The 72,089-nt window shown below is 43.4% G+C and overlaps 2 protein-coding genes across 2 annotated transcripts; one reads left to right on the top strand and one right to left on the bottom strand.

Annotated features, from left to right (window-relative positions):
• Positions 1-2,539: 2,539 nt before the first annotated feature.
• On the top strand, positions 2,540-3,589 carry LOC121994284 (gibberellin-regulated protein 2-like). Its single transcript, XM_042548375.1, has 3 exons — positions 2,540-3,014; positions 3,112-3,169; positions 3,280-3,589. Exons 1-3 carry the CDS (start codon positions 2,826-2,828, stop codon positions 3,462-3,464), a joined length of 432 nt encoding a protein of 143 aa, XP_042404309.1. The 5' UTR covers positions 2,540-2,825; the 3' UTR covers positions 3,465-3,589.
• Positions 3,590-23,525: 19,936 nt separating this feature from the next.
• LOC121997289 (exocyst complex component EXO84A-like) lies at positions 23,526-31,180 on the bottom strand. The gene is made up of 7 exons (XM_042551633.1): positions 30,937-31,180; positions 30,370-30,467; positions 28,295-29,339; positions 26,964-27,437; positions 25,384-25,569; positions 24,995-25,128; positions 23,526-24,310 (listed from the first exon to the last, which is right to left on the bottom strand). The coding sequence occupies exons 1-7, from the start codon at positions 31,039-31,041 to the stop codon at positions 23,668-23,670; spliced, it is 2,685 nt and encodes an 894-aa protein (XP_042407567.1). The 5' UTR covers positions 31,042-31,180; the 3' UTR covers positions 23,526-23,667.
• Positions 31,181-72,089: the final 40,909 nt, after the last annotated feature.

The raw sequence follows: 72,089 nt of genomic DNA on the forward strand, positions 1-72,089 counted from the left end.
TAATAATAATAATAATAATAATAATATGTATAGTTGGTTTTGTAATTGAGGGTAATACGGTAAAATGTTAAACTATGGTATTCATTAAAACCTTCAACAAACAAGTTTTTGTTGCATTACCTAGGTTGAACCAAACAACATTTGGTTATGTTTTATTCCCCATAATCTTGGTTATGTGATTACCTGGTAATCACATAACCAAGGTTATATATGATGACTTGAACCAAACGTACCCTAAATGTGATTATCGTTTCCTTATAAATCTTAGGAGAATAATACTCACTAGCCAATACCATCAATGAGTTCATGTGACACCCTTGATTTGAAAAATATCAACATTTTAAAACTTTTAAATTTTTGAATGGTGTAGTAGTTCATTGTTCAATTTTATTTGAAATTAACTCACAGGTATAGAGAACTCTGAATCATTTCAAATTAAAACCAATGTACTCTTGAAAACCTCCTTAATTATCTAAATTCGATAATACAAATTAAGAGTAGTAAATTTTTGAACCGGTTGAGAAAAATTTGAGCATGAGATGAAAAAATTTCAACGTTGAAAGAGAAGGGAGGGGTATAATATTCATGGGGTGTGTGGGATAAGGTGTGTGCGATAACAAAAACTCTATCTTATCCTGTATGCCTTGTGCACACCCAACATATTTTTTCAATTGTGCTTAATACTATAATTTAACCCTTAAACCCTAAAAATAAAATCTTATTGACACAACCTAAATTTTTTTAAAAAAAAATCACCATTTTTTTTACGTGAAGGTGTATATATACATTGATGCAGCGATAAGGAAGAGTTTACCTGGTACGAGTCAATTGTCATGGTGTAGGGCAAAGTCAAGACAGTCAACACCGGAGCTTAAGCAAGGATCGGCGACATCCAAGCGAAAAGAGGTTCATAGGCTAATCGGAGGGATCGTTGTCCGATCGGTCATCTGAGTAAACAAGGACAATTAGTTTGATTGGCCAGAGAATAAGCTACGTAGGCCGAAATCTCAAGCCAAGCAGGCCACCCACTAACTCGGAGAATGACGTTGGCATTAAACTCTTAATGAAGCAATAAATTGATAAAAGAGGAAAAGATAGATAATTAATAAAGGAAAGAGAAAATCAAACAGTACACTTCATCTATCATTAAATAAGAAGAAGTCAAGATAAAAAATATCATATATCGGTAATCAATATCATTAAACATGGAAAGATGGAGGGTCACCAGAAAGGTATAAAATGGGCACGCCAAGTATGAAGAAAGGCAAGAAAAATCTTTATCCTTAGTACTCACTATTTTCCTCTCATGTTTCTAACTTGAACGTCGGAGAGCTAACGCCAAGAACCCTTTTCTTGATTTTGATTTTGTTTTGCATAGAGGTCTTCATCCAATCAACGGAACTATCATCTCCCCGATTTTTCAGCTTCGCTCCTTCGGACAAAATCATATATAGTTTTGATATATTGTCCATCTTACATTGCACATCTTGTGAGGACCTAGTGTAATTGATTTATTTTATTTTTTTAAGCTTGGTACTATTTCAATCAGATTGTCTTTAAGGTTTAGGGGTTGAGTTATAAGATTAAATATAAAAATAAAATTCAAATAAAAAAAATGTTGCACATGAGATGTGCGGTGTAAAATGGACAACATATCAAAATATATATCTTGAACGGACAATTTAAACTCCTAGGATAAGGGGGTGTTTGGTTGATGGGTTTGAGAATGATGGAATGGAATGATAGTAAAAGATAGTGTTTGGATTGTGGGTTTGGGAATGACATTTTGGGAATGATTACTAGATTTATGGGAATCAACCAAACTCATATAACTTGATTGGTTTCATTTCCATTCCTATTCTTATTCTACCCTACTATCCTCATATTCATAATCATTCTCATCATTTAACCAAACACCCCCTAAATTTCCCTCACAACTCTAGACACTAGGACTTGATCTGAGCGCACTGAGTGTTTTGACTTATTAGGCTTATCCTGGGCACTCAAAATTGAACACTCAGAATATCTTTTTGACTGTGAGTTATATATATACAGTGGGGACAGCCAGAATATAATTATTCCGAGTGCACCCAGCTATGAGAGTCGCCCGTACTGGACGTTCAAATTGGGTGTCCAGCATGTTTTTTTTCCTATCTATATATATATATATATATATATATATATATATATATATATATATATATATATATATAACACCGAGTTTTAGTCACTTCACAATTCTTTATTTTTCACATCTCTTGCATCATATTTACCCTCTTGTCCCACCAAGGAATTCTCTTCAATAATTGGCGCTCGTGGAAGTTTTAAAAACACATCTAATTTTCATATTTCTCAAAGTGGTATTTATTTTAATTTTATCGCTCTCGTGAATCAGTATTAAATTTAAATAATAACATCACTAGCAGTGGATTTCAAATATCAACACCGAAATGATCCTGATTTAGGGTTTGACCTGAAATCCTCTCCAGTTCCGGAAGCTCATGATACATTAATGGATTCATGGTCAACTATTGTAATCGAGGTTCCGAAGCCAGCTGCAGTTCCTTGCAACTTGCAGTCCTCTTCTCCAGTCCCAACCTCCCGCTCGTCCTCCCACCTCCCTCTTCCTCACTGCCCAACAATAATGCTTGTGTACTGCCATGGCGCAGCGGGCAAGCACACACGCCCAGTCTGGCAGCGGGTGACTGCCCGAGGAAAGCAAGTTGAGCACAGCTGGTCACTTAGCTGGATCCTCCAATGCCACCTCGATCTACCTACCCTTGTCTCTCACTCCTTAATTCCCTGCAGTTCCTGCCTTCCCCTCTATGCCCTGCCTCACTAACTCACTCTGCTCACTGCTCACTGCTCTCTATAACTTGACCTCCTCGCATTCGCACTCTCATCACTCAAGCACATCCCTTAGCAGCTCGGGTACTAGCTCCATGGCCCTCGCTAAGCTCTCGCAGTGCCTCGCTCTTCTCTTTCTTCTGCTCGCACTTCGTCATCTCGTCGAGGCATGCACGAACGAACTGTAGTTGGTTTAATTTCTTCTACTGCTACGCTCATGAAAATTAATTACTGAATCTTTGTGTGGATTGATTTAATTCGTAGGCGGAGAGCACAGAGATGGCATCCCTGGCTGCGGCGCCATCTCCTGCGACTAAAATTGGTGAGTAGTACAGTGGAAATGTATACATTTGACCTCATTCAGTCCGCAATCATATCGATCAGTTGGATGGTCACTGAGCAGAGCTAGTGTATGTATGTATGTGGGTTTAGACTGTGGAGCAGCGTGCGCTGTGAGGTGCAGCAAGACGTGGAAGCAAAAGATGTGCAAGAAGGTGTGCAGGACCTGCTGCAGCAGGTGCAACTGCGTCCCGCCGGGCACTTCCGTGTACACGCGCCCCGCGTGCCCTTGCTACGCCACCATGACCACTCACGGGGGCCGTCTCAAATGCCCATGATTTTGTTTAGTTTCGAATTCTTAATGACTCACGTGGAGTCATCGGATAGTGGTAGAAGTCGAATTGTTATGGGTTTATGGACGTTCGATGTTATATTTTTTTTCAATAATAAGGTGTCAATTTATTGCAGCACTGAGGTGACTTTTCAAATATTTATTCCTAATTCGAACGTCGTCTCAAAATTCAAAATGACGCATGACAAACCACTTGTAGGGTTGCATGAGCAAATTTAATGTTTTATTCGATAAGAGTTTATTAATATATATTAAAATAAATAAATTTGAATATAATATTAAATTTGATACGGATGTCTCTTAGATATTTGAGAGGAATTAGGAAGGAATTGAGGGGTACTTTTTAAACATTTTTTATCATTTTACTACTTAGGAGAGGGCACTATTTATGTGAACAAAAAGAAGATTCTCATTGGCTGGGTTCATCTGCCGCCATCACAGCTACGCCCGCTAACGCCACCTTTGCTCCTCCTTGTTGACACCGCCGTTTCTTCTTCTCTCTTTTCCAGACAACCACGCTACCGCCTCCACCTCTCACGCAAGCCACCACGTGCCGGCAACCCCCTCTCTCTCTCCTCTCGTCGACAGCTCCTCTTATTGACAACCCTAGCAGCAATCCACGCGCAGCCTCTCTTCCACTCCACAACCCCGGTCCCATCTCTAGTGGCCATCGCTCTCCAGGACACCGCCTCCAGTGGCCGCCACCAGCCAAGCGTCGTCAACATCTCCATCTTTTTCGGCATCTACAGCCGCCTATCGGTGGTCTCCTCTTCCCCGTCTACTGCCACCACCTCCTTTCGGCCTCGGACGCCACACTACCTTCTCGACTTTGACCGACGGCACCGAAGAGATCTCTAATCTCCCCCTCTTCCTGGCTACCCTCGCGGTCAACCAACGCCGTCCTTCGGGTTGTTCGAACTGTAGTATGCTTTCAACGTCGATCTGACATATAATCCACTGCTGTGTTCCCGCCATCGAGCTATGTTTCGCCCTTTGCACCACTATTATGACTGTGAACTACTTGTATTATCTGGCCTATGTGCTACTGTTATATTCCGGCCTGCGTGCCACTGTTGTATTCTGCTTGCATGTCGCCTTTCGGATCCATGACACATTTAGCTTTGTGTCGTCGCCTCTAGGCCCAGCTCCTCAGCCGGCTCACATTCATCTACTCTTCCGGGTCACGACGACTCTATCAACGTCACGACTAACTCACCAATCTATCAGAGGGCGTCCCCCTGGGCTAGGATACATCACCGTACCCATTCTTTACTCATTTTATTATTCTATCATTATCCTATTCCTTATATATTCGTGAGATCTGCTTCGAGTATCGGGGTACCAGGGACTGGGACAACCCGGTCGCAGTTTGCATGTAGTGTTGACCAGAGTGTAACGACCCAAATTTCCGCATTACGAGTCCTAATAGTGCTTTAAAATATTTAGAAATGCTTTAGAAATATTCTAGAGATTTTTAGAATATTTTTATGTAATTTTTGGAGTTCGTTTGATATTTTTACCAAAAGAAAGAAGTTTCAAAAAGTAAAGATGTCGAGCCGAGGATCGAACCGAAGACCTTCAGTTAAGCAAAGCCTTAAGTTGTCTCGGCTGACCACATGCCCAAGCGAGTGTTGCTGATTAGAAGAAGAGTGAAATTTATTTAAGTAATAGTTAATAAACAGAAAATAATTAGGAATAAAAAGGTTTCGGCTGAGGTTTGAACTCGCAACCCCCAGCCCAAACCGAAACGCGATAGCCAAGTGCCCAAGCGGGCCGTGCTGTTTAGAAAAGATAGGGAAATTTATTTAAGAAGTTAACAGAATATGAGAGTTATAAAGGGAGAACTTAGGGATAGATTTTTTTTTTTCCGGAAAACCTAATTCCTTCTCCTCTCTTCTCTCTCGCGCGACGTTCCTGCTCAAGCGAAACCGAAGCCGGAATTAGGGTTTTTCTCCGGCGTCGGCTTAAGGTGTTTTTCGAGGGGTTCTCTCCACCATCACGACTTCTTCGCCGAGGAGGATTTGTGGGCGCAAGAAGAGGCCAGCAATTTCGAGATTTTCCGAAGCCCTTGAAACCGATTCGGTTGTAAGTTCAAGAACACCTCTGCAAGTGCTTCCTCACCTGCACTAGAGTAACTCCGGATTCTTATTTTTTCTTGTTTTCGAGTTTAGCTGTGGAGATTGTGGTTTAGGGCTTGTTGTCGTGAGGTTCAAAGAAAGAACAAGAAAGAGGAACGATTAGTATAGTTGGGCATGTAATTTAAATCTTTTCACCTTCAGTACATCAGATTTAGACATGCTGTAGATGGGTTTATGTTTGGCCTTTCGGTTCAGATTTTAGACTTTTGTTTGGAGTTGCTGCCATGAAGCTTAATTCAGATTTTGATCGGATCAGTGAATTGTTTCTGATGGGGTGATATTCTTTGAATAGTTTGCTAATGGTTGTGGTTTAATTCTGTGGGTGAAATGGGATTGCAGGTGGAGTTTTTATCTATTTCTATATGTGGTAGGTGTTAAATTCCATTTTAGTTTCTTAATAGTATGCTTTCTGCTAGTTGTCTCTATATTTTGTAGGTATTGAAATATGTTCCAATTCTTCACCATGTGTATAAGTCTTTAGTTGTTCTGTCAGGTATTGAAATACGGGAAGGAACTGAATTTTCCATTTCTTTCATCTCCTTCACGAATGCATGATTCTGTGTCTTCTTTAAAGGATAGAAAGTATACAGAATGAACGAAATGTGCTAATGATAAAAGTATAACATGAAAAAATAGTTTGCTTATGTTTATCCCTACAGAATTTTAGTGCAATTTCTTTAAGTAACTCGTGCGTTAGCAAGTGCAGATCATATTCGAGTTTTCTTTTGTGTTCTATGCATGATTGTGTGTTATCTAGTTAGTTTCACTTATAGATGCATATGGAAAATACCCTATCAGTATTTTGAGTGTAAGAAAGGTATAGGAAAGATAAAGAAAAGGAAGAAAAGGCCAAGGCCTTAAGTAGATCCCAAGGTCAAGACTTTAGGGATTTTGACACACAAGGTGCTTATTAAAATGCCGAAGCATTATATATTAGAAGTAATAAAAGATAACAAGTATTTTACTTTTTTTAAGAGGCTAGTACCCGACTTCCGAGGTTGTCGTTAAACAAATCTAGGTGACCAATTCCGAGGTCTTGGCCCTGGTAAGACCGAGGTCTTTACCCTCGTAGGACTAGTGGGTCGCTACCCCAGTTTCTATTAGGGAGCGCGCTTTGGTACTATGTCTGGGCCCAAGAAGAAAGTTTATTATTATTTTGAAGTATTAAAGTATAAGATTTTAAACAAGTAAAACAAGCTTCACATAAGTTTAAAATTCAACAAGTTTAGTTTTCTTGTATGCTGACATGTTGTATAGATTTGCTTACATGTTTAGTATTTCAGTATGCTATGTTTCTTTTGCTATTAGATGAGCATGAGTAGTATTTCTTTCTGAGCATTCAGTTTTAGATTTCTTTCAGTTACATGCATATTCGAGTTTTGTGAGTTAGATAGCGCTTACTAAGCAATTTTACTTATAGTTGCATTTTTCTCTTACTGCAGATAAAGGAAAGGAAAAGCTATAGCAAAGGAAGGCGACAAGGAGGTGCGGATGGATGTGTGATGCCTGGACTATAGAAGCCCTGGGATTAGTTAAAGATTTTATTAAGATATTTTGTATTTAGACATTTAGGATTGTTTATTTATGTAGATGATTTAATTCATAAGATTGCCATGTATTTAGAATTATTTCATTTAAATTGTTATGCACATTAGACCTATTATCTGAGTTGTATAATGGTTGCATGCATGCTCAGATTAATACATATATGTCAGCATGATTAGATTGATGATTAGTTTTAGTTGTGTTCATATGCTGGAGTAGAATGTATAGATAAGTCATTTAGTCTTCCGCTGCTAGTTAATTGCATGTTTAGAGAGTTTTATGTATTGATCTTTACATGTAGACAAAAATAATTAAGTAAAGTTAGTAGTCCAGTAGCGCTCCGCCCTCACAATCTAGTAGTGAGGAGGGTGGGGTGTTACACAGAGGCCTTCAAATGATTCGGTCAATTTAGAAGACAACTTATCGCACCCTCCCTCCCTCGGGGTCATGGCAATTCAGTCAACATTCTAGCTACATCATCATTCCGTCCATTCCATCTTTTTAGCTTCCAGATAGGATCAAATTTAGGTAGCGACCGTTAGAGGCGATGTCCCAGAGAGCGGTGGCCGCCAGAGATGCTACCGGGACTGTGGAGTGGAAGAGAGGTGGCGCGTGGACTGCTCGTTGGGGTTGTTGATGAGAGGAGATGTCGACGAGAGGAGAGGGGGTTGTCGGCTCATGGTGGCGTATGTGAGATGAGGTGGAGGCAGTAACGTGTTCATTCGGAGAAGAGAGAAGAAGAGGCGGCTGCGGCGGTGTGGAGACGAAGGTGGCGTCGGTGTGCGTAGTTGTGGTGGTAGTGGATGAACCCAGCCAAAGAGAGCCCTCTTTTCCTTCACATGAACAGTATCCTCTTAAAGCCTTAAGAAATCAAATGACAAAAATACTCCTCGCTCCCTTCCTAATTCCTCTCAGGTCTCTAAGAGACATCAATATCACAAGCTTCCCATTCAAGTTTAGTCGAAAGAGGGGCAAATCTGACTGACTAGATCATCCATCGCAAAGGCTGGATCACTTTCGAGTACAGAGTCAAATCGCTGGGTTCGTCATGTAATGTCAAGCTTGTAGCTATAATGATGCTGATTGAGCAACGAAAGCAATGTCGAGCAAGTGACAGTAGCAATGTCAATCGAACGAGGATAGCGATGATGAGCGAGCGATAAAAAATAGTATTGAATGAGTATCAAATGAGATAAGTACTAATGAAACAACGAGCGAGGCAAGTGCTCACCGAATGGTGAGCGCCTGGCAGAGCGGCGAGAAAAACAAGTGCCGAGCGGGCAAATGCCGAGTGGACGAATGCCGAGCGGGCGATCGGGCAAATGCCAAGCAGGCGACCGAACGGATGCGAATAGGATGCAGAGAAAATGACTGACCCGATGCAGAGCAGGCAACCGAGAGAGTGTCGTGTGGTGTCACGCAGGCGGCCAAGTAGTTCCTAAATAAGGTAGAGCAAATGATTGGCCCAATGCCAAATGAATGTGGATCCCATGAATTAAGCGAGCACGAAGCTCGTGAGATCGAAGGCGAATGAGAGCGGAAATCGTGAGTTGAGCAGGCGTGAGCCTGAGAACTGAACAGGAGCATAACTCGTGAAATTGAAGACACACTAGAGCAAAAGCCATGAACCGAGTGGGTGCGGAGCCCAAGAACTAAGCAAGAGTGTAAGATCTCATTGTTTACAATAATTTGGAAATTACTGTTATTTAAAAAAAAAATTAGGGTATATTTTCTTAAGAATTAATTAAAGGGGTTTAGGTTAATAACTAATTTATGGATCAAAATATGTAGTTGGCTGACTTAAGGTTTGGGGGCCAATTAAGAAGGGGGAAGAGTGTTTATAAGTCGGATTAGGTGTTGGAAAGAACGGGAGAGGGGATTTTTGTGGATCACGATGGGGAAGAAGGAGAGTGCGATTGCTGTAAGTGGAGATCGGGCGGAAGAAGAAGGGGCTTGCACACGCGATCTTGGCAAGGAAAGCTCGGAAGAGGCAAGTGATTTAGTAGTTTCGTTGGATTTCTGGTAGGTGTTTAAAAGCATGAACGGGATTCAGTCTTACTCTGTAGGGTTCTTGGAAATTTTGCTACAAATCCTGGTAGTTTGGTTATGTATGTTACTTTCTTTGTTTTTACTGTTGTTATCAGGATTTTTGTATGGTTTAAGACTGAATTGATAATTGTTCTTTGTTTCTGGATTAACCTATCAAGAAATTTAGCCCGCTGTTAGATTTCCATCAAAGTTTGCTAGGTAGTGGTTGATGAAGTAGGAATGGTGTTAGATGAATTGGGTTTCTGTTGAAGATTTTAGACTCTCAGTAGTCATGAACGTTGTGCTTCTGTTTTGGTTAGTTCATGTAGATGGCTATACTGAGATTAGAGGAACAGATTGGCAACTTGGAACATGTTTCTTTTCTTGTATTTGCTGGAGACTTGTAATAGATTTGTATAAGAAGAATACTATTATGAAAGACATTTGTATTTGTATTTGCAGGAAAAAAAATGTAACAGATTTATAAAAGCAGTAACACTATGTACGGATTTTATATGTTAAAAGTGTAAGAACAACTTGTGTGTGCTGAAATTTCTAGTCTATTGGTAGTGCTGGAATTTCAATATGGTTCTCTGTGTTTAGCATGAATATATTTCCATATTCAATATTAAATAGATTTGTTAAGCACTGTTCAGTGAGGATCATGATTTAAATTGGGTGTGTAGCAATTAATGCTAGGTGTTAGAGGTTTGGGCTTTGAAAATCTGGTCCTCTGTTCAGTAATACTACTATTTCATTTAAGTTTAGAATAAGAAGGTTTAGAAATGATTGAGAACAACTTGTGTGTAAAGAAACCATCAGGATTGGTTGATGGTGCTGAAATTTCAGTAGGGATTAAAAAGGTGGTATTTTCTTTAACCAGAAATGAGTAGTTGTGCTTAAGTTTTGGTTCTTAATCAGCTTAGTAATAATCAGAGGTAGATATTGGATGTAAGTTCAGAAATTTTATTCTTCCCTGTCCAGTATTGATGATATCTCGTATTGAATGCTACACTTAGAAACTTTATGTTTTCCGTCCAGAATTAATGTTGTCCAGAATTTAGGATATTTAGTTGGTGTTGGTTATAAACTTAGAGATCTTATATGTTTCCGTTCTGTAATGATGTTATTAGGATGGGTTGAATGCCCGTATAGGGATTACATTTTTTCCCCAGACTAGAGTTGATGCAATTTCTGGTTTTACATAGGGATTTCGTTTTACATTTTCTATTCTGTATTGATAAATAGGTTTTGTTTATGAATTGATTGCGTGCTGTTTTGATTTGTGCAATTGATTGACATGATGAGGAAAGTCAGGTATAGCTATACGGTAATTTATGAATAGCTTATGAGGTAAATCATGTTTTGATTATAAGGTAATGCATGTAAGGTTTATGAGGTAATTTATGTATAGCTTGTAAATAAGAATAACTAGAATAGTATGGAATTAGCTGGTGTAATGACGGGTTGGGCTCCTTGGGATGAGCTCCAAGGAGGGCCCATCCAATTTGACAGATGACTGATAGTTGACTGAAATTGATTGACACCTAAGAGGTACCTCCTAAGGTTAAATGACTGATGAATGACTGAGCTCTTGACTAGTACACCATGCTAATCTCATAATTATTCTTTTATGCTTACAAGGTTTCTTTCTATGGCTTAATTCTTTTCATTTATTGCATATGCTTTGAAAGTTCATCTTGTATCTATTTATGGAATTTTTACTTGCTGGGTCATTGGACTCACAATATAAATTGGCGCAGGAGAAGGAAGTGGTATTGAGACAATGGCAGACAACTTAAGGGCGGATTGATCAGGGGAAAGACATGGAAGTCAAAACACATTGTCCTAGACCATTATGAATTTTGTACAATCAAACTTTTGACTGTAAAGAGATTTAAGACTTTTTGCATGAATATATATAAAAAAAATTCTTTGTTATGCCATGATATGAGTTTTTAGTTTTAGGATGTTTCAGTTGGTATCAGAGCATCGATCCTGAAGGATAGTGTGTTTAAAGATTTCTATCTCCAACTCAGTCAGCTATCTTCGAGTCTGTAAGATTTGTCTTGCATATATTGCAATAATGATATGGGTTATGTATTAACTTTGGTGTAGGAGATAAAATGATTGACTAATATTAGATGTATAGGAAATGGCTGCTACAAGGAATGTTGGAGAAGGAGGGGAGCAGTTCAACCAATTTTTGGTTGGACTTACCGCACTTCTTCAAGAGCAAAGTTGTGTGCATGGAGAACAAATTCAACAGTTGATAAGAGTCAGAGAAAGTGAATACGCACTCAGTCGGGTCACAACGAGCACCTTACCTGTGTACCGACAGTTCAGAGAACTTGGACCGACAGAGTTCAAAGGTTCTACTGATCCGATGGTGGCAGAAGGTTGGATCCGATCCCTGGAGACTATCTACGATTTTATGCAGCTTACGGAAGTTGAAAAAGTCAGGTGTGCAATATTCATGTTACGGGATGATGCACGCATCTGGTGAGAGGGTGTGCGGGCTGCAGTGGACTTAACTAGCTTGGGAGGAGTTTAAGGACTTGTTTTACGGAAAGTTTTTCACGGCTGATAATTGAACCAGGTTGGCAAGGGAATTCCTAGAGTTACGGCAAGGGTACATGGCGGTAGCAGAATATGTAAAGAAGTTTGAGAGAGACTGTTATTTTGTGCCAATGATTGCAAGTCAACCACAGGAAGAGTTGAAACATTTTGTTGAAGTATTAAAGGCTGTCATTCGACACGACATCAGATTGAGTATAGCCACCTCTCTTCGAGAAGGAGTGGATCAGGCATTGATGTCGGAAAGAGATATAAATGAAATGGTGAAAGAAGCACAAAATAAGAGAGCTAGTTATCAGGGAAGAGATCAGCTGGGGTCAGGAAAGAAAAAGACTGCCTCTATACAACATTCTGGCAAGCAACAACAAAAGCAACCATCGGGATTCAGAGTAGCTGTGGGCACCACTTTTACGAGTGGTGATAAGGTGCCATGTTCTCAGTGTGGAAAAATTCATGCAGGGCAGTGTTTATCAGGGTCTAATATGTGCTATAAGTGTAAGGAGCAGGGACATTATGCTAGGAATTGTCCTCAACTCAAAGAACCTACTAAGGGGAGGGTATTTGCTATGACACGGGAGCGGGTGGATCTGAACGCCGCCATTATTACAGGTATGATTACTATGGCTAATTTGTTTTCTTATACATTAAAGATTTGGGAATTACTCATTCTTTTATATTTGAGGCTTTTATTGTAAAATTGGGTATTATACTGTTATTATTATAGGTATGATTATTATTGCCAATCTATCGGCTTATACATTAATAGATTTGGGAGCTACTCATTCTTTTATATCTGAGGTTTTTATTGTGAAATTGGGTATTATACCGGATAGAATGATTAGGGAATACAGTGTTTCCTTACCTTCAGGAAATGAATTGTATAGCAGTAGTATGGTGAAGAACTGTAGGATGATAATGCAGAACCATACAGTGTGTGCTAGATTGATTGTATTGCATATGGTTGATTTTGATGTAATATTAGGAATGGATTGACTAACTTTGCATGAAGCTACCATTGATTGCAAATGACGGCTAGTCCAGTTGAGACTGCCAGATGATAAATACTTCGTCTTTCATGCTGTCGTTGTACTGAACTTACCTTATATTGTTACGGCATGCAAGGCTCAGCGTATGTTAAGGAAAGGGTGTGACAGAATTCTTGTCAACATCATGGTTAACTCCGAAATACAAAAACCAAGTCTAAATGATGTGGAGGTAGTTCAGGAGTTCCGAGAGTATTTCCATAGGATATTTCAGGGCTACCACCAGATAGAGAGGTGGAGTTTGAGATCAATTTGGTACCTAGGACCACTCCGTTGTCCAAGGCACCCTATCGACTAGCACCTACAGAAATGAAGGAACTGAAGGAGTAACTGCAGGAGCTGCTAGATAAGGGTTTTATTCGACCGAGTGTATCACCGTGGGGGGCTCCAGTGTTGTTCGTTCGCAAGAAGGATGGAACGATGCGATTATGCATTGATTACCGGTAGCTGAATCGGGTTACCATTAAGAACAAATATCCATTACCAAGGATAGATGATTTGTTTGATCAACTACAAGGTGCTACAATATTCTCAAAGATTGATTTGAGGTCTGATTATCATCAATTAAAGGTGAAGGAAAAAGATGTCCCTAAAACTGCATTCAGGACTCGTTACGGTCATTATGAGTTTCTGGTAATGTCGTTTGGGTTCACTACTGCACCCGTCGCTTTTATGGATTTGATGAATAAGATCTTCAAACCTTATCTAGATCAATTTGTCATCGTCGTTGTTGATGACATATTGGTCAACTCACGAAGTCATGAGGTGCATCGTCAGCATCTGAAGGTGGTCCTGCAGACTCTTAAGGATAGAAATTTATATGCAAAGTACAACAAATGTGACTTTTGGATGGCGTAGATGGCATTTCTGGGGCACATCATTTCAGGGAAAGGTATAGAAGTAGATCCTACTAAGGTAGACGCAATCTAGAACCGGGTAACTCCAAAGAACGCCACAGAAATCCGAAGTTTCCTAGGGTTGGCAGGCTATTATTGGAGATTCATATTGAATTTTGCGTGGATGGCTTTACCACTTACTTCGTTGACCCAAAAAAGGAGTAAGATATGAATGGACAGATCGGTGCGAGAAAAGTTTTGAGCAGCTAAAAGGAAAACTAATGAAGGCACCCGTGCTCGCACTTCCTAGTGGAACTGGGAGGTTTGTAGTTTATACTGATGCCTCCAGAAATGGCTTGGGAGCAGTACTAATACAGAACAAGAAGGCCACCGCCTATGCATCACGCCAGTTGAAGGTACACGAACGAAATTACCCTACTCATGATTTAGAGTTAGCAGCGGTCATCTTTGCTTTGAAAATATGGAGACATTACCTATATGGAGAACGTTGTGAAATTTTCACAGATCACAAGGGTTTAAAGTATTTCTTCACTCAGAAGAAGTTGAATATGAGACAACGACGTTGGCTGGAATCGGTAAAGGACTATGATTGTGAAATTAATTACCACTCGGGTAAGGCTAATGTGGTGGCAGATGCTCTAAGCCGTAAATCAGCAGTTTTATCCCAATTAACAACTCAACCGCAGTTGATAACAGAATTTCTACAGCTAAGTTTGGAAGTGATAGCACTTAGTAATCGAATCAGGTTGACCACAATGATTGTTACGTCAAACCTAACTGATCGAATTCGTATGGGCCAAGCTACAGATCCACAACTAATAGAGTGGAAACACAGAGACGAGGCAAAGGGTCATACCAGTTACTCGATAGTAGATGGGATTGTGAGGTACAAAGGCCGCATTTGGGTGCCGAAGGATGGTACTTTTAGAGAGGACCTTATGCAAGAGGCACATACCGCCCCGTACTCAATACACCCTGGGAGTACTAAAATGTATAGAGATATGCAATTATTATATTGGTGGCCGGGTATGAAGAAGGATATAGCCAGAATGGTTCATGAGTGTCTGACTTGTCAGCAGGTAAAGGCTGAGCATCAGAGGCCAGCAGGATTATTAGAACCACTCCCAATACCTACTTGGAAATGGGAAGATATAGCTATAGACTTTGTGGTATGGTTACCAATCTCACCAAAAGGATCTGGTGCTATATGGGTTATTGTAGACTGATTAATAAAATCAGCGCATTTCTTGCCAATAAAGACAACGTTCACCATGACACAGTATGCAGAATTATATATTCGGGAAGTTGTCCGTCTACATGGAATTCCAACCAGGATAGTGTCAGATAGGGACCCTAGATTCACCTCCAGATTTTGGGAAAGCTTGCATCGTGGTTTGGGCACCAAGCTTGCTTTTAGTACGACATTTCACCCTTAGACAGATGGTCTTAGGTCCTGGAAGACATGCTTCGAGCTTGTATAATTGATTTATGAGGAGGATGGGAGCCGAAACTGCCGTTGGTGGAGTTTACTTACAATAATAGTTATCAAGCATCAATAGGTATGGCTCTGTATGAGGCATTGTATGGCAGGAGATGTAGGACTCCGTTACATTGGGATGAGGTTGGAGAAAAAATTATTTTGGGTCCAGATTTTGTGACCAGCACTGTGGAACAGGTGACTAAGATTCACAACCGACTGTAAAAAGCACAAAGTCGTCAGAAGAGTTATGCTGATCAACGACGAAGAGAGCTAGAGTTTGAAGTAGGGACCATGTTTTCCTCAAGGTGTCTCCGATGAAAGGAGTACAGAGATTTGGAAAGAAGGGGAAAATGGGACCAAGGTACATTAGACCTTTTGATATATTAGTTAGGGTAGGGACTCGAGCCTATCGAGTTGCATTACCACCAAATTTATCAGGGGTTCATAATGTGTTCCACATGTCTATGCGGCGGAAGTATATTTCTAATCCTTCTCATGTGATTCATCATGAGCTCGTACAGTGGATTCCAGATTTGTCATATGAGGAAACGCTAGTTCAAATTCTAGATCAGTAGATTCGGAAGTTGAGGAACAAGGAGATTAGAATGGTAAAAATTTTATGGAGGAGGCTACTTAGGAAACTGAGCACGACATGCGTAATTGTTATCCTGAATTATTTGGTAAGTCAAATTTTGGGGATGAATTTTTTTTAGGGAGGGGGGGGGAGAGTTGTAAGATCCCACTGTTTAATAATTTAAAAATTAATGTTATTTTAAAAAAAAATTATTAGGGTATATTTGCTTAAGAATTAATTAAAGGGGTTTAGGTTAGTAACTAATTTATGGATCAAAATCTGTAGTAGGTTGACTTAAGGTTTGGGGGCCCAATTAAGAAGGGGGAAGAGTGTTTATAAGTGGGATTAGGTGCTGGAAAGAACGGGAGAGGAGATTTCTACGGATCACGATGGGGAAGAAGGAGAGTGCGATTACTGTAAGTGGAGATCGAGCAAAAGAAGAAGGGGCTTGCGCGCGTGATCTCGGCAAGGAAAGCTCGGTAGAGGCAAGTGCTTATTCCATGGTAGATATAGGACTAAGCTTTTCTAGGATTTTCGAATGTGATCTCGATTAGTGATTGCCAATTTTCTTTAGATTATGGTATTATGTAGTGTTGAAAGAAATTCCTAAGCAATATTTGGTCACAATAGCATGTACTAAACAAGTAGATTGTGTTTTCTCCATCTGTGTTTGGATTTTTGCTTTCACAGGGAAGCTTGATTTTGTTTCCTTGAACAAATCTCTTGCTGATCTAACTTGCGATTGGTACTGATTTAGTAGTTTCATTGGATTTCTAGTAGGTGTTTAAAAGCATGAACGGGATTCAGTCTTACTTTGCAGGGTTCTTGGAAATTTTGCTACAAATCCTGGTAGTTTGGTTATGTATGTTACTTTCTTTGTTTTTACTGCTGTTATCAGGATCTTTGTATGGTTTAAGACTGAATTGATAATTGTTCTTTGTTTCTGGATTAACCTATCATGAAATTTAGCCCACTGTTAGATTTCCATCAAAGTTTGCTAGGTAGTAGTTGATGGAGTAGGAATGGTGTTAGATGAATTGGGTTTCTGTTGAAGATTTTAGACTCTCAGTAGTCATGAACGTTGTGCTTCTGTTTTGGTTAGTTCATGTAGATAGCTATACTGAGATTAGAGGAACAGATTGGCAACTTGGAACATGTTTCTTTTCTTGTATTTGCTGGAGACTTGTAATAGATTTGTATAAGAAGAATACTATTATGAAAGACATTTGTATTTGTATTTGCAGGAAAAAAAATGTAACAGATTTATAAAAGCAGTAACACTATGTACGAATTTTATATATTAAAAGTGTAAGAACAACTTGTGTGTGCTAAAATTTCTAGTCTATTGGTAGTACTGGAATTTCAATATGGTTCTCTGTGTTTAGCATGGATTTATTTCCATATTCAATATTAAATAGATTTGTTAAGCACTGTTCAGTGAGGATCATGATTTAAATTGGGTGTGTAGCAATTAGTGCTAGGTGTTAGAGGTTTGGGCTTTGAAAATCTGGTCCTCTGTTCAGTAATACTAATATTTCATTTAAGTTTAGAATAAGAAGGTTTAGAAATGATTGAGAACAACTTGTGTATAAAGAAACCATCAGGATTGGTTGATGGTGCTGAAATTTCAGTAGGGATTAAAAAGGTGGTATTTTCTTTAACCAGAAATGAGTAGTTGTGCTTAAGTTTTGGTTCTTAATCAGCTTAGTAATAATCAGAGGTAGATATTGGATGTAAGTTCAGAAATTTTATTCTTCCCTGTCCAGTATTGATGATATCTCGTATTGAATGCTACACTTAGAAACTTTATGTTTTCCGTCCAGAATTGATGTTGTCCAGAATTTAGGATATTTAGTTGGTGTTGGTTATAAACTTAGAGATCTTATATGTTTCCGTTCTGTAATGATGTTATTAGGATGGGTTGAATGCCCGTATAGGGATTACATTTTTTCCCCAGACTAGAGTTGATGCAATTTCTGGTTTTACATAGGGATTTCGTTTTACATTTTCTATTCTGTATTGATAAATAGGTTTTGTTTATGAATTGATTGTGTGCTGTTTTAATTTGTGCAATGGATTGACATGATGAGGAAAGTCAGGTATAGCTATACGGTAATTTATGAATAGCTTATGAGGTAAATCATGTTTTGATTATAAGGTAATGCATGTAAGGTTTATGAGGTAATTTATGTATAGCTTGTAAATAAGAATAACTAGAATAGTATGGAATTAGCTGGTGTAATGACGGGTTGGGCTCCTTGGGATGAGCTCCAAGGAGGGCCCATCCAATTTGACAGATGACTGATAGTTGACCGAAATTGACTGACACCTTAGAGGTACCTCCTAAGGTTAAATGACTGATGAATGACTGAGCTCTTGACTGGTACACCATGCTAATCTCATAATTATTCTTTTATGCTTACAAGGTTTCTTTCTATGACTTAATTCTTTTCATTTATTGCATATGCTTTGAAAGTTCATCTTGTATCTATTTATGGAATTTTTACTTGCTGAGTCATTGGACTCACAATATAAATTGGTGCAGGAGAAGGAAGTGGTATTGAGACAATGGCAGACAGCTTGAGGGCAGATTGATCAGGGGAAAGAGATGGAAGTCAAAACACACTGTCCTGGACCATTATGACTTTTGTACAATCAAACTTTTGACTGTAAAGAGATTTAAGACTTTTTGCATGAATATAAAAAAAATTCTTTGCTATGCCATGCTATGAGTTTTTAGTTTTAGGATGTTTCAAGGAGCGTAGGCCATGAAATCGAAGGCGCATGGGAGCGGAGTCTGTGAGCTGAGCAAGCGTGAGCCCGAGAACTGAGCGGGAGCGCAACCCTTTGCAATCGAATGCACACTAGAATGAAAGCCATGAGTTGAGTGGGTGCGGAGATCGAGAACTGAGTGGGAGCATAGCCCGTTAAATCAAAGGCGAATGAGATTTAAACCCTTGAGTTGAGCAGGCGTGGAACTCGAGAACTGAGCGAGAGCATAGCCCATGAAATCAAAGGCGTACAGGAGCAAAACCCGTGAGCTAAACTGGCGTGGAACTCGAGAGATTAAAGGACATGAAGATCGTGAGTCGAGTGGATGCGAAGCCCGTGGGATACTCTGGTCCGAACCAGTAGAGATAACTCGACCCTGAACGGGAGAGGTTGACCCATAAAGAGGACATACTGATAGAGATATTATAGTCCTAGTGGCGATACTCTGGTCCGAAAATAGGCTCGCTTATAACTTGATGGACTGCTCGGGAGTCTAAGACATGGTGCGAGAGTATGCTCACTTATAACCCAGTTAGTTACTCGGGAGTCTAGGACATAGCATGAGAGCATGCTAGCTTATAACCCGGTTGGCTACTCAGGAGTTTGGGACAGGCCTGGTCTGAAATTCGGGGGCTATAATTTTGATGCGCGAGAGCATGCTCACTTATAACTCCGTCGGTGGCTCGGGAGTCTAGGACAGACTCGGTCTAAAACCCGGGGCTATGATTTTGAGACGTGAGAGCATGCTCGCTTATAATCCGGTCGGTGGCTCGGGAGTCTGGGATAGACCTTGTCTGAAACTCGGGGACTATAATTTTGAGGCGCGAGAGCATGCTCACTTATAATCCTGCTGTGGCTTGGGAGTCTAGGACAGACCCAGTCTGAAACTAGGGGCTATAATTTTGAGGTGCGAGTGCATGCTCGCTTATAACCCGGCCAGTAGCTTGGAAGTCTAGGGCATGCCTGGTTTGAAACCCTGGAGCTATAATTTTAAGGCACAAGAGCATACTCGCTTATAACCTGGCTGGTGGTTCGGGAGTCTAGAACATGCCCGGTCTAAAACTCGGGGTTTATAATTTTGAGGTGCGAGAGCGTGCTCACTTATAACCCGACTGGTGGCTCGGGAGTCTGGGACAAGCCCTGATTGAAATCCAAGGGCTATAATTTTGAGGCGCGAGAGCATGCTTTCTTGTAACCCGGCCAATGGCTAGGGAATCTGGGACAGACCCGGTCTGAAACCTGAGAGCTTATAATTTTGAGGAGCGAGAGCATGCTTGCTTATGACACGGCCGGTGGCTCGAGAGTCTGGGATAGACCCGGTCTGAAACCCAAGGGCTTATAATTTTCAGACACGAGAGCATATTCGCTTAAAACCTGACCGGTGGCTCGGGAGTCTGGGACAAGCCCGGTCGAAACCTAGGGGCTATAACAGATCTTGTGATTGGAAGAGGAAATATAATAGACACACTAACCTACTGATCAGTTGAGATCCGACTCAGTCCCTTGACTCCAGAATATCCGTAGAGTGAGGGAATATAATAGAAAAATAGCCTGTTGATCGATTGAGGATCTGACTTAGTCCCTCGACTCCTGAATACCCATGGAGTAAGGGGAAATATAATATGATCGTCGAAATCTTCCGGGACCATGATGATGGCAAAGAATTTTCCGACGTCATCTATCTCCACGTTCCAGATCAGGTAGAGTTTGCCACAAACGATACCAAATTTGATCCCGTCTGGAAGTTGAGAAGATAAAACGGCCGGAATGATGATGTGGCTGGAATGTTGAACGAATTGTGATGACCCGGAGAGGGGAGGGTGTGATGAGTTGTCTTCTATGTTGACCGAGTCATTTGAAGGCCTCCAGTCAACACTACATGCAAACAACGACCGGGTTGCCCAGACCCCTAGCACCCCGATGTTTGAGACAGATCCCACGAATATATAAGGAACAGGATAATGGTAGAATAATGAAATGAGTACGATGATGTACCTTGGTCTAGGTGGGCGCCCTCTAGTAGACGGTGAGCTGGTCGTGACGCTGATCGAGTTGTCGTGACTCGGAAGAGTAGATGAATGTGAGTCGGCTGAGGAGCTGGGTCCGGAGGCGACGGCATGGAGCCAAATGTGGCATGGATCTGGAAGGCAACATGTAGATGGAATACAGCAGCGGCACATAGGCCGGATAATACCAGTAGTTCACAATCATAATAGTGGTGCGAAGGGCGAAACACAGCAGTGGATCAGATGCCGGATCGGCGTCAAAAGCATATTATTGTGAGAATGACCCGGAGGATGGCGTCGACTGACCGCGAGGGTAGCGAGGAAGAGGGGGAGATCGAAGATATGTCCGACGTCATCAGTCGGAGTCAAGGAGGTAGTGTGGTGTCCGAGGCCAAAAGGAGGTGGTGGCAATAAACGGGAAAGAGGAGACCACCGATAGGCGGCTGTAGACGCTGAAAAAGATGGAGATGGCTCTTGGCTGCCGACGGCCACTGGAGGCGGTGTCTCGGAGAGCGGTGGCCGCCGGAGATGGTACCGAGGCTGTGGAGCGAAAGAGAGGCAGCAGGTGGGCTGCTCGCTGGGGTTGTCAATGAGAGGACCTGTCGACGAGAGGAGAGGGAGAGGGGGCTGCCAGCGCGTGGCGGCGTGCGTGAGAGGAGGTGGAGGTGATAGCATGGTCGTCGGGAGAAGAGAGAAGAAGAGGCGGCGGTGACGAGGTGGCGTCGGTGTGCGTGGATGTGGTGGCGGCCGACGAACCCAGCCAAAGAGAGCCCCCTTTTCCTTCACGTGAACAGTACCCTCTTAAAGCCCTAAGTAGTCAAATGATGAAAATGCCCCATTTTCTGTTCCTAATTCCTCTCAGGTCCCTAAGAGACATCCGTATCAAAATTAAATATATTTGTGTTTAATTAGTTAATATTGATGAATAAAATATTATAAACTATTTAAGATTAATGTTCCTTAATAAAATTTATGTGTGTCTGGGGCATAATGTAATGATTAAGTTCTTCAATGGATCACCAAGTCGAGTCTCAGCTGCGGTGTACTGTAGAAAATTTTTTCTCTAATGAGAAGCGGATCTAAAAATGCTAGCCATCTGGATGAGTCTCTATGAGCTCTTTCCGATTTATCCTAGTGACCGGTGGAAAATTTTCGTGAGACTGAGTCTATCACATTCAAGTAAGGGCCTATGGGTGGCAATTCGAGTTAGATTCAGGTTGGTGGGTTTAGGTTGGAGAGTTAACGTTAGAACATCAAATCTGAACTCGGCCTGATTAATATTTTGAGTCAAATTGTTCGGCACCAAACCCAACCCGTTTATTTGTATTTGACCTAAACCTGACCTGAAATGACCCACAACCTGAATTCAACTCGAACCCTACCCGAAATATCCCATTTATAAAAACATATTCATCTTAACCCGAACTCAACCCAAACCCGACTCGAAAAGACTCATTTTATTAAAATATACTTATTTTAACCCGAACTCAATCATAATCTGACTCGAATCCGACCCAAAAATACTTATAAATGGATTCGCGAGTTGTAATTGGGTCATTTCAAGTTGACTCGAACCTGACCCATTTATTAATCGTGTCAATCAGGTCGTTTTGAACCCGACCCAAACCCAATAAGACTTGACCATAACCTGATTTTTTTTTCGTGTTCGGTTCAGGTCGTGTTTTCGTGTTAGGTCAGAAATTATCACCTCCTAGGTAAGGGTGTCAAAGATAAACTCGACTCGAGTCGATCCAAAAAATATCAGGTTTGAGTTATGAATTTTTGGATTCGGATTGGAGATTTTTATGTCAGATTCAAGTTAACCTGAATTTAGGATTTAGTGGACTTTTGAGTGTTAAATAAAATTTTATTTTAAAAATTAAGGTGTTTTTATGATAATGATAGAGTATTGAGATAAAAGTAAAAAATTATAGGGAAAATAGTAAAAAAAAATATATTTTTAATCGGATTAATCAAGTTAATCAGGTTGGTCGGATTCAGGTTTAGGAATTTCAGATTATATTCGAGTTCGATTAGGATTTTTTATAAAAAATATTTTTATTCCAACCCACTCGAATTGACACCGCTATCACCAAAATTAGTCGGTTCGAATAGATAAATATCTAAATTAGTAAAAATAAAAATAGAATTTATGTGTCATATTCATCAATAAAATTCTTATAAATTTCAAAATAAATATTTTTTAAAAAAAAATTGAACACATTAATCAACTAAATAAATTTAAAAATCTAAAAAATATAAACAATTAAACAAGCTTAGTTGAAAATTTTAATAACATCTAAATAAATTAAATTTAAATCAAGTTTAAGTTTTTTTAAAAGAAATAAAACTAAATTTAATAATAGTTTCAATGATTTAATTTATTACTCATTCAACTTACCTTAGTTACCTTATTAAGCAATTTTAAACAATACAAAATTTGACTATGTTTATAGCCCTAACCACTTATACGGCACCTCCAATGCAAGGATACCACTATGAGTCCACCTATAGAGGGGTCTTATGTTATGTAGGAGCCTCTTGTTTACCCTCTAAAGGAACTTAAATGCTGCTTCAAATCAGCAGTAGAAGATAAAAGTGAAACATTGTTAATCCACAAATGAGTAAGAGGCGAAAACAAATCTAATCCACATGCACCTACACCACACCATGTGAATTGTTCGTTCAACAATTCATATATGCCCCTCAAGATGTAACACTACTATCCACCCAATATAGCTATATAAGCATCCACAAATTAGTATATATATAACTCATACACCTCACAAATAACCCCTGCATATCCATCATGGTGCATAGTTGATAGCAAACACAAAACACACACACACACACGATCAAAAATCACTCTCTCATACACACACACATGGCTAAATGTGAACTAGGATAAACATGCTTAGAAGAACTAAATCAGTATAACAACAGTCAGAAGGGATTGACCTTGTCACTTTCGCCCTACAGAGAATAACTTCGCATATAACGTAGTGGAGGGACATTATGTGACGAAGATAAAAAAGACAATATGGTAATAGTTGGAAAAAAGAGTATAATGAGTGTGTTTCTGTCTCACTAAACAACTTCTACTACAAACCTAATAAAACCATGCCTTGTTTACTTTTACCTCTAATATTTCAATGTTGCGTTGATTGTATTATACTCGGTGGTATCGATCTATAACTTTCACATCGGTCGATTTTTCCTTCTTGGAATTTTTCTCGTACTCAATTGGTTCCTCAGCATCACTTAAGCCCTCTGAAGAAGAACAAGAAACATAATCAGCCTCAACGATAGGGCTACTGATGATGCCAGTTGGAAGCCTAGAATGATTCTTCTCCAGTTTAGCCTCGACCTCTCCCTCTCCCTCTCGAGTAGAAACTTGAAGAAACTTGGCATCGCCAGCGAAATTCTCCTTGGTGGCATCTTGTTGCTTCTGTGCCAGTACATCTATTGGACTAATATCCTCATCTGAACCTCCTTGAGGACCTCGAATATCAGTTTCTCCCTCGCTCTTGCAAACTTTATCATCCTCAATGAAAGAAGCAACTGCATTCTGTCTTTCTATTACTTTTACAAAACGAATCATGTCACCGATATGACTCTTGCTTTCAGGTTCAATATGAACAGATGATGCAGAATCCACAGAGGTTCTTCTAACATCAACTAGGACAGGTGCTTCCATCCTCTGTGATCTTGGAGGTTCTGCCTTTAGTTGTGACTCTACTGGCTCAAGTTTTTTTAATTTTTCGATAGCAAGACTGGCGATCTCTTGAACCCAACTATCATCTGGCAGGACACTGCAAATGAAGATAAAATTCATTTAAACAAATATGCTGCATGGACTACACTTTAGCAAAAAATAACTCAACCTCTTATCCTCAGTAAGTCAATAACTCGCCCTCTGCTTGCTGGTTTTATTTTTGGGGAGAATTTCCGAAGCACACCCTTTTTGTATCAAACCGAGACCATTTTTTTTAGAAACAAAATTGAAAGAAAATAGAAATTATACGTTTGGTTTGCTTTGGTTTAGAGGTCTAACCGAATTGGCCTTTATGCATTATAATTTTTTAATTTTATGAATCAATATTATTTTATAAAATTAATAAATATGACAAATTCAGTCATCTATAATTCATAATAAATCTAAATGGCAAATGTATATTTTCATTATTTAACCAAAGATAAATTTGACATTTTATTTATTTTTGTTTACAAAAATGAAACCAAAATCCAACTAAATTTTTTATGCTTTGGTCAGCTCAAACCGATTTAGATAAGAAGCCAAACTAAATCAAAATTTTACTTCGGTTCATCATGATTTTGAACTGAATAAGGAACACTTCTAGATAAAAATGTAAGATATAACCTAGCCTAATGCATACCTTAGTCTTGCGTCTGCCTCATCATGCAATATAATATTTTTTTTCTAAATTCTAAATCATATAGAAATTTTCAAACTAAGAGGAAAACTCAGCTCTTACCCATCCAGATCCCAAAAAGATGTATATGTCACATCTATTTCTTTCAATGTTTTCATTGTTGTAGCTAAAAGATTGTCTGAAAGATATCCTCCATTTTTTGCAATTTCAAGAAGAAAATAAATATCCATGTGAACCTGTAGAAATTGAGCAATCAAAGTTTGTACACGAAAAACAGTAGGACCAACACTCTACATAATATTTGCATTTAAGAAATGTTCTTCTCTAACAATGTCACTAAATTCTTCAAATTTGGCAGCAACCAGACAACAGTCTCATAACAAGCATGAATACGTAAAATTAGTACTTAACAAATTAAGTCTTGTTGCAACAGTAATAACACATGGTAGTCACCAAAAAAGTTAAATTAGAGGGCAAAGATACGGTAATACCTGCTCAAGGAAGTTATACATTCTAATTTTTGATGAATCTTCTGTGATTTTCCATAAGCTTTGGTTACTTGAAAGACAAGTAGGCAATGCTTCCATTAACTTTATCAACAATTTCACTATGCCATGCTTGCCTTCAAAGATGGATCTGGAAATATTCTCTAATTTCCTCAACCAGTAGAATAATTCCTTGACATTCAAAAAACAACCATTAGAAGAAAGAGAATGATCCAACAAGGAATTTAAACTTGCATAGGAGAGAAATATCTTGGAACTAAACCACAAAACTTCATGTTTAATAAAAACGAAATTGAAACTTAATCATTACAGTAAATCAATAATATTAACGAAATAGCTTAAAATACATACGATTCTAGAACATTCATCCATTATTATATAGATGATTATGTAATATAGAATCAGTTAAAAAAAATAATCAAAACACAAAGGAGTTTTGCTCTAAATTTTAACAAATAGTTTACTCATTCTAAATTAATGATAGTTTTACTAATGCTCCAGATATAATGAAAAGTCAGAAACCTTCATAGATGAAACTAAATAATCTTCTCTATGTATTTTTATCAAATTGTGATGACATCCTTTAATCTCATCCTCTTGACCCATCATCATCCATAAGTAGGATATCAACCTTATGTTCATAGCCTCATACTGATCTTTGGAAGGAAGAAGGCTAACTTCCATTTGAGGTTCTTGCCATCATCTGATTGTACAATCTTCCTGCCAAACTAATCTTTACTCAACTTGCGGTACGATTTTTTACTGGTTTTCTTCATATCATGGGAAGTTGATCATACATCTTGTGGCACATTTTGCTAGTTTAATAACTGCTAGATAGCCATCTACAAGCTCTTGCAGATGAGTTGGACGTGGAATTAAAAAAAAAAAAAAACTAATATAGGAAACTTTCCAATCTTTTGTGATGCACGAGTCACAACCCTTCTAGATGAGATAACATGTCATTTACTTTGTTAAGCATAACTACTTATCCAAAATGAATAAGTTCAAAACAGTAGTTGATCACCACCTGATTACCTCATATTTTTCCATGTAGACCCAAATTAGGGTGTGCAGTGAGATCCGTCAATTAAATTTGTATCTGTCAATTGACAATGTTTTGTCAAAAAATATACAACTCTCAGAATCATAAAAAACAACTTCGTGGGTTTTTTTTTTTTTGAAAAAAAAGCAACTTCCAGGTTGGCTAATACAAATTTCGGTATGTTTTGAGGATTTAGAAAGGCATTAAGAAAAAAAGCACATGGATGGTTGCATTTTCTATCACATATTTAAAGACACCTTAAACAAGAAATAAACAGTGACCCACAATGATGCAGTTTTTATAAAAGTTCTTTGGATGTTTTACTAGAATTATATACTTACATTAAATAGCAATTCCTATATCTACTTCCTAATAAAGATAATCAGAAAGAAAGAACTTGCAATGTGAATTAAGAAAACACGATTACATCACACTATTAACGCATCTCATGGAACCATAAAATTTCATCAATGATGTTAGTCAAAGCATAAGAATGATTCACTGAAAGTTGAAAATAACAAACCTGAAAAATAAAAGATGGAAACATAATTTCTTGTTTTGAGCCAGCAGTACTCTGGTAAGCATATGTAGCATTTGATTCCAAAATGGGCACTGATGCATTAACAAATTGCTGGCAGAAAGTACTTTGTAACCGATCTGAAGATTCTTCAACAGAAAGCACCAAATTGTAAAGCTCCTGTGATGATCTATTAACCTGATCTGAATGAGAATGTGGAGGCTTTGTAATGCCAAAGATACCAGATGTAATAATGGGTAAAAGTTTCACAATGGTTGCAGTGTTAACCAGAAGCAATAACTGCTGCTCTAGCTTTGAAGTCTCCATAATTCCTTGATAAAAAATTCCTAGACTAGTTTCTTTACTTTGAATAGCTTGTTCTAGGGAAATAATATACTCATTAATTAGGCCAGCAAGTCCTTGAGCAATCGAACATCCCATCTCAAAAGTAACCATTGAAGAGAAATCATTGACAATGTCCTGATTAAATACAATTAGAACTGATTAGCAATCACTATTTAGCGCAATTCATATTATCTAGATTACAGAGATTTTGCAGTTACTTCCGACTAGTTTGCAATTTTGTATATTGAAATCATTAATGACATGATTGCTATATGCAATGATTGTTAAGCTATGTCATCTGTATTATGATGTAACTCTAAATCTTCATCTAGATAAATTATATAGAATAGACTCGGGCATTGAGGCCTCACTTATACCTTTTTAATTATCTACTCTCAACATTTTCTTGTGATGCTATTCTAACCAATGTGGAATCCTCCACAAACAACTCATAATCAGCTAAAAAGTAGGATAATGGAAAGTAGTCATTTCATGCATAGTTTGCAATGTGCCAATCTATTAAACTATGGGCTTTAGTACTTGAAATCTTCATCTACCCCTTCAATACTCATGTCAAATACCAAAACTCCAACATTGACATATTGAGTGGACACTCGATATTTCTATTAGTCATGTGTGAAAAAAAAAAAAATTAGAAAGAGCTATACTAGACACTTGGTTCCACACCCATGTCCAATACCTAAGTCCAAGTAATATAGATTGGATGATTAATCACTAGTGATACCTCCCTTTCAAAAATGGATTCTATTGTATGTTTATCTTCAAGATTAATGAAGTAGCCCCTCTTTTACCAAAGTTTAGCAAAGCATATGATAAGGGAAATAGAGTGAGAGACAGAAAAGTAGATTTAAAAAAAAAACAACACAAGTACAATAATAGGAAACCAATGAGAACAAAGAAGAACAAGCAAATTTAATGCTAGAAGATGTGCAGTTGTGTACAAATAGATCAGGTATATCCATTTATGAAACCTGTATTAATGGGACAAACTTTCTTCCACTGCAAGTTAGTAAACAATACTCCTCTTCAGCACCATTCTCTGCTGTAGATGGTGTTTCCTCAATCAATTCTGACAGAAGAAACTTTTTGAGGACCCAAGTCTCATTTTCCACCAATATTCTGGAAATGTCTCTATAATGATCCAAATGTTTGTCTAATAAGTCCTCCATACAACGCCTCAAGTAATTCATCAAATCATGCACTAAGAATAGTCTTTGAGAACTCAACAAAGAGCAAAGTGAGATAGCATAATGTACAACTTCAACTGCCTGATGAAATTTGACAATTATTTCTGATTTGGATATAAAATATGCATAAACAATGTGACTAAATTCCTCAAGTTCTGTCCTAGCCCAATCCAAAAGCTCTAGGGAACAAGGATATGTTTCCCCATTCAAGAATATAGAACTTTTTGCTGCTTGAAAAATAATTAAGAACACAGCTTTTGCAACTTCATAGGGATAGAAGTGACCTAAAGATTCTTTTTGAGAAAATAATTCTTGTAGACGATGCTCAAGACGCAAATGATAAAACTTTAGCAGTAAAATGTTGGCCTGATAACCTTCACCAAGCCTTAAAAGACCAGATAGTGCCTTCTGTAACTCTGTATGAGTTACCCTGGGGTGTTTAGCCAATGCAATAAATTGTTTAGCTAACCTAGTCCTCCAATCTGATATTGCATTAAAGTATGATGTCATTGAGGGAAAGATATGTTCTTCCATCTTCATATAGTGTAAGGTCTTGGTCGTCTTTTCCAAAAGAATCAATGCATCATTCACTTTTTGCTCAGAGAGAAAAATATCCATTGCGTCCAAAGTATCATAAACTTGAAAGTCAAATTTTGTAGAGGAATATAGATCAAGATCTTCATCCTGCTTGTTGGTTTCTATTGTGTTGTCTGACAGTTTATCCAAATAAAGACATTTAAACAGATTTTGAACAAGATTCCTTTGGTTTGAAACATGTTCTTTCAACTCCTCGAGATCATAGTTAACTTGTGACACTTCATCAAGTATCCTGGAAGAAAACAAAATCTTGACTAAGCACAAAAACATGTCTAATTTTATTTGGTAATTAAATGCAGAAAGACAATAATAATTTGATAACTATGAACTGATGTTGATAGTAAAGTTTTGAATAAATTGAAGGAACATGCCACTGCCAGATTCTCAAATAAAGTCATTTCTAGGATGATTGTTGGATGAACACTCTCATTGTCAACTCCCCAAACCCTCATATTCTTATATAGTTTCTTCATATAAAATTTTTGTCCTATGTTTGACCTCCACTTTGATTCAGCCCCACCAGTTTGGTATCGTTCAAGCTTACCCTAGCCCTAAGTTTGTTTCAAGAAACCAAGAATGTTGAGTGGAATACCTGATTTGGTGTCTTCTCTGCTACTATGTGATCAACACATCTCTATAATTGTTAGCGTCACAACCCACCTATGTGAGAACTATCATTAACCTGTTAACCATATACTCTTTGTACCCATGTAGGACACTAACACTACATATAGAAACTCGACATCCCAAGACCCAAAGTCCAACTCATAGTTGATAGTCCAAAATCACACCGAATCATTAGCATCTTGGGTTCAAGGATGGCTTGAATTTTCCACAACAAACACCACATAGGACAGTTTGACAAGATAAATAAACTAGAACCAGCTAAACCAACTTAGCAATACCCATAATCAGAAGAAAAATCCACTAATCTTGAAGTATGAATATCATCATTCACAAATTGAAGAAAGCTCAGAACATAATCTAATTACCACTATTAATTTGCAAACCTACTTAGAACAGCAAAAGTCAACATACATTTAGATCAATTCAGGAAGGTCACACAGCCACCCCATTTATTCCTTCCCTTCGGCATGGACACTTGGTCATTAACTATTTGTTTAAAAAAACACTTAACAGTAAAAGAAAACTTCATAAAATGAATGGTTGATGAAATATTCAAGCAGAAAAGTTTATCTTAATAACAAATGAAGCCTTCACAAAATGATAGTTTAGGTAAATATTTAAGCATGGAGATTTACCTGACAAATGCCGAATAACATGAATAAGCATTTTTACTAAAGTCTTCCTCCGACACCTTCTTTATTTCAAGGAGCTCTGAACACAAGCGTCTAATTCCCTGTAAAATATGATAGCTTAATACAGCTATGGTTGAACAATCCTAACAATAGAGTTATTAGGTAGTTCAAAACAGAATAAGTGTTCTATCACAACACAGTCATCATGTTAAACAGTGAATTTAAAATTTTCACATCAAATATTGTTGTTCAATAAAGGATGGGTGTGTAGAATTATAATCGGCACAAAGCAGAAGTGTAGCACATTTAGACATTTCCTTCAATTCCATCTTCAGTAAGAGTCATCCTCTTAACCCATGGAATACTGACAACTCATTCCCCACTAATCCTTACTAGAGCAAATTGGAAAGGCACATAACATCTCAAGAACAATCGGCATAGCTAAGGTTGAAATTTCTTATCACCTGCCTGCTTGTTCGTCTTTGTCGATGGCAATTATACTCAATGTGGAAAGGTAGAACTGTGCCACGAGAAGAGCAAAGAGAAGAAGAAAAATTAGAAAGATGGTACCTTTTGGGTCATCGGCTGGACCTCCGACCAGTGCTCACGATCACCGTCGGAGCTCGAAGAGTCAAACGAGTCGTCGGTGAGAATCTCTGCATTACCATCGGCCATGGGAACACCGCAGGAGGAAGGAGAGGAAGGTGGCGATGACAATTAGAGGAGATGAGCATGGTTTGGAGCGTCTGGATGTCGTTTTCCGCCATGGCCGGTCATGAAGCATCGCTAACTCCGCCTCGCGCACAACCTTTTCCTTTTGTTTATTCTTCAGAGTCCTGGAGAAATCAATTTCTTATTTCTTATATTTTGGGGGGTTTTCTAAAAATCATTACTGATTGGGTCCATGAATTTCGTATTAATGACGTTTTAATTGGACAATGTTATTTGAATTAATAAAATCTTATGTTAATTAATAATTATTTGACGTAATAATGTATTTAGAGATTTTTTTTTTTGTTTGTTAAAAGGCAAAAGTCAAGTCCATATAACGATATTATTATTATTATAAAAATGTGTCCTTCACACAAGTAATAAGTGAGAGCATCCGCAATGAGATTCGACTTAAATGCTCCCTTGTTCTCGGCAGGAAGTGGCTCTACTGTTTAGACAAGCTGTTCCTCTTAATTTTAAAAAAATTATTTTCGTGATATAATGTAATTTATTTTTTAATTACTAATGTTATTTGATCCGGTAGTAAGAATGGGTCCCCCCCTTTTCTTGCAAAGTCAACGCCAAGGGGAAATCATCGGAACAGCCGCCCACCCAGAGGAGAGTGTGGTCCGACCGGACGGACGGCCGTAGACGGCCGGTCCGATTGGACTGCCAGCCGGCCGATGGAATCGAGTACCCGGAGGAGTCCGGCCGGCTCGCACTTATAGTTGGGAGGCACCCTGTCAAATCGGGGTTCCGACGCTCAGTTAAAAAGGTCATGGACCGAGCTGACCTTTTGACCGACCGCAGTCATAAAGCACCCCTGTTTGTTAGTCTCCACAAAGCACAAGTAAACCACTGCGGATGTCCGGTCGGATGTTTAGGTATCTGTCCGCTCGGACTACAAGTTTGGAGCAAAGGAAAAGGCCAGAGGATTTCTTTCTTTGACAACCTGTAGGTTTCACGTGTGTGCCATGCTCCAAATCTTGTGACAGGGGATTCTGCTGTCCCATCGAGGGCATGCTTTGACTGTAGCGATATGGGTCATGTAAACTTTCTGACAGTCGCATACCTAAGAAAGGACAGGTAAGCTTTCTGATAGCCGCATACCTAGGATAGGACAGAGGACACTTATGCACCTTGGTACGCGTGCCCAAACCTTTCACAGCTCTATATAAAGAACCTCAGGTTTCATCGACAAAGGATTCTGTGGTACGTACTCTGAGACTTTGGGAGCCACCTTGTTCATCGTAATTTACTTGACTTGAGCGTCGGAGGGTCGTCGCCGGGAACCCCCTTCCCGGCCCGACTTCTGTGCAGGTTAGCCGGAGCATCGCGCCACCAGTCGGAGATCTACATCAGCGAGCCAGGGAGCGCCACGTGCCCAGCGTCTGTTGATTTCTGGTTCGAACAGGAACAAATTGGCGCCGTCTGTGGGAACGCACCTGCATTCGAACAAGAGCAATGGACGAGGCTAGACGACAACACACGGTGGCGCTTTCAACAGAAGAACTCGAAGCTCTGGTCGAGATGAGGGCTGCCAAACTAGTGGAGCAAAGACAAAAAACATCAGCCGAATGGCCAGAGCAACAAGCAACATCCGCGTCTGGTGGCCGAGCGGAAGCACCTCCAGCCACCGTCGCGTTCCATCGGGCCTTATTTCGCACCCCTGAAGCCGCACCAGCTCGAAGAGATAGAGGCTCTTCTTCAGACGAAATTCCAAGGCGGGATGACAGAAAAGGAAAAGCTCCCCGGGCGGACTCATCTCCCGAGCGGATCAATCGCCAATTCTCGGAGGCTATTCTACGAGACCCTCTACCCAAGCACTACGTGCCTCCGACGATCGGCGAGTACAATGGAACGACGGACCCGGATGATCATCTGGGTAAGTTTGATAACACAGCCACGCTCCATCAATACACCGATGGAGTGAAGTGCCGAGTCTTTCTTACCACTCTCTCGGGATCTGCTCAACGGTGGTTCCGGAGGTTGCCGGACGGATCCATCACTAGCTTCAAGGAATTCCGAACGGCCTTTCTCCACCACTTCGCCAGTAGTCGGCGTTATCAAAAGACAAGTGTCAGCTTATTCGCCATCAAGCAAGAGCCGAGAGAATCACTTCGAGGTTATATTCAGCGATTCAACCAAGTGGCGATGGATATCCCCACGGCCACATCGGAGACGATGATGAATGCCTTCACGCAAGGCCTTGTGGATGGGGACTTCTTCCGGTCGCTCATCCGAAAGCCGCCCCGAGATTATGATCACATGCTACATCGGGCCAACGAATATATAAACGTGGAAGAAGCGCAAGCCGCCCGGAAAAAGGAAACTCCCACCGAGCGGAAACAGCACGCCGCTCAACAGCCACCAGAGGACCGAGGCTCAAGCAATTCCATCCCCGCACGCCAGATCGCACGTACAAGAAGTGCTGCCGCTCGGCCAAAGCCAAAGAAGAGGTGGACCCCTATGTTCTGCACCTTCCACGGATACGCACAACACGAGGGATTGCCGAAGTCTTCCCTTTGTGTCCAATCCTGTTCCCAGGAAAGCCGAACGACGGTCGCCTCCCATCGACAGGAGACGTAGGACTCATGAAGCTGACCGGACCCGCACCGAGGGGCGACATCAGCAGACACCCGATCGGCACAGACCTCCGAGGCAGGAGAATCGCCGGGCGTCCAGAGAGCGGTCACGACCGTCCGCTCGGGAGGAGGAAAATAGGAGCAATACTTCCCGGGGCGAGATCAACGTTATTGCTGGTGGGCCGACCGGAGGAGATTCCAACCGAGCCAGAAAGGCGGGTGTCCGGCAGCTGCAGATCCACGCGGTCGGCTGTAGCCAAGAGCGGGCAAGTGGACCGGGAATCACTTTCGGACCCGGGGACTTAGAGGGAGTAGAAGTGCCCCACGACGACGCGCTGCTCATTAAAGCGGTAATAGCAAATTACACCATTCACCGCATATTTGTTAACACAGGGAGCTCGGTCAACATCATATTCAAGAAGGCGTTTGATCAGCTGCAAATTGATCAAGCCGAGCTGCTGCCCATGACGACCCCGCTCTACGGGTTTACGGGCAACGAAGTTCAGCCGGTCGGACAGATCCGGCTGGCTACCTCGCTGGGAGAGGAGCCGCTCAGGAGGACCAGGACAATAAACTTCGTGGTGGTCGACTCTCCCTCGTCCTACAACGTCATTTTGGGACGACCGACGCTCGGCGAATTCCGAGCGGTTGTCTCAACCTTCCACCAGAAGATAAAATTCCCCGTGAAGGATAAAGTAGGAGAAGTACGTGGAGATCAGCTAGCAGCTCGGCGGTGCTATATAGAGATGATCCGAGCAGAAGCTTGTTCCGCTCGGAAGGCGCCCCGAATCGAGGTACACGCCATAACCGAGAAACCTCCTGCTTTAATTTATGATGAAAAGGAGGAAGTTCAGATCCATCCGACCCGATCGGAGGCCACGACTTTATCGCCTCTGATCCGGAGGAAGAAGGAGAAGGCGATCTGCCTCCAACGAAATCATGATGTCTTCGCCTACACGAGTTGCCCGGAATTTCGCCGAGCCTAACGCAACATGAGTTGCATGTCCGAGGGACGCTGGCCGGTGAAGCAGAGGAAAAGAGATTTCAGTGCGGCGAATGCCATCATCAAGGCGGTAGAAAACTTGGAGGCCACATCTGCGAGTGCAGTTCCGAGCTAGGCGTAACGTGGTATTGGTCTCAAAGCGGCAAGTGGAGAGTTTGCATCAACTTCGGGACTTAAACAAAGCATGCCCCAAAGATTTTTATCCTTTGCCCGGATAGATCAATGGTGGACTCTACGGTAATTGTGAATTAATTGCATGCTCGACGCCTACAGGGCTATCACCAAGCAGCTTCGCGTGAAGATCGGAAAGGTTAACCATTATATTGCTACAATGTGATGCCGTTCGGATTGAAAAGCAGGGCCACCTATCAACGCTTGATGAACAAAGTGTTGAGGGAGCAGATCAGGCGGAATCTGGAAGTTTATGTGGGCGACATTCTTATCAAATCCTTGAGGCCGATCTCTTCAAGGACATGGAAGAAACCTTTCAAACGCTTCTGGAATATGGAGTCAAGCTAAATCCCGAAAATGCTTGTGAAAAGGCGTTCTTGGGATATATAGTGACCGAGCGGGGAATTGAAGCCAATCCTAGCAAGGTGAAAGCTCTGCAAGACATGCCGCCTCCCAGAAATACAAGGGAAGTGCAACGGTTAACCGGTCGGATAACTGCTTTGTCCAGATTCATCTCCAAAACCGCCGACCGGAGCCTACCATTCTTCAAGATCTTGTGCAAGGCTACCAGGTTCCAGTGGGATGAGGAATGTGACCGAGCGTTCGGAGAATTGAAAACATATCTGAATTCTCTGCCTATACTTGCCAAGCCGATCGGGGGTGAGTCACTTTATCTGTATCTGTCGTCAACTGAGCATGCTGTAGGCTCGGCACTTGTGAGGGCGAGCGGCGAAGAGCAGCCGGTGTATTTTCTAAGCCACATTTTAAAAGATGCTGAATCTCGTTACACCGGGCTCGAGAAGTTGGCCTTTGCTTTGATTCTAGCCGCTCGGCGCCTTCGACCATATTTCTTGGCTCACACCATCATTGTCCGGACAAACAGTCCACTAGGAAGAGTGCTGTTAAATCCAGAAGCGTCCGGACGGCTCATCAAGTGGACGACAGAACTAAGTGAATTTGACATCCAATACCAGCCCCGCTCGGCAATCAAAGCGCAATCCTTGGCTGATTTTGTGACCGAAGTGCAGAGGCCAGAGCCGGAAGCTCTGTGGAGGATATATGTGGATGGGTCTTCCACTCGACTCGGAAGTGGGATTGGAATATTGCTGATCTCACCTCAAGAAGAAAAGATGCACCTATCCGTCCGGCTGGACTACAAAGCCACCAACAATGAAGCAGAGTATGAGGCCCTCATAGCCGGATTACAGGCAGCACGGCATGTGGGAGCCGGTCGGGTGACTCTCTATTCGGATTCACAGTTGGCCGCTCAGCAATTTTCTGGTACCTTTGAAATCAACAGCGTTCGGCTTAAGCTCTATGCTGAAGCCTTTGAAAAACTCAAAGCTACTTTCCGAGAGGTCCTTATTCAAAAGATTCCCCGAACGGAGAACCAGGCAGCCGATGAGTTAGCCAAACTAGCAAGTTCTATAACGCCGATCGCCATTCAGCAACCAATTGAAAAAGTACTGCTGGTGGCGCACGTCGACCGGATGGAAGGCCTCACATTTCCAAGCGACTGGAGGACACCCATCATAGAGTTCCTCCGCTCGGGAGCCACACCGGCCGGTCGGGATGAAGCCCAGCTGCTCAGGAGGAGGGCCGGTCGGTTCACCCTCATCGGCGATCAGCTCTACAAGAAGGCTTTCTCTCGCCCGCTGTTGAAGTGTGTGAGCTCGGAAGACTCGGCTTACATCCTCCAAGAGGTACATCAAGGATCGTGCGGAGGACATCCGGGCGGACGATCATTAGCCAAGAAGATTTTGCTAGCTGGATACTTTTGGCCGACCTTACAAATAGACGCCGCCCGGACAGTATCTACTTGCCTTTCATGCCAGAAGTATCACAACGTCTCCCACCGACCGGCAGAGGAGATGAAGGCATCAACCGTCTCATGTCCGTTCGATCAATGGGGAATGGATATTGTGGGTCCATTTCCTATGGCGACCGGGCAGAGGAAATTTTTGCTAGTGGCAGTCGATTATTTCTCCAAGTGGGTGGAGGCCGAGCCACTAGCCAGGATCACCGAGCATATGGTCAAGAAATTCATCTGGCAACATATCATCTGTAGGTTCGGTATCCCTCGCCGATTGGTTTCCGACAACGGGCGGCAATTCACAGGGAAGGTGCTGGAAGATTGGTGCAAAAGCTACGGCATCGAGCAACACTTCACGTCTGTGGCTTACCCCCAAAGCAACGGTCAAGCCGAAGTAGCCAACCGGGAAATTCTCCGTATTCTGCGCGCTCGGCTCGACCACGTGGGAGGAAGTTGGCCGGATGAAGTGCTGGGCGTTTTATGGGCCATCCGAACGACGCCAAAAGAAGGGACAGGAGTCACGCCGTTCCATTTGGTATACGGCGGTGAGGCCGTCATTCCGGTCGAAGTCGGCGTCGAGTCCGCGCGGATCCAGTGTTATGATGAAGGCAACGCCGAGCGGAGAAACATGGAGCTGGATTTGGTCGACGAAGAGCGTGCCAAGGCATCCGTTTGGCTGATGGCCTATCGTCAACGAATGAAGCAAAACTACAACCGACTCGTCATTCCCAGATCATTCCAGGTAGGCGACCTGGTCTGGAAGAAAGTCAAGCCGGTCGGCGACGTCGGCAAGCTTGAAGCTCCGTGGGTAGGTCCCTTCAAAATCATCGAAAAGCTCCGCTCGGGCGCGTATTATTTGGAGGATGAGGACGGTAGGGAGCTAGATAGGCCGTGGAGCGCGAACCACCTCCAGCCTTACCGGGCGGGGTGAAAGGTGTGCCTATGTAAATCATCCTGTGTACATTTTTCGATTGATTACTGGAAATGCAGAAATGAAAAGTCAAAAGAGCGAATATAAGGCATTATCATCGAAGAACGAAGGCCCCGCGCCGCTCGGCCGGAGGTAAATGGGTCGAGCCAAGCGCTCGAAGAACGAAGGCCCCGCGCCGCTCGGCCGGAGGTAAATGGGTCGAGCCAAGCGCTCGAGGAACGAAGGCCCCGTGCCGTTCGGACGGAGGCAACTTATTCGAGCCAAAATGCCCGACGAAGTAGACCCTGAGCCGTTCGGCCATGAATACGTTCTCCAAGTTGGGTGAAAGGTGCGCTAAATATAAACTTATATACTTTTGGGTCGCCTATGTACTTGCGATGCAGGAAGTAGAAAGATGAAAGCACAGGGTATCCTCTGCTGAAAGGAAGGCCAAGGTCGCTCGACCTGGTAAGGAGTTAGCCTTGAAGGTCGTCTAGCCCAGACGTTAAACCGTAGAGCCGCGCCGTCCGGCTATAAATATCCGCGCCGACGAGCTCCGTCGTTAAAGATCGAGAGCCGCGCCGTCCGGCTATAAATATCCGCGCCGACGAGCTCCGTCGTTAAAGATCGAGAGCCGCGCCGTCCGGCTATAAATATCCGCGCCGACGAGCTCCGTCGTTAAAGATCGAGAGCAGTGCCGACGTCTATAAATAATCCGGCCGGCGAGCTCCGTCGTTAAAGATCGAGTCGCCGTCCGGCTATAAATATCCGACGACGAGCTCCGTCGTTAAAATCGAGAGCCGCGCCGACTAAATAATCCGAGCGGACGAACCGGCGAGCTCCGTCGTTAAAATCGAGGCAGGCGTCTATAAATAATCCGAGCGGACGAACCGGCGAGCTCCGTCGTTAAAGATCGAGAGCGCCGTCCGGCTATAAATATCCGTGCTTGACGAGCTCCGTTGTTAAAGATCGAGGGCCGCGCCTATAAATAATCCGAGCGGACGAACCGGCGAGCTCCGTCGTTAAAGATCGAGAGCCGCGGTGATCGGCTATAAAAACGACGGAGCTCGTCGTTAAAAATCGAGAGACGAGCCGGCGTCTATAAATAATCCGAGCGGACGAACCGACGAGCTCCGTCGTTAAAGATCGAGAGCCGCGCCGTCCGGCTATAAATATCCGCGCCGACGAGCTCCGTCGTTAAAAATCGAGAGACGAGCCGGCGTCTATAAATAATCCGAGCGGACGAACCGACGAGCTCCGTCGTAAAAGATCGAGAGCCGCGCCGTCCGGCTATAAATATCCGCGCCGACGAGCTCCGTCGTTAAAGATCGAGAGCCGCGCTGTCCGGCTATAAATGCCCAAGGTATGATGTGATAGAAGACGAGCGGACAGTACAAGTGTTAGCAAGGGAACAGTGCAAAAAGATAGAGTACACGAAAGGAAAGCATTTCATTAAAATTAAAACCTTAGGCCGAGTGGCCTAAGTACAAAAAGGTTCATGTTCAGCCGAGCGGCGAAATTACAAGAATTACTCGATGTAGTCGTAGAGGTCCCTCGGAATGTTGCTCAGGAGCTCCACCTGATCGCCGGCCGGAATATTGGTGGACTCCGGAAGAAGGCCCTTCGACTTCAGATAGGTCATAGTGGCCGTAATGGCCAAGTCGAAAGCCGAGTACATCCGCTCGCAAATTTTCTCCGAGAACTCGGGCGATCGGATGTGGCTTTGTCGGAGAGCGGCGACTCGGCTCGGCTCGGCATCCTGGTATTCTTTGAAGGTTGCCTGGGAGCTTGTGAGGGCCTCATTCAGACGTTCAATCTTCTCCGCATCGGCCGAGCGGCCTGCCTTCTCCCGACGGTGCTCCGTCGGCTCCTTTATCTTCAACTCCGGCCCGGGCCTCCACGTTTCTTCTCGGATCGGAGATGGTGTGTTCTTGAGTGGTGGCGAGTTATCTTTGTGTCAGCGACTTAACTTCGCTCGGACTCGGCTAGGCGTGGGCACAGTCATTGTTTTCTTACGCTCGTGACTAGTAGAGTTGAGCCCTCTTGACTCTTTTTGCGTCCGGAGTAGGATGGGCCTTGGGAGCTGCTCGGACCGCCTGCCGCTTTATCTCCTCGTCCGCCATAGCCAGGCGGCCGGAAACTACTATCTCTTCCACCCATCTCTGAAGCAAGAAGCGGTTGTTAAAAGCCGAGCTGAAATATTTAGGCAAAACTTAAAAACAACAAACTTACCCCGTAGCCGCTTGCATGTGGCGTTGGCTAAGTTCCGGAGGGATCAGCCACTGCGCCCGGCGTCGGCCCATATCTCGGCGAGGGCCCTTTCAAAGTAATGGTGTGCTCGGGCACGGTGGGCGATCGGCCCAGCAACTCTTGATCGGAAGATGAAGAAGAGATCGTGACGACGGCAGCGGCAGGTCGACGGGAACGTCGCATCCTTGGTCGATGGCTGCTGATTCCGTCGCGGGGAAGATTGCAGCAAGCGCCAGTCCCCCCCAAGCCAAAGCGTCGGTCGGACGAAATGGTCTCGAACACAGGCTCCTTTCCTTTAGTAGCCACGGCGGCCCGATCGGATGGTTGGACCGCGGAGGTAGCCGGCAGTGAGTCTCCACCGGCGCCTCTTTTGCGTGGTTGTTCCTCCTCCCGACGGACCCTTCCTCGGGGCCGTTGGTTCCTGAGGGTAGCTCGTGGCACTTTGTTGTTGAGAGGCTCAGGCGGCGATTCGACTGATGCCGCTCTCTCCCGTGAGAACCAACCGTTTGAATACCCGCCTTCATTTCCTTGGCCGGCCTCGGTAGCATTGCCTTCCTCTTGAGCCGGCCATCACGAGTCCATGACGATGTCACTGCATGAAGAAGAAGAAATCGGTTAGCAATTAAAGCAAGTGCCCAAGCAAAATTCTTACCGGTCGGGAGTGGGGTCCGTATAGGACTCAAAAATGTACATCACTCCCTCGTGAAGAAGTTTGTTGATGTCGAGCTCAGACCGGCTAGTACATTTGTGGCGTGAAGATAATCCGGTCGTGTCTTGAATTTCTTCAACTCGGGAGTAGGAGGTAGGCTGACTTGCCATTGGGGAAAGTTGGGCTGACTGGGCATGCGGATATAGAAATAATAGTCCTTCCAATGTTTATTGGAAGTGGGTAGTTATTGAAGAAGACCAAACCGGCCGAGCTTGGAACATAAAGGTGCGGCTCGGCTTGTTTAGGATAATAGAAATAAAGAAGACCTCCGGAGAGGAATGTTGTGAATCTTAAACAAAATGACAACGCCAGAGGAGACGGAAGGTGTTTGGTACTAAACTTCCGAGCGGCAAAATAATTGCAGACGTCTGCTATAAAAGGATGTACGGAGAACCGCAGACCGGCGGTAAATTGGTCATGAAGACACAGAAACCACCGCGCGGCGATCTGTCGAGCGGCGGGACCAGCCAGCGAACCGATATCCTCGGGATTTCAAATTGTCGTCAATATATCAAAATCCCGTTGTTCGAAACGAGATCGCATGGTAGTATACCATGGGCCTAGGGATTGTTCTTCGAGAGGAGAGGAACTGCCATGATCCGGACAGGATAAATCAAAAAGGAAGTTCCAAAGACGAAGGAATGGAATTTCAAAGACTCGAGCTAGGGGAAGAAATACGGATTAGATACTGGAAAGGAAGGAGGAGAGATCTAAAACCTTACTGAGGGGAGATGAATCGAGGAAAGGCGCCGGAGAGCGTCGAAGGCAGCAACAAGATCGCCGGAGCTCCACAGGCAGAGAGCAACAGTAGAGGTAAGTGAAGGCGAGAAGGAAACGAAGAATTTATAGGGTGAGGGCCGGTCGGCCTCCACCGTCGGATCCAGGTCACGGGAATCAATGCATACATCTAGCCGTTTATTTCGAATTGCTTTGGTCACATCCAAATATCATGCAACCGCCTCCGTACTCTGATGGCATTGCTCCACGTGGCGGTCAATCATTCGGAGCATTTAATGAAGGTATGATCGACATTGATGTCGAAGATTGGCGCGAGGAGATCCGTGAAAGCCATCATTGATTCATTCAAGGATATCTCTGCCGCGACCGGGCGGAGAGTATTAGCATGGAAGAGCCGTTCGGCTAGACTCACGATCCAGTCGGTCGGACTATCGCCTCCTTCAACTAGACTTGAAGGAAGGCAAGTGATCCGGTAGTAAGTGGGCCCCCTTGTCTTGCAAAGTCAACGCCAAGGGAAGTCACCGGAAGAGCCGGGTCCGACCGGACGGCCGGAGAGGGCTGGGTCCGATCGGACGTCGGCCGGCCGATGGAATCGAGTACCCGGAGGGGTCCGGTTCGCACTTATAGTTGGGAGGCACCATCAATCGGGGTTCGGCCTCGATTAAAAGGTCATGGACCGGTGACCTTTGTGACCGCGATCATAAAGCACCCTGTTTGTTAGTCTCCACAAAGCACAAGTAAACCACTGCGGATGTCGGTCGGATGTTTAGGTATCTGTCCGCTCGGACTACAAGTTTGGAGCAAAGGAAAAGGCCAGAGGATTTCTTTCTTTGACAACCTGTAGGTTTCACGTGTGTGCCATGCTCCAAATCTTGTGACAGGGGATTCTGCTGTCCCATCGAGGGCATGCTTTGACTGTAGCGATATGGGTCAGGTAAACTTTCTGACAGCCGCGTACCTAGGAAAGGACAGGTAAGCTTTCTGACAGCCGCATACCTAGGATAGGACAGAGGACACTTATGCACCTTGGTACGCGTGCCCAAACCTTTCACAGCTCTATATAAAGAACCTCAGGTTTCATCGACAAAGGATTCTGGGTACGTACTCTGAGACTTTGGGAGCCACCTTGTTCATCGTAATTTACCTGACTTGAGCCACCTTGTTCTGTGCAGGTTAGCCGGAGCATCGCGCCACCAGTCGGAGATCTATATCAGCGAGCCAGGGAGCGTCACGTGCCCAGCGTCTGTTGATTTCTGGTTCGAACAGGATCATTATTCAATATTAGTAATTTATGAATTTAAATTTTAATTGTATAAAAGGTGAAATATAATGAAAAAGTGTGAGATTACATCCTTGAAAGTTTTTTTTTGTTTGACAGTTTTACTTTTATGTGAAGAAAGTTTTTTTTTTTTTTTTTTTTGACAATTGAGAAATATATAGAGATTTTTACTTTTATGTGAAAAAAGGTTTTTTTTTTTTTTTTTTTTTTTTTTGACAATTGAGAAATATATAGAAATTTTTACTTTTAACATAACGTATGTGACATTAAAAGAGTTTTTGAAAATCTTCTGCAATTATGAATACCTTAATATGTCTAACTTTATGGGATCTTTCAGCTTCACAAGGATTTTTTTTGTTGATGATATGATAAATAAAGGTTAGAATGCTTCTTCGTATTTTTTTAAATAAAAAATAAAATTATTGATGTGTCCTGTCGGGGCCAAAAAGGCTTCTCTTAGGACATCCATATTGTCATTAACGTGTGAACGAATTAATGTTTTTTTTTAAATTTTTTTTAATAGGTAGACATTAATTTGTTCAAAGAATTGAACATGTTAATATTACAGTACCACTAAAAAGTATCTATGTCAACATTACCGTTTCAAGTATTAATGATATTGTGGATGCCCATATATAATAGGACCTCTTGATGTGACCGTGGTGACCTAGGCCTAGTTCGATTGTAGTGATCAGGGGTTTGAAATTCGACAGAGGATTTCATCATCTCTATGGATTTTGCCCATGTATTTGTCAATTTGGATTCATGTTGAACTCCATCTCAATGATATGTAAGATAGTCATATAGGAGTCGTTAACGTGACAATATCACATTGTCTTGAAAAGACAGTGGTGAGGAAGTTCCCTCCTATAGTATTCGTTTTTTCATAGAGAGTGGCTCCTGATTAGGGCACCTCTTTACTCTCTCTCTTTTTTTTTTAATTACTTTTTTTTAATTATATATATATATTTTAAGAGAAAGTAAAAACTAGTAAAGAAGTTATCGAGAAATTGTCATTTTTTTAAAGAAATTTGGGATTACTGAGGAATTTTTTTATAGTGAAGAGGCGAGTTGATATGACATTGGTAGTATCCTTATCGTATCCATGGTTGAAAATGCTTGGATGACATGTCAAATCCAATAAGCTCGCTTTCACAGTGGAAAGAGCGCTCCTTTTTTATTTTTTATTTTTTATTTTAAAAAAAAATAAAATGGGGTTTATAGTTTGATAATGTTGTTTTTTTAAAAAAAAAAAAAAGAGTGGGATCCATTAAAACGTTTTTTTATAATGAAGAAATGAATGAGATTTTTCATGTGGGCATTGACGTGATTTTGTAGGGAAAAAACCCTTAAGGGAACTCCTACTATCAAGATGCCCTAAGAACACTCTTTAGCCAATAGGATTTCATAGGCTATCACAAGTTTGACCTTCAACAAGGATTTTACTCAACAAATCATTGTCTCTCCCTAAAGATAAAAGTGATACTAGGAAGAGGTAAATGACCAAGAGTTTGATAATTGAAGCCCTCCGATCCTTGTTTAAACTCTTGGAATCTTTTGAGCACTTAGGCACCTTAAGCGCAAAACAAGCTTCAAATAGATACATTTTCATTGCCTCTTATTGACCAGAAACCCAAATGTGACTATTTTGATGGCAATAGTTATATCATCAATTGATTAACCAGTCAACTAAATAAGCCTCCAATCCAATCGACTAAAAATTCATGTCAATTGTTACTCGAATAAAAATATTTTATTCACTTAAAATCTACATTCAGTCGTGAATTAATCAATCACTAGGTGGTCTCACCTTCACTTGGTTTACAACCTTCACAAGTCCACGCAAATTCCTAGAACTAAAGTTGGTTGATAAAACACTACATAGTTCTTCACTCAAGGGTTCTAGAACTGTCAAGTTTGTCGATCTCCTTGTCAAGTATAATGCAACAACCTAGTCTAAAGCAATGTCTTGATCAATTCGAGGCTCAACTATTGAGTCCGTCAAACTCCTCATCAAACTCTAGTGCACTAACTTAATCCAATCCAACTTTAAGGCAATGAGCTCTACAAGCTCCACAAGCAACAATTGATTAAGCCTCTAACTACCAATTCAGAGTGACTTATGGAGCTTAACCATTAATCTAAATTCACTTATATAAACTTCTAAAACTTGTATATCAACTAACAACTTCAGAGTGAATGTAAGTTTAGAGTGTTAGAAGGGATAATTGTTAGTGGGAAACTAGTGGTGTATTTGTTTTAAAAAATAGTTTACAGCCATCCAAAAAATTATCAAATAAAACTTCTCCCAGAGACTATTAGTCCGGTTCGCTTCACGCGTGCGCCGTGCGTGATACCAGCCACGCTGGCGCCGTTCCTGCTTTTGCTGTTGCGGCCGTTCCTTCCAATCTCGGTTCGCCGTCTTCACTTCGATCCGGCGCCGATCCATCTTTCGCCGGAGAGAGAAGGGAAGGTGATACGCCTTGGAGGTTGCCTTCTCCTCGCTGCGCTCAATCCCTGCCGATGTCAGTCGCGTTGTGTCCGTTTCTCCCAGATCGTCGTCGTGGAGCAGCGGCAGGACATCGCTGAGGGCTTCCGCCTCCCTTTCTTCCGTTCCCTCGAGATCTACTTCCCTGAGTTACGGCGTCTTCACTACTCCTTTGTTCGGTGTCGGGAGCGTCCATAGCGACTTCAACGGAATAAGGGTTCCCTCCTGCCTACTCTTTCCCACGGTCGCCAGCCCAAGAGGGGTGTTCGTTACCATGGCAAAATAACAACAACCAATCAGTAAGTGTTTTTTCTCGTTATTACTATGAGAGTTACCTTTTCTTCTTCTTTTTTTTCGATTGCTTTTATTTTCTACTTCAAAACGAATAATTCGATATTTATCTGGTACACGGGCATGGAGATTTTATTAGAAACGCTAGTAATACAGAACAGAACATAACAGAATAGTATAGTATTGTTGCAGCGGAGGTGGCCTAGCATGCAGTTCACGGCCTCCCGATGGCAAAGCAAAGTTCGCCGCTGCGGCGGAAGGCCCAAAAGTCAATCTTGTCACCCTTCTGCAGCGCACTCCATGAGCGGAATAACTTGTGCTCGTCGCCCTTGATCACGGTGCCACCGCTTCCGTCCCATCGAGTCAGCAACAGGTAGAACACGAATCCGCACCGTGCGTACACCCGGACTGGCAGCCCTCCGTGCTCCCGCCCCGCAGCCTTCTTCGGCTTCTTCCTCTCTTCCTCTGCCTCCGTGCGGCTCCGCTTCCTAGTGTTGAAACATAGAGACATGAGAAGAATAGAAAGAAAGAATAGATTGCAATTCAAACATGACGTCATTACCTAAGGTGGACGATGTTGCCAACGAGGTTGGCCATGGCGCGCTCCTCCAGGGAGAGGAACCCGACGAGATTGGCCCTGACGGAGTCGGTGGGAAGGTAGAGGCGGTTCTGCTGCACCACGAGGTCAGAGCTCTCCGCCCTCTTCGAGCCTATGAACCTCACGCCAATGGCTTCGTCGTCGTTGCCGGTGAACTGGTGCCTCGCCAAGGCGGCCACCCACTCCGGAACAGTGGGGGTCGCCTCACCGTCGTTCGCCGGCATGATTAGCAACTCCGTGGGAATTTGGCGAGCAACGGCTTGGAGAGAGGGGGTGGCGCGGGGGGGGGCTTTATAGGGAGTGGGGGAACGGGGCACGGGGCCCGCCTCGGGGGCTGGGTCGGATGGATGTGCCTCGGGGGCTGGGTGGTATGTGTGGCTATCGACTAGAGGGTGTTGAGGAAAGGCGTAGTAGCGTTGCTGCCGGGACAAAGACAGGTTGACGTAAGTGGTGTGAGCCGGAGGATTGCAGCAGGGATCAATCTGCTCCGCAAATTCTCTCGTGGATTGCAATTCGCAAAAGATTTAGCGCAAATTGTCTCGCGGATTGCAATTCGAAAAAGACTTAGATGGACGCAAATTGCTGTACCCAAATTGCTGGCCGTCAAATTAGAAAAAAAAAAACAAAGAATGATTAATTAGACTGATTAAATGTTCTTTTTCCAATTGGATTCAATATCAATTTCAGACTTAGACCCTTTTCCAAATAATTAAAAATAATAATTTTTAGTTCACTCGTAAATAAACTATGACTATCATTATATTATGAACCTCAAAAATATGATTTTCAATATCTAAAAATATAGAATAACGGTCACCATTACTATCCCTAACAAAAAAAAAAATGTCATTAGATATCAAACGTCAAATATTTTTGATATCAAATAAATAATCAATATTATTGAAACTATAATGATCTCGTCCGGAAGCTGAGTCGGATGAAGGCGGGCCTTGTTGTACTGGAAGTTGACGGAAAGTCACTGAAGAGTTGAATCTACCGGGTACCCCCTTGGAAAGGTTCGCACGGGCGGCTGACGGCAAGAGATGACCAAGACGATGACGCTGTTGCTCTACGCACACTCAGACAAGTCCACGAGTCGTTAGAGACCAGAAACCAGGGAAAAAGTCTCTGGGTCAGGCCCTCCGACGCTCAAGTCAGGTACTTTTTCCCCAGAAATCATAGAGAAAGGACGAAAAGTAAAGACTAGTGAGAAATGACGAATGAGCGTACCTGCGTAAGAGACAAAGCCTCCCTTTTTATACTGCAACGGAAGTTTCTGGGTCTGACGAGTGTCAGGGAATATCAACTGTCAGGCTTTGTCTAGCGGTGAATGACAGGTGACACCTTTTTATAAGCTGGCGATGGAATCAAAAGGGGTAATGAGCCCTAACTGTGAGAATATTCCCTGACATGCTGATTATTTTCTGACATTCTCTGACAAGCGGTTACGATTCCTTGGCTTGCTTGTCTTGTAGCGTCTAGACGACGGGTTTGTAGTTCGAGATATGTACCCCGACCTGCCTTTATCTGCTGTTATCCTTGGCTAGCACTTCTTGACCTGCACACTAGGTCTGTGTCCAGACCTGCCTATATACCTGTTATCCTTGGCTCGTACGTTCCGACCTACTCTCCAGGTCTGTATCCCGACCTGCTTCTATCCGTTATTATCCATGGCTTGAGCGTCCCGACCTGCACGCCAGGTCTATGTCCAGACCTTCTTGTATACCCGTAATCCTCTTCTTGTACGTTCCGACTTACTCACTAGGTCTGTGTCCCGACCTACTTCTATCTGTTATTATCCATGGCTTGTGCATCCCGACTTGCACGCTAGGTCTATGCTCAGACCTGCTTGTATACCCGTAATCTTTGGCTTGTACGTTCCGACCTGCTCGCCAGGTCTGTATCCCGACCTGCTTCTATCTGTTATTATTCATGGCTTGTGCGTCCTGACCTGCACACCAGGTCTATGTCTAGACCTACTTGTATACCCGTAATCCTTGGCTTGTACGTTCCGACCTGCTCGCCAGGTCTGTGTTCTGACCTACTTCTATCTGTTATTATCCATGGCTTGTGCGTCCCGACCTGCACGCTAGGTCTATGCTCAGACCTGCTTGTATACCCGTAATCCTTGGCTTGTACGTTCCGACCTGCTCGCCAGGTCTGTGTCTCGACCTGCTTCTATCTGTTATTATCCATGGCTTGTACGTCCCGACCTGTATGCTAGGTCTATGCTCAGACCTGCTTGTATACCCGTAATCCTTGGCTTGTACGTTCCGACCGCTCGCCAGGTCTATATCCCGACCTGCTTCTATCTGTTATTATCCATGGCTTGTGCGTCCCGACCTGCACGCCAGGTCTATGTCCAAACCTGTTTGTGTCGACTGCTTTCCAGGGCTGGCATTTTCCAACCTAGCCCGTTTACCCGGTCCTTGACCGTTGTTAGGGCTGGTCCTTGTCCGATTTATGATCCCCTCCTTTGACCACTACGTCAACTGAGACTTTGACCCTGGACACATAAGCTTGACTTTTGACCTCCCTGCTCTCCATGCCAGCTTAACTGCTGACCGGCCACGGAGGCTTGACTTCTGACCTTCCTAACCTCCAGGTCAGCTTGACTTTTGACCTTCTTGTGGTATTGACTCATAACCACATCATCATACCGACCCCACAAGACATGCACCGTATCACAAGCCTCCCCCTCAAGTCTAGTCGAAGGAGGTTCTAATCCGACTGACTAGACCCCAATCTTTGTATTACCTGACCTGGTTCCCGCGTCCTCTGTTGATCTGTCTTCCTAGGAGATGAACGATTTCCTTCTATGCTTATGTTGACTCCTCAACTTCTGAGCGCACTTGCCTTTTATAAATGTTGCCCGATTTTCCGAGTGCCGCCTCGAATTCCAAGGAAATCCCTTCACCTTCTTTTTCCTTATAAAAGGTTCATGTCTCCTTGCCACAACGCTCATATCTCTGTCTCTTCTGTCTCCTTGCGATCCCTTTCTAACCTATAAAGCCCGCTGAGCTATCTTCCGTATGTCACCAGCTAGCCCTTAAGGAAAAAGCTTTACGTGATATGACCCTGAGCAGGGATCTGCAAACCTCCCTCCGTCGGGAAATGGAGGAGCTCTGGCAAGCAGCCAAATACCGAACTCAGGCCGAGACAGCCCTCGAGATGAAAGCTCAAGCGGATTTCCAGAGTCAAATTCATCATATCATGTATTTGAAGATAAAGCATGAGGATGAACTGGCTCTACTGAAAGAAGAGAGTCGGCAAAAGGACGAGACCATCTGTCAATTGAGGCACACTCTTGAAAGTGTCCGGGCAGAACTGATCCGAGCACAGGCCTATTTGGGAGAAAAGGGTTCTGCCTCTATATCGGGTAGCAATTAACACCTCTGAAGAATGTACCTCCTATTTTAACGAAACAAAAATCATCTTATGCATTCCATTCTTGTTGTAGTTATTTACTATATTGCTCATGTATCATCGCGTTTTTATAGAACTCCTGTGTTTCCTTAATATTTCTAGCTAAACATAGCAAAAATAATAAAAACAATCTACTTACCCCCTTTTCTTCTCACCTGATAACATATGATTCTTTGGTCGTCGCGAATGAGATGCTTGAGACATATTTGTGACTTGCGAATATGCTTGCAAAGTTTCATGTTTAGCTAGAATCCCTGCAATATGACTTACTAACTAGTCCGGCGTGATAACTTGGCATGTTGAATTTTGTGTCTGTGGGTATACAGAATATTGACCGAAAAAATTACTGGATCGACCGTGAAGGTCGTTGGACGTGAGAGTGTTGCTCACTTATAACTCGCACTGGGATGAGAGTCTGGGATAGCCGACCGGGAAGGTCGTTGGGTGTGAGAGTCTTGCTCACTTATAACTCGCACTAGGGCGAGAGTCTGGGACAGCCGACCGGGAAGGTCGTTGGGCGTGAGAGCCTTGCTCACTTATAACTCGCACTGGGGCGAGAGTCTGGGATAGCCGACCGGGAAGCTCGTTGGGCGTGAGAGCCTTGCTCACTTATAACTAGCACTGGGGCGAGAGTCTGGAACAGCAGACCGGGAAGGTCGTTGGACGTGAGAGCCTTGCTCACTTATAACTCGCACTGGGGCGAGATTCTGGGACAGCCGGCCAGGATGGTCGTTGGGCGTGAGAGCCTTTCTCACTTATAACTCGCACTGGGGCGAGAGTCTGAGACAGCCGACCGGGAAGGTCATTGGGCGTGAGAGCCTTGCTCACTTATAACTCGCACTGGGGCGAGAATCTAGGATATCCGACGGGGAAGGTCATTGGGCGTGAGAGTCTTGCTCACTTATAACTCGCACTGAGCGAGAGTCTGGGATAGCTGACCGGGAAAGTCGTTAGGCGTGAGAGTTTTGCTCACTTATAATTCGCACTGGAGCGAGAGTCTGGGACAGCCGACCGGGAAGGTCGTTGGGCGTGAGAGCCTTGCTCACTTATAACTCGCAGTGGGGCAGCCGACCAGGAAGGTCGTTGGGCATGAGAGCCTTGCTCACTTATAACTCGCACTGGGGCGAGAGTCTGGAATAGCCGACCGGGGAGGTCGTTGGGCGTGAGAGTCTTGCTCACTTATAACTCGCACTGGGACGAGAGTCTGGGACAGCCGACCGGGAAGGTCGTTGGACGTGAGAGCCTTGCTCACTTATAACTCGCACTCGGGCGAGAGTCTGGGACAGCCGACCAGGAAGGTCGTTGGGCGTGAGAGTCATGCTCAATTATAACTCGCATTGGGGCGAGAGTCTGGGACAACCGACCGGGAAAGTCGTTGGGCGTGAGAGCTTTGCTCACTTATAACTCGCACTGGGGCGAGTGTCTAGGACAACCGACCGGGAAGGTCGTTGGGCGTGAGAGTCTTGCTCACTTATAACTCGCACTAGGGCGAGAGTCTAGAATAGCCGACCGGGGAGGTCGTTGGGTGTGAGAGTCTTGCTCACTTATAACTCGCACTGGGGCGAGAGTCTGGGACAACCGACCGGGAAGGTCGTTGGGCGTGAGAGCCTTGCTCACTTATAACTCGCACTGGGGCGAGAGTCTAGGACAGCTGACCAGGAAGGTCGTTGGGCGTGAGAGTCATGCTCACTTATAACTCGCACTGGGGCGAGAGTCTGGGACAACCGACCAGGAATGTCGTTAGGTGTGAGAGTCATGCTCACTTATAACTCGCACTGGGGCGAGAGTATGGAACAGCCGACCGGGAAGTCTTACGAAAACCCATTCAGCTATAGATATTGCTGACCTGGAGGTAATTTTTCGACCAGGCTAAATATTGTCACTCTGGGGGTGACTCCCCGACCCGGATAAATGTTGCCGACCCGGGGGTAAATTCCCACCCGGGGCTTGTGTGAAGGAACCGCTTCTGTTTCATCTGTAGGCCAAAGATACATAGTATCAGATATATTGTGACGATAGAAACATTGAAATCCCACTTAACCAGCGGAAAGGATGTCTTGTGGCCTCGTCACATTCAAATTTCTTTCCCGCCACTTTTCTTTGCCATTTCTCGAGAAAATCGCGTGGTAAAAGTTATCGTACTCCCGCCTCATCTCATGATTTCCTTATCACGTCCATCATTAATACTCTTCCTAGGGGCTTGACACCTGTCCCATGCCTTTATTGCTTATGTAGTATGACGTCACCGACGCCACTCCTTTTCGTACACAATTTCCCATAAGAGCACGTCCCTCTACGATCAAACGGCTTTAGGCGCTTCACCCAAAAAGATACTCGACACCTTTTCGATAATCCCTAGGAAAACTCCCCTTATAAATCCTAAAGGTAGTCCGCAGTCATTGCCTTGCACGTTTTGACTGCCTTCCTCTTCCTGTTGTTTCGACTTCTCCGACGTCTCCACCCTTCCCCTTCTAGACTTCTCCCGCCTGGTGCTCCTCTCCCCCTCGACTGATCTCTTCTCCAACTTCCCTTACCTTGATAATGGCTGATGGTAAGACCGCCCTTTGGTATTCGTGCTTCATTTCTGATATAGATGATCATGACCTATCTATGATTCGATCGGACCTGCGACTTAGTGATGCTTATGAACTCAGAGTTCCTACGCCCCATGAACACCCCGCCAACCCTCCGGAAGGCTTCATAACTATTTTTAGAGACCAGATTTTAGGAGGCATTCGTTTTCCCATCCATCCTTTCATTTCCTCCCTGAGCGAATACTTCGGCATCTGCATCTCTCAATTTGCTCCCAACTTCTTCAGAGCGGTTTGCGGCACTACCATGCTTTGTCGCGTATACCAACTTCCCCTGACCGCTCAGCTCTTCTATCATTTTTATTCTTTCAAACGTTCAGAGCCAGGAGTGTTTATGGTACAAGCTAGGCTTCGTTATAAGTTTTTTTTTCTGACATGTCCTCTTCCAACAAGGGATGGAAATCCCGTTTCTTCTTTGTTAGATTCCCCGAGCCCCTGGTCGGGCTGACCCAGTGGTGCTCTGACATCCCTTCCAACCTCCCTGTACATCAACACCAGCCTTCTTGTAACGCCGCTTCAGAAAAACTTCAAGGCGTGAGCGTTAGCTTTTCTATATTATTGTTGGAAGGCTTTCTGTATTTGTTTGGGCTCAGCCCTGTTCAGGCGGACATAGGGGCTCCTTTTGGTAAGACCCCGTTTTCCTCTCTGCTACTCTTCGCTAACTGAGGTATCTTTCTTTCTTATTACAGAGGCTGCCATGCTCCGAGCGTATTCCTCAGACGTAAAACACCAATCTATCTCCTACTTGAGAGCTTTAAGTGCGGAGCTTAAACAGGGTTTGGCAGCTTCTTCCCAGTCTGGCCCTTCTGTCTCACGGTCTGCTCCTTCTGCTTCACAGCTAGCTCCCCTTGCGCCGGTCCAGGAGAAAACTTCCTCGGCCCTCCCTCTGAATGCGACTCCTGTAGAGGACCTGGCCATTGTGATAGAAGACCTAGCCACTGTAGAGCAGGTCGAGGAGGAGCGGGTTGCCTCTCCCCTGCCGGCCAAACGTCTAAAGCTCCAGCGTAAAAGGAAGAAGGTTACTCCATCGACTCAGGCGTCACCTCCACCTCTTCCTTCTGGTCGTCGCTCATCTGCCGTCTTTCCCTCTTTGGAAATCAGAGCTGCTACTCCTGATCGGGAGACTAATTTAGGGTCAGATGTTCCCATTATGTCACCCCAGATATCTGCCCCGACCCCCGGTCGGGCTATAACTTCCGATCAGGCCTCTTTTCCTGCTACATCCTCCTCTCCCGGGCAGCTACCCCTTTCTTTAATGGATCAGCTCAGGAGTTCTGCAACTCAATCTGCCTCCCTTTCGTTAGCTACTCCCGCCTCTACTTCTAGGTCTCGAAGGAAACTTCGCAAGAAGTATTCGTTTACTAACTCTTGGCGCCTGCCTTCTTCCACAGAACCTGGTGCCGCCGAAGGAACTGCAGAAGAGGCTCCTCCCCTGGTTGCCCTGGTTGAATTAGAGGGTGATTTAGCGACGTCCTAGCGCTCAGGCAATCGGAAGTTTTGGAAGAATCCCCCGACGATAGGGCTAGATCAAGCGACTTGTCAAATTGTTTCTGTAAGTCTTCTTATCTCAATACTCCTCTGCTGAAATCTTTTGTAATCTTTCTTCCTTTATCTAACACAGGTCTGTTCCGCCAACTTGAGCGTCATTCAATACGCCACTCACTTGCAGAAGGAGAACAAAGTATTGAAGGCTCGTCTTCAGGAGTTAGAGCTGCCGCTAACTCCTCGCAATCCCCTCAATCCGACCCCTGGGGATTTAGCGAGTTATCTTCGACTGATTGGGGAATCTACAGAGTCTGCCCGCAACATTTCTCATGCGGCTTTCGACAAGATTAAAACTTTGGAAGCGGCTCTGCAGACAAGCGAGTCTAAATTAGCTTCTGAAACAGAGAGGCGTCGCTCGCTGGTAGCGGAGATGGATGAAAAGGACTCCAGATTGACGAGTTTACAAGAAACCAGGGAGGCCCTCCAAAAGACTTTAACTGATGTCCAGGGTCAACTAGCCTCTAGTTCAGACCGGGAGAAGACCCTTCACAGCCAGTGAGAGGCCAGCCAAGCTACCATTAGATCAATGCAGGCTGACCTTCTGAAAGCTTAAGAGAATGTTTCTCAGGGCCAACAAGATTTGACTTTGGCCCGAGCTGATGCAGAAAAGGCTAGAGTTGATATGGAGAAGGTCCAGGCAGAGTTGACTGATTACAAGGCAGGAGAAGTGGATCGTCTAAGAGCATACAGGCTAGCATACGTCTCCTCCCCCTTCTTCCTGAGGAAGATAGGGGGTTTGATGAATTTTATGCTCTGTTATGGCGCGGCTGACGGGGCTCGACAAATGTTTGAGCAGAATCTACTTTGCGCTGCCCCCTCAGAGGATTTCTTAGATATCGCTCGCTTGATGAGAGAGATTCCAGACGGGTCACTTCCCACCTACAAGGATGATGACGATTTATTCCTCCTTCCTGAGCCTCCGGCCGATTCTACGTCTTGCTCCCCTGAGCCCCCTGCTAACAATGATCCAGGATGTGGTTCTTAATGTAAACTTAAAGTTGTCCCCCCTTTACTCAATCGGCTTACTATGTAATTACGGATTTGCCTTCTCTGTGAACTGTTTATCACCCATGATATGACATGCCCCTTGATTTTTGATTCTCTGATGGTATGTAATGTTAACCCTCTTCTCGATTGCATTGTATATTACCCAACCAATACGACCCACGACTAAGAGAACATATGCTTCAACTGTCTATATCGTCTTATTGGACCCCGGCCGGGAAGCACCCTTTTACTCCTACCTATTTTCCTTACTTTCTTCAGTGGACCACTTAACTTAGCTTAACCACTTACTCGATCTGCGTTTATATCCCGACCTATTCATCTTGCTCTCCTTTGCTGACAGCCTCGACTCGGTCATATTTTCCAATCTATTCTTTCATCTGTAACCAGGTCAGGATAACTTCAGACCGGGAAATTAATTAACGGTTAAGCTCAAACCGGGAATGTGAAGGCATTTTTCTATAAGGCAACTGCTGCATCTTTTCCCGAGATCCGTCTCCTCGTACTTCGCGCTGGTACTTTTCCAAATATACCCTTGGGCATTATTTTCAAGGAAGATCTGTCGGTTCTCTTTGTTCCCGCCAATTATTTTGCTTCGATGGATGATAGTATGATGAAACTGCCCCTCTGCCTAGCGTCTATAAATAATCTCCTCAAGCTTCGCGTCTAGGCTTGGCCCGTCTTCCACTTCCTTCCACTGGAGTTCAGTATCATTCCCGAACTTCTGCTTTTGCGTTGCTAGCTCCTCGCTCGATCCTTTTTTCTTTCCTTCCATTTCTTTTCTCATGGCGTCCCCCTCTTTTCTTCCTTCTTTGGCGGCGGTGTACTACCTTGGCTCGTCCACTTTCGATGAATTGGATCGGGATGACCTGCACTATACCTACGGAGTTGGGGATAATGCGCATGTGGTCATTCCTACAGGGATACATCGATTTTTTGATCCTCCCTTTAGATATTGAACTTTCTTTAAAGAGCACTTCGTGGCTAGCCTTCGTCTTCCTCTTCATCCTTTCTTTTCCGACGTATGCCGCCACTTCCGGATTCCCCTGGGACAACTAACACCAAACTCTATAAGGATCCTCTGTGGCTTTGTAGTACTGTGTGATGTGTGTGAACTATCCTGGTCTGCCCACTTATTCCATTGCTTCTTCACTTTCCGGCGCCAGGAAGAGGGCACATTCCGCTTTCAACCTCGTCTTCGAACTGCTTTTTTCTCATCCCTACCACCTTCTGACTCGAAATGGAGGAACAAATTTTTCTTCATTAGATTTCCTCACGAGGTGGAGTGGCCCTTGCGATGGCAACCGTTACTTCATCTCCAGAACTAGAGGAATTTCACCTTGATACCTCTTACATAGAAGCTTCGTCTCGTTTAGCCGGCTAGCAGCTGAATTTGACACGTCTGTTATCTGAAGAATTGCTATCCTATTTCCACCTAAGTTATCTTACTCCTGAGACACCTCGTTCCCTGGGTAAGCTTCCCTTTTAGTTCTGTTATTATTTTATAAGCATTTGTTTTTTCATACTGTAGCTGATTTCCTACTCTATCCTGTATAGCTGAAGTCTTAACCCATGCTTCGGAGGTTCAGCCTCTTCCTCTGAGCGATATGGAAATAATAAGACGTGGCCGAGTTATCTTGCAAAAGAGATCGCTACCCTACTCATCTTCAACCTCGGTCAATGGGACCTCCTCTGCCAATGTCCAACCTCGCCCTCCTCACAGAGGATTTTCTCCTATCCGACCTGCTTCTTTTGCCCATCCTACCCGTCCCCGATCTACACGTCCTCCCCGGCCTGTCGGCCCTGTTAGGTCACGGGCTACGCCTACTGTTCATCCCCGACCTGTAGATACAACCCGGCCAGCCACCCCGACACCTCTTCAATCCATGGATCCTCCCCGACCAATTTATATTCCTGGTCGCGGCCTCGGTAGAAGATTCGCCAATGTTCCTCAGGCAAGCCCTTCTTTCAGAGAAGCTTCTCAAGCAGCTCGCCAGGCCCGCTCTGCAAATGACCGCTTGAGCCAGGACGCCCCTTCTTCCACTAGATGCAGGGCTCGACTGCCTTCTGATGATTCTGATTCGGATGACCAGCCGTTGGCTCAGAGACGTCGATGTCGAGCCCCTCGTCCTGTGTCAGATTCAGACTCATCCTCTACCCCTTTTCCTTCACCTCCTGTGGCAGTCACCTCTCCTCCGCCCCCTGTTGTAACTCCGCCTTCTGTCTCAAGCCAGGCAAATGTTCCGCCTGATCCCCCCACCATTCCAGTTGAGCCTCCCACTGCTCAACCTTCTCCTTCAGCTCAACCTCCTACTCAACCTTCTACGTCACCGCAACACCAGAGCACCGAGGCCGATCCCTCGCGTCGCTCTCCGCCAGCTACCTCACCCCCAGAGCCATCTCCTGTGTCTCCCTCAATTCCTGCTGGGTCTGCTGTTGGGCCTTCTAACTCGGCCGCGGGACCTTCACAACCGCCTCCACCTGTCCCTCAATTTTATCGTACCACTGCTCCATCTAAGGTTGGACTGCATTCACGACACGATGTTTCCACCAGTTTCTTGATAATGAAAGGTCGTTTATGTTGGTTGCTACTCGGAAAACCTAGAGGTTCCACTGTACAAAAATTTTGTACAAAGGTCTGAACCTTTTCCTAGCTACCATGTGTTCTTTTAAATTAAATTTTGGATCGCCTGCGGAACTTAACACGTTTAATCCAAAACTTAATCTATTCGTTCTTTTAGGTTTTGACTTGGGTCTCCTGCGGAACTTAACACGTTCGACCCAAATCACCTTAAGTTATTAATTCCATTAAATATTAATTTCCATAATTGGTTCCCAGTATTGACGTGGCGAGGCACATGACCTTCTTGGATATGGGAGCAACCACCACCGACTAGACAAAACCTTTTATGGAAAGCTAATATTTAATTTCTTAAAATAACTTTAGGTTAACCGAAAAGAACAATCAAATCACAAGGAAAAATAAAATAAAAGAACACAACATCGAAAAACAAATTCGAAATACTAGAATCGCATGCCTCTTGTATTTGGTATTATTTCCAAAAATAACTAGTATGATGCGGAAAGAAAAATTACTAGTTATACCTTTTAGAAAGACCTCTTGATCTTCTATCGTATTCCTCTTCTAACCTCGGACGTTGTGTGGGCAACGATCTTCCGAGATAAGAACCACCTAGCACCTTCTTCTTCCTTACAAGTTTCGGCCATCAAAACTTCTCCTAGGATGAAGAGGTTCGGCCACCACCACCATGCTCCAAGGGATGCTAGAAACGAGGCTTGCTTTCTCTCCTTCTTCTCCTTCCTTGATCCGGCCACTAACAAAAGCTCCACCAAGAGATAAGTTTCGGCCAACAAGAGGAGAGGAGAGAAATAGGGCCGGCCACACCACCAAGGAAAAGAGGGAGAAAAATAGAATAGAGTCGTTAGCCTTGAAGCCTCCTCTACCCCCCTCTTTTATAATCCTTGATCCTGGCAAATAAGGAAAATTTAATAAAAATTTCCTTAATTCTTTTTCCATTGAAAAGGAAAAATTATTTAATTAAAATAATTTTCTTTCTCAATTTTATTTGGCCGACCACATAAAAGCTACAAACAAGGAGAGTTTTAATTAATTAAAACTTCCTAATTTGTCTCCAGAAATTTATAAAATTTCTCCAATAATTTAATCCCTTCATGATTGGTTTATAAAAAGGAAATTTAATAAATTAAAATCTTTCTTTTAAACATGTGGATAAAAAGAAAGTTATCTCTAAAAATTAAAATATCTTTTAATCTACAAATAAGGAAAGATATCAAATCTTTTCTCAATCTTTTGTAGAAACTAATAAAAGAGAATTATTAATTTTTAAACTTTCTTTAAATCATGAATATGGTTAAAAGGAAAGTTTTCTTAAAATTTAAAATCCTCCTTTAATCAACAAATAAGGAAAGATTTCAAATTTTAAACTCTCTTTTAAACATGTAGATGATTTACAAATAAGGAAAGTTTTTACCAAAAATTAAAACCATCCTTTTAAACTACAAATAAGGAAAGAGATTAATCTCTTCTCTTAATCTTTTGTAAAAAACTATAAAAGGAAATTTTTAATTTTTAAACTCTCTTTTAAAATCATGATATCCACATAAGAAATAATTTTAATAAAAATCCTTTTTAATATTCTAGTGGCCGGCCACCTAAGCTTGGGACCCAAGCTTGGGACCCAAGCTTTGGCCGGCCACCTACATGGCTCATCCACTTGGTCTTGGCCGGCCCTAGCTTGGGTTCCAAGCTAGCTTGGCCGGCCCCATTGGATGGGTAAGAAGGTGGGTATGCGGTGTGTATAAATCTCTATATACTAGAGGCTACGATAGGGACCGAGAGGAGGAATTGGTTTTGGTCTCCCGATGAAATTAAGCATCCCGTGTTCGCCTCGAACACACAACTTAATTTCATCAATAATAATTCATTCCACTAAAGAACTATTATTGAACTACCGCACCAATCCCAAATTACATTTTGGGCTCCTTCTTATTATGAGTGTGTTAGTCTCCCTGTGTTTAAGATAACAAATGTCCACTAATTAAGTAAGTTACTGACAACTCGCTTAATTAATATCTAGCTCCAAGAGTAGTACCACTCAACTTCATCGTCATGTCGGACTAAGTCCACCTGCAGGGTTTAACATGACAATCCTTATGAGCTCCTCTTGGGGACATTCTCAACCTAGATCACTAGGACACAGTTTCCTTCTATAATCAACAACACACACTATAAGTGATATCATTTCCCAACTTATCGGGCTTATTGATTTATCAAACTAAATCTCACCCATTGATAAATTAAAGAAATAAATATCAAATATATGTGCTTGTTATTATATTAGGATTAAGAGCACATACTTCCATAATAACTGAGGTCTTTGTTCCTTTATAAAGTCAGTATAAAAGGAACGACCTCAAATGGTCCTACTCAATACACTCTAAGTGTACTAGTGTAATTATATAGTTAAGATAAACTAATACCCAATTACACTATGACCTTCCAATGGTTTGTTCCTTTCCATCTTGGTCGTGAGCTACTGTTTATAATTGATAAGGAACCGATAACATGATCTTCTGTATGTGACACCACACACCATGTTATCTACAATATAAATTAATTGAGCAACTACATTTATCATAAATATAGACATTTGACCAATGTGATTCTTATTTCTAGATAAATGTTTATACCAAAAGCTAGGCTTTTAGTATACACTCTAACAGTTTAGCCACCTTATGGGGAGAAAGCATGCATCAGATGGAAATCTTACCGCCCCCTGCCCAGATGGAGAGATTCTCTGAGCTATACATTAAGGTCAGCTTCCATAATTGCTTGCTGCAACTATTGTCTTCCTCATTTTTATCAAATGTTCTTCCTATGTCTCAGGCCTGTGCAGAGTCTTTGGCAATAAACCAGTCTTTCCATGCTATTAACCATCAAAATAAAATGTTGTAGGACAAAGTTGCTGAACTGGAACTGCAATTGAATGACCCTGTTCAGGCTAGCCATGCCCTGAGGGCCGAAATAAAAGATCTAACCAAAAAGAAGAACAGTATGGAAGTATCCCTAGCGCTGGCCAACCATGAACTTAAAGGTCTCAAGGAAGAGAAAAGCCAAGTCGATATTGTGCACCAGCAGAGTATAGATCAACAAGCTTTAAAGCATCAGCGGGCCATTGATCAACTGACCCAGAACCTGAGAGCCACCGAAACTTTAGCCCAAGAACATGAAAAGAAATTAAAATCCCAAGCAGCCCAACTGACATCCCAAGCAGCATAACTATTGACTGCCCGAAATGAACTGTCTCAAGCTCGGGCTACTGCAGAAGAAGTATCGACAACCCTAACCCTTTATAAAGAATGAGAGAATGATCGCTGTCAACAGAGCCGCGCCCTGTACCTGCGTTCTCCTGAATTTTGTACTCAAGCAGGGCAGCGCTTCTCCACTTCTGTTATTTATGGTGCGGCCGGGGCTCTGCGTCAACTTTATGAACAAGACTATTTGAAGTCAGCTCCGCCTCCTGAATTTTTAGATCATTATCGGATCCTTAAAGAGATCCCCGATGAAATTTTTGCTCCCTTCAAGTGATCTTTCTTGGCTACTTGTACATAATGACTTGATAATTTCTTGTAAAGTACTTTGTTATTTTTCCACTTGCACTCTAAGGCTCGCTTTTACTAAAATTGCTTAGTTTTGCCACAAAAGTATTAGGACATACAATTTCCGCTCACACATCTTCTTCTGTTCCCGGTCGGCTACCCTGGTTTGTCGGGTAAGTGACAACTCGGGTTACCGCCCGACTTACTCTCCTTGGTGTGCTCCTTTAAGCTCGATAAGGTCGCAAGTAATTAGCGCTCCAGGGTCAGTCTAGCTTCTTGCCTCGTACATCTTGTAAGTAATAGGCTCCGGACGCTAACTTTTTAATGACTTTGTAAGGCTCGTCCCATTGAGGTGCTAGCTTGGTCACATCCCCCACGGGCTTGATTTGCTTCCAAACCAGATCTCCCTCCCCCGAAGAATCGGGGAATCACTCTTCTGTTATAATTTTGCCTCATTCTTTGTCGATAGGCCTCCAGCCTAGCCGTCATTCTGTCCCGGGTTTCGCTAATAAGATCCAGCTCAGCCAACCGTCGTTCTATTTTTTCTTCATCATATAATGTCCTCCTGACATATGGCACTCCAATTTCTATGGGTACGACTGCTTCATTGCCATAAACCAAGTGAAATGGTGTCAGACCTGTACTTTCTCGAGGTGTTGTACGATAGGCCCACAGAATGCTTGACGGCTCTTCCACCAAATTGCCTCCCACATGATCCAGCTTAACCTTCAGTCCTCGTACTATTTCTCTGTTAACTACCTCGGTCTGACCATTGCTTTGTGGATATGATACTGAAGTGAAGGCTTGTGTTATGCCAAACCCCTTGCACCAGGCCTGTATTTTTTGTCCTTGAAATTGCCTTCCATTGTCTGACACCAGTTTGTGTGGAATACCAAATCTGCAAAGAATGTTCCTCCATAGAAATTGAATGACGGTGTCTTCTGTGATCCGGGCCAAGGCTTCTGCTTCTACCCACTTAGAAAAATAATCTGCTGCCACCAATAAGAAACGTCTTTGACCTGGTGCCATGGGAAATGGTCCCACAATATCCATGCCCCATTGATTGAAAGGACATGAGACTATAGACGTTCTCAACATAGCCGTAGGTCGATGTGCTAAATTTTTATGTCTCTGGTAGGACAAGCAGGCATTTACCAATTTGTGAGCATCTCTCTGTAAGGTGGGCCAGAAATACCCGGCCAGGAGTACTTTGCGAGATAAGGTCAGTCCGCCTACATGATTGCCACAGCATCCCAGATGTATTTCTCGCAAGGCCTGGTCAGCCTCCTCCATACCCAAGCATTTGAGTAAAGGTCTAAAGAAAGACCTCTTGTAGAGCTGATCTCCGATCATGACATAAGAATGAACTTGCTTCCTGATAAGCCGCGACTCTTTTGGATCGGTCGGTAAGATACCTTGCCTGAGATAGTTGACCATGGGCGCCCGCCAATCAATAGTTGCTTCTCTATTGTTTTGCAGATCTATCTGAGCTATCAAAAAAGTTTGTGTCGTTGACTGGTCCAGCACCCAAGTGGTTAAGGAACTGGCCATCTTTGCTAGCTCATCTGCTCTCTCATTTTCCGACCTGGGTATCTTGGTTACAGTGACCTCTGCGAATTCCTCCTTCATCTTCTCATAGGCTTCCTGGTATACTTGTAATTTATCGCAATTTATCATAAAGTTGTCAGTCACTTGCTGAGTTACTAAGTGGGAATCTGAGTAAATGATTACCCGGGCTGCCCCTACGTGTCGGGCTGCTTGCAGTCCTGCCAACAAGGCCTCGTATTCTGCTTCATTATTCGTGGCTCGGAAATTCAATCAGACCGCCAATTGGAGTATATCTCCTTGGGGAGATATTACCAAGACTCCAACCCCGCTTCCCTGGTGATTAGTAGATCCATCCACGTAGACCTTCCAGGTTTCTTCAGAGTTGGTCTGATGAATTTCTGTTAAGAAATCTGCCAAGACCTGCGCCTTAATGGCGGTGCGCGGCTGATACTGTATGTCATATTCTCCCAACTCCGTTGCCCACTTGATAAGCCGACCTGCAACTTCTACATTAGTTAGCGCTCTTCCCATGGTGCTATTAGTCAGAACTGTGATGGGATGCGATAAGAAATAGGGTCTTAACCGCCGAACCATAAGGACCAATCCGTAAACCAACTTCTCTAGGGCCGTGTATCGAGCTTCGACCCCTTTTAATAGATGACTGAAGAAATACACTGGTCGTTGTACATTTTCATGCTCCTTAACAAGCACAACCCCTACGACCTCGGGGGTGGCAGACAAGTAGACCCATAAGGGTTCCCCAACAACTGGCTTAAATAAAGTTGGCAAAGCCTCCAAGTACTTCTTCAACTCTTCAAAAGCTCGAGTACAGTCTTCATCCCATTGGAATTTGGAGGCCTTCCTGAGCACCTTAAAGAAAGGAGCAGCCCAGTCTACAGACCTGGAAATGAATCTTGACAGGGCTGTTATTCTATCGACCAGCTTCTAAGTTTCCTTCAAATTCTGAGGAGGCTGCATATCCACAGCGCTTGAACTTTTTCTGGATTGACTTCTATCCCTCGCTCAGTCACCAGGTAACCCAAGAATTTTCCTCCCTTAGCTCTAAATAGGCATTTTAAGGGGTTCAGCTTCAGCCCATATTGCCGGAGAGTCCTGCATGTTTCTTCCACATCTTTGATCAGGTTCACGGCCAACGGTGATTTGATGAGTATATCATCTACATAAACCTCCACATTTCACCCGATCTGCTCCGGAAGATTTTATCCATCATTCTTTGGTATGTGGCTCCGGCGTTCCTGAGACCAAAGGGTATGATAGTATAACAGAAAGTACCGTCAGCCGTAATAAAGCTAACCTTTTCTTGGTCCTCCACCGCTAAAGGTATCTGATGATACCCTTGATATGCATCTAGCATGCAGATCCTCTCGCAGCCGCTCGTGGAGTCCACCATTTGATCAATTCGGGACAGAGGATAGCAGTATTTGGGACTAGCCCGATTGAGGTCTCGGAAATCTATACACACCCTCCATTTATTGTTGGGCTTCTTCACTAAAACCACATTCGAGAGCCAGGACGGGAACTGCACTTCTCGAACATGGCTTGCCTTTCTGATCTGATCTACTTCGGCTCTGATTATTTTATTCTGGTCGGCCGAAAAGTTCCTTTTCTTTTGCTTGACAAGTCTGGAGTCTGGTAGTAGATGTAATTTATGCTCGGCTACCTCCGGTCTGACCCCACGTAACTCCTCGGTAGACCAGGCGAAGACGTCCCGGTTACGAATCAAGCATTGAATTAACTCTTCCTTGAGGGGAAAAGGAAGGTCGCTTGCCACTCGGGTTAGACTTTCTGGTCGCTTATCATATAGTTGTACCTCTTCCCAGGGAATAGGCTCTTCAGCCATAGGTGAAGGCTCTTCCTGAACAGCATGGACACCTCCGTCTTGCATCCTTTAATTTTTCCAAGCTTCCACCCGGACCATATCAATATAGCACCGGCAAGAGACCCTTTGCTCGCCTTTAACCTCCCCGACCTGCTCGCCAACAGGAAACTTGATTTTCTGGTGGAAGGTCGAAACAGCGGCCCTAAATTCATGCAATGCAGGCCTTCCCAAAATGATATTATAAGAAGAAGGGGAGTCCACCACTATAAAAGTGTTCCTCCTTGTGTGCACCAACGGCTCGGTGCCCAAAGATATAACCAGCTTAATTTGACCCATTGGCTTCACCTCGTTGCCTGTAAACCTATATAGAGATGTGGCCACTGGCTGGAGTTCAGTAGCATCAATCTGCATCTCTTCGAATGTGGTCCTGAATAGAATGTTGACCGAGCTCCCGGTATCAACAAAAACCCGAGTCACTCGGCTATTGGCGATGATGGCTTTGATGATGAGGGCATCATCATGAGGTAACTCCAGACCTTCCAGGTCTGCAGGCCCGAAGCTGATAACAGGGTCGGCAGCCTGCTCTTGACTGCATCCGACAGTATGCACCTCTAACCTACGCACATGTGACTTGCGTGCTCTCCCTGAATCTCCATCAGTTGGCCCACCAGAGATCATGCCAATCTCCCTGACGACCGCATTACCTCTGTTCTCAGCTTCCCGTGATCCTTCCGGCTCTTTCCCTCGACCGGGTTGATGAGTACGGTCCTGCTAGGTCAGGATGAGCTTGCCCGGCTTGTCCTAAGGTGACCCGTTGCTCTTCCATCATCTTGATTAACTGAGGGCTAGCTCGGGCGGCGGTAAGCCCATCTCGGCAGCCCGCTTGGAATCTCGAGCAAACTAGAAACAATGATTAGTATCATGCGTACGTGACCGATGATAAGTACAATACCGATTATTCCACGGTCCTGGTCGGGGAGCATGCACAGCTGCAACTCGGGGTGCGGGTCTGACTTCCGGCCCGGGCTGGAAAGTAGGTCTGGCTTCCAGAGTGCACGGTAGAGGTTGAGGAAGTGGTTGAGGTATTCTTCTTTCCTACTTGTTGGTAGATGGGGGTGGTCTTTCAGCTTTCCTCCGAGATGCTTGCGCTTCTTCCACTTTGATGTAGGAGGCAGCTTTTTTCACCATCTCATCAAAATTCCGAGCGGGATTCTTGATGAGATCTCTGAAGAATTCCCCTTCCCCCAATCCATGAGAGAAGACACTCATTAAAATCTCTAAAGTGGCGGTGGGAACATCCTGGGCCACTTGATTAAAGTGGTTGATATAACTTCTTAAGGGCTCAGTCGGCCCTTACTTCAGAGCGAAGAGACAATGATCTGTCTTCTGATACTTCTTACTGCTAGCAAATCGGTGCAGGAAGGCCGTCTTGAAGTCTAAGAAACAAGTGATGGATTCTTGAGGTAGCCCATCAAACCATTTTAAAGTCGATCCCGCTAAAGTATTCAAGAAAACTCGACATTTGACAGCATCGCTGTATTGGTGTAGCAGGGCTGCATTTTTAAACTTGCGCAGGTGTTCTTCAGGGTCTTTGCTCCCATCATACTCCTCGATCGACGGTGCTCTATAGCCTTTGGGCATTCAAAATCCTGGCTGAGAAAGGTATTATAAGGGCTTTCCCTTTCTTCGAATCTCATGGCAAGGAACTCTCAGCCATGGAGGCCTGAGGCTGCTCTTTCTTGAGGCTAGGACCCTGAGGCTCCGGCTGGTAATACCCCACACCAGGCTCACGATAAGGAGCTTGAGGAAAGGTTTCAGGTTGCTTTCGCTTAGAAGCTCGATCTAAGATAGGGAGGGGCTCTTTGGAAGCTTCGACAGGCGCTTGTCGTGGTCGCGAAACAGTTGCTTGCTTTTCGGAGGTTGCTCGCCACTTGGCCTCCTTGAAAAGTTCGTATTCTCCGGCGGTCATGGTGACATGGATACGACCAGACTCCTCCATCTTCACGTTCCGGAACAGGCTTTTGTGTTCCCACAGACGGCGCCAAATTTGATCCCGTCCGGAAGCTGAGTCAGATGAAGGTGGGCCTTGTTGTACTGGAAGTTGATGGAAAGTCACTGAAGAGTTGAATCTACCGGGTACCCCCTGGAAAGGTTCGCACGGGCAGCTGACGGCGAGAGATGACCAGGACGATGACGTAGTTTCTCTGCGCACACTCAGACGAGTCCACGAGTCGTTAGAGACCAGAAACCAGGGGAAAAAGTCTCCGAGTCAGACCCTCCGACGCTCAAGTCAGGTACTTTTTTCCTAGAATCACATAGAAAGAACGAAAAGTAAAGACTAGTGAGAAATGACGAGTGAGCGTACCTGCGTAAGGGACAAAGCCTCCCTTTTTATACTGCAACGGAAGTTTCTGGGTCTGACGGGTGTCAGGGAATGTCAGCTGTCAGGCTTTGTCTGGCGGTGAATGACAGGTGGCACCTTTTCATAGGCTGGCGATGGAATCAAAAGGGGTAATGAGCCCTGACTGTGAGAATATTCCCTGACATGCTGATTATTTTCTGATATTCTCTAACAAGCGGTTATGATTCCTTAGCTTGCTTATCTTGTAGCGTCTGGACGACGGGTTTGTAGTTCGAGATCTGTACCCCGACCTGCCTCTATCTGATGTTATCCTTGGCTAGCACTTCCTGAGCTGCACACTAGGTCTGTGTCCAGACCTGCCTATATACCTGTTATCCTTGGCTCGTACATTCCGACCTGCTCTCCAGGTCTGTATCCCGATCTGCTTTTATCCGTTATTATCTATGGCTTGAGCGTCCCGACCTGCACACCAGGTCTATGCCCAGACCTGCTTGTATACCCGTAATCCTCGGCTTGTATGTTCCGACCTGCTCGCCAGGTCTGTGTCCCGACCTGCTTCTATCTGTTATTATCCATGGCTTGTGCGTCCCGACCTGCACGCTAGGTCTATGCTCAGACCTGCTTGTATACCTGTAATCCTTGGCTTGTACGTTCCGACCTGCTCGACAGGTCTGTATCCCGACCTGCTTCTATATGTTATTATCCATGGCTTGTGCGTCCCGACCTGCACGCTAGGTCTATGCTCAGACCTGCTTGTATACCTGTAATCCTTGGCTTGTACGTTCCGACCTGCTCGACAGGTCTGTATCCCGACCTGCTTCTATATGTTATTATCCATGGCTTGTGCGTCCCGACCTGCACACCATGTCTATGTCCAGACCTGCTTGTATACCCGTAATCCTCGACTTGTACGTTCCGTCCTACTCGCCAGGTCTGTGTCCCGACCTACTTCTATCTGTTATTATACATGACTTGTGCGTCCCGACTTGCACGCTAGGTCTATGCTCAGACCTGCTTGTATACCCGTAATCCTTGGCTTGTACGTTCCGACCTGCTCGCTAGGTCTGTGTCTCGACCTGCTTCTATCTGTTATTATCCATGGCTTGTGCGTCCCGACCTGCACGCTAGGTCTATGCTCAGACCTGTTTGTATACCCGTAATCCTTGGCTTGTACGTTCCGACCTGCTCGCCAGGTCTGTATCCCGACCTGCTTCATCTGTTATTATCCATGGCTTGTGCGTCCTGACCTGCACGCCAGGTCTATATCCAGACCTGTTTGTGTCGACTGCTTTCCAGGGCTGGCACTTTCCAACCTGGCCAGTTTACCCGGTCCTTGACCGCTATTAGGGTTGGTCCTTGTCCGATTTATGATCCCCTCCTTTGACCACTACGTCAGCTGAGACTTTAACCCTGGCCACGTAAGCTTGACTTTTGACCTCCCTGCTCTCCATGTCAGCTTAACTGCTGACCGGCTACGGAGGCTTGGCTTCTGACCTTCCTGACCTTCAAGTCAGCTTGACTTCTGACCTTCTTGTGGTATTGACTCATAACCACATCATCATACTGACCCCACAAGACATGCACCGTATCATATAATTACTAATATGATTCCTGATTCCAACTAGGAACCTTTTTCACCATATAATTTAGAATAGGTTGTTCACTTCTATCAGTATATCCAATACTATAAACATTATCTATTGATTTACTCGGCTCACACTATGTTCTACCTTCTCGTTGGAAAATAAAAAATTGCACTGTCATTTGAACATAGAAATACCTCCTATTTAATGAAACTACAAAAAAATTTTATGAATAATCATTTGACCTTAACTATCAAAATTAAGCATGCGAATCTAAGCATTAGAATTATTAACTAATGAGGAGTAAGCATTCAACGAGGAGTAAATATTGAAAGACAAAATTATCTTTGTGGAAATTTGAAGTATTACTTCAATATATTAATATATTAATAGAATCTTTTTTCTCATAGGGTGACTGACGCAGTGTTACGAAAGTTTCTCATCGGCCACCAGAATAAATCGGGAAACTCTCACAGCGAACAGCTCAAGAGCCCAGCATCATTTAGTTATGTGTGTCCCATTTGGAAGAAAAATTCATACAAATTTATCATAGCTGGGGCTCAAACCACGGGTATCTGGGTGACAACCTGGATACTCTACCACTACACCATAGCCTCGGGGGCTACTAGCTATCAAATTAGGTACTAATGATTGGTGTGTTAATAGTTTTGATTAGAGAAGCAAGGATAAGGGTAGAGTCATCAATTTGAGTTATGCCCGTCAGGTTAACCCGCCACGTCAAAAATTTAAGCGGGTTGGGTTGGAATTTTATCAACCCAAGCTCGATGCGAGCCGACCCGCCTAGGCCCGCGACTCGCGTGGATCGGCCCGCAATGGGCTTGGGGCCGTGGGTTGAGAAACACACGTAAGTCAAGTTTTATGTCAATTTATTATTTTTCTTTGTTATAATTTTAAAATAAAAATAGTACTTTTCATATAACACACTAGTTTATGTATATTTATATTTAAAATATATATTTATGGATAGATTTGATTGATAAATCTTTTCGAACTAAAATATTGAAAATATAAAATATTTTTTTAAAAAAAATTGATGAGCCCACGAGTTGGCCTGTCAAACCCGTAACCTGCTTTGGATTGTGTTGGGTTGGAAATTTTCTAATCCGCCAAGTTGACGGGTCGACCCGTCCCGTCCCGTCAAATAATCGGCCCGCCATGAACTGACCCGCCCCGTCATGAGTCGACCCATCTGACAACTTTATTGCTTTGCTACTCCCCTAACATAATTGCTTGTTCTATTACAACGGAGCTGCTCGCCTTGCCGGCGAACGATGGAGAGGCCATTCCCACTGTGGCCGGAGTGGGTGGCCACCTTGGCGAGGCGGCAGTTTGGCTGCAACGACGATGAAGCCATTGGCGTGCGGTTCATAGGCTCGAAGAGGGCGGAGAACTCTGACCTCGCGGTGCAGCAGAACCGCCTCTGCCTTCCTACCGACTTCCTCACTCCTCAGGGCCAATCTCGTCGGGTTCCTCTCCCTGGAGGAGCGCGCCATGGCCAACCTCGTTGGCAACATCGTCCACCTTAGGTAATGACGTCATGTTTGAATTGCAATCTATTCTTTCTTTCTATTCTTCTCATGTCTCTATGTTTCAACACTAGGAAGCGGAGCCGCACGGAGGCAGAGGAAGAGAGGAAGAAGCCGAAGAAGGCTGCGGGGCGGGAGCACAGAGGGCTGCCAGTCCGGGTGTACGCATGGTGCGGATTCGTGTTCTACCTGTTGCTGACTCGATGGGGCGGAAGCAGTGGCACCGTGATCAAGGGCGACGAGCTCAAGTTATTCCGCTTATGGAGTGCGCTGAAGAAGGATGACAAGATTGGCTTTTGAGCCTTCCGCCGCAGCGGGGAATTTTGCTGGGCACCTCCGCTTATGAAGTTAAAGGATGAATCATTTGTTATAAGATACGTATTTATTTATGGTACAAAGTAATAGGTACATCATCATCAAATATTTCGGGAGCAAAATTTGGAGGCAATATTGATTAAAATTTATAATTTTATATATTTTCGTATTTTTATTGTATTATAATTGTTAGTATTTTTGTTAGTTTTAAATATATAATTTTTATATAGATCCATATTTTTATATATTTTTTTATTATGAATATAAAAAAATTATTAAAAAAAAATAAAACTGATAAAATAGTGATAAAAAACTGATTAAAAAAATAAAATCAATAAAAAAATAAAACTTGAAAAAAATAATAAATTAAAAAAATACCAGTATTATGAAAAAAATAATAAATAAAATTAATTTAAAAATAAAACTAAATAAAATTTATATAAAATTAAAAAATAAAGTATTGATAAAAAATAATAAATAAAATTAATTAAAAAATATAAGTTAAATAAAATTTATATAAAATTAAAAAATAAAGTATTGATAAAAAATAATAAATAAAATTAATTAAAAATAAAAATAAATAAAATTTATATAAAATTATAAAATTAAAGAGTTGATTAAAAAATAATAAATAAATTTGATAAAAATAAAATTAAATAAAATTGAAAAAATATCGTATTAATAAAAATAAATAAATTGAATAATTAAAAAATAAAATTAAATAAAAACTAAATAAAATAAAAAATATATAAATATGAGAGTTATTTTAAATAAAATTAATTAAAAAAAACTAAATGAAAAATAAATAAAATTTAAAAAATAAAAAGAAGAGGGTAGATGAGTCATTTGAAACGGAAAGAGAGAAGAGATGGGAGGGGACATTGTCAGATAGGTGAAGCTAACTCTCGATAATTTATCATCTAAATATCAATTCGGTTATATTCATGCAATAAAAAATTGAGAAAACTGAGTAAAGGGGTGAGGAGGGAGAGAAAATCTGCTGTCACAATAAGACAAAACGTGTTCAATGCTATTAAAACTGGGCTTTTTAAAAATATAAATATAAAAATAAAAATATTAAAATATTAAACATTAGAAGACCTAATAAAATTGAACCCGAGCATTAGGACAACCATGATCACAAGACAAGTATGATCTCACATTATATCTGGGAATTTGAAAACTTGCAATGCTAAATTATCCGTTGGGATTCACTGTGTTTTTTAATTTACTTTGCTGATTGATGAAAAACTTTTATGGAGTAGATTATCACTTCCAACATTAATATCCTAAAAAGATGCTATCAGAGACACGACTCTAGAAAGATGTCTTTATCGTCGTGTCACAGAAGATGGGAAATATATATTTATATATATAGAGAAATATTATGCTACGGATCATTATTTACGGACTAAATGTCATGTCATTATTTTATTTTTTTTTTTATAAAAATTTTTTCTTTCTTCTGTTGTTTTTTTCTTCTGCTTCGTTCATTCTCGTTTCACAGAGAAGCAGTTCACCGCGCCACCCGCCCTGCCACCGGCCATCTGGACGCCGCCAGCAGCCTCTGCCCGCCTGGACCCACCCACACTATAGGCCAAGGGGTGAACCCGTTGGGGATCGTGGCTGCTACCGCCTGCCCACCGCCGAGTTGAGAGGGGATCTAGTCGCGCCAGATTCCGGCGAGATCGCGGCCGGATTCCGGCGAGATCGCGGCCGGATTCCGGCGAGATCGCGGCCGGATTCCGGTGAGATCGCGGTCGGATTCCGACGCGATCGTGGGCGGAATTTGGCGCGATCGCGTCCAGTCGCGAGCGCGTCCGGATCCGGCCGCGATCGCGCTAGATTCCGGATGCGATCGCGACCGGAATCCGGCGGGATTGCGGCCGGATTCCAGACGCACTCGCGACTAGACGCGATCACGCCAAATTATGGCCACGATCGCGCCGGAATCCGGCCGTAATCTCGCCGGAATCTGGCACGATCGCGTCCAGTGGCGAGCGTCCAGTGGCGAGCGTCCAGTCGCGATAGCGTCCAGAGTCAATCGCAATCGCCCCAGATTCCGGTGGGATCGCGGCCGAATTCCGGCGGGATCGCGGCCGGATTCCGGAGCGTTCGGAGGCAGTGGGTCAGGTGGCCGGCAGACAAGCGGGTGGCAGCGACGATGCTTCGTTACAGCGAGAAGAAGAAAAAAAAATTAAGAAAGAGAAAATATTGTATTAAAAAAAATAATATAATATGACATGGCAGTTGGTCCGTAGCAATCCGCAGGAT

The sequence above is a fragment of the Zingiber officinale genome, chromosome 6A (assembly GCF_018446385.1).
Source record: "Zingiber officinale cultivar Zhangliang chromosome 6A, Zo_v1.1, whole genome shotgun sequence".
NCBI lineage: Eukaryota > Viridiplantae > Streptophyta > Magnoliopsida > Zingiberales > Zingiberaceae > Zingiber > Zingiber officinale.

Bases quoted from the DNA above. Each gene is read 5' to 3' on its own strand.
- LOC121994284 (XM_042548375.1), top strand. From the start codon at position 2,826: ATGCCCTGCCTCACTAACTCACTCTGCTCACTGCTCACTGCTCTCTAT. The intron at 3,015-3,111 runs GCATGCACGAAC...TTTAATTCGTAG, and splicing joins CACTTCGTCATCTCGTCGAG to GCGGAGAGCACAGAGATGGC. The intron at 3,170-3,279 runs GTGAGTAGTACA...ATGTGGGTTTAG, and splicing joins ATCTCCTGCGACTAAAATTG to ACTGTGGAGCAGCGTGCGCT.
- LOC121997289 (XM_042551633.1), bottom strand. From the start codon at position 31,041: ATGGCCGATGGTAATGCAGAGATTCTCACCGACGACTCGTTTGACTCT. The intron at 30,468-30,936 runs GTACCATCTTTC...CATATTTTACAG, and splicing joins TCCAGCCGATGACCCAAAAG to GGAATTAGACGCTTGTGTTC. The intron at 24,311-24,994 runs GTAAGAGCTGAG...CTTCATTTGCAG, and splicing joins TCTTTTTGGGATCTGGATGG to TGTCCTGCCAGATGATAGTT.